Raw genomic sequence first — 72,089 nt, 5'->3', positions numbered from 1 at the left:
TTTAACCAGATAGATGAAACTAGGTATTAATCCTAAACACAACGAGAGCGCTTTAGAATTAATTAGACTTTATTTATATTCAAAAATTACTTTTAAATTCAAAATGAGACCCCGAGAGCCAAGCATTCTGGTTTAGGAGTATGGTCAGAGGCAATAAAAACGAGAGTGTGAGACTAAGTCCTTTCTATAAATAATTTCTACTGAAGAATATTTTGACCAATAAGATTACACCGACTATCTATCGAATCCCCGAAGTTTGATGTGTTACATACCGATATCCCTTTATCGCATATCTTTATTAATCTTCTATTTACGTTAAAGTTATTTCTCTTCATCCCTCCAATCTTAGAACGATCATCAGCCATAGATTTACATAGCAACATTAGACCATGATACGTTCGATTGTTAGTCCTTGTGGGTTCGATAATTCTTAAAACTACGCGATAGGACTGTGCACTTGCAGTCACGATTCCCATAGACTTACTAAGTCGCGATCACTTTATAACTTTATGAAAATGCCATTTGCTTTTACAAGATACGTAGCATGGTGATCTTTCAAACTTCCCCTCTTTCGCATTTTGAAGCTTCAAGACTTGTAATGTAATTCAATCTTATAAACACTTGCTTGAATTTTACTTGGAGATGAGGCATGAGTTATATTCCATATATGTGCCATCATCATTAGCTATTTTCAGTTACCATCAAACCCATCAGACCCTACTTATTCTGCTTGCAACTTTAACCGCTTGTTATGATAGGCTTTAGTTGTCATCATCAAAAGTGTATTCATCATTAAGAACATGAAGGCTTTCTTAACATGCAAAACATGGTTCCATATTCTCACCCCTTTTGGTAACCTAGTTTGGTGAAACCACACCTTCGTATAGGGAGCACTCTACCCAAGAAATGAAATTCACTACTTCAAATTAGAATAATTAGTCTTATAAGAATCTCAAACCCTATGGAGTTTTATGTCTCTTCCTAATCCTAGTGACTTTTTATTTAGGTTTTCCCATAAGTATGAGAACTCACTCACTTTCTTCAACCACTAACCCCTAGTGATCAACCTCAATAACAACTTTATTGATTGTTGAATTTACAACTCAACTAAGACAAACTAACAAGTATGACAAGTTAGTCAAACATGGAGTGGTGTACACAAACATGTTGAATTTATAACTCAACTAACACAAACCAACAACCATGCCAAGTTATTGAAATATAGTATGATGTACAACAAAGATTCAACATTAATCCTTATGATGACATTAGCATAGAATACAAGACTCAGAAATCCTAGACACAAAGAACTTAATCTTGTATACAAGCCCATAAGTAAAACATGAGAATTAAGTCTCCTTATATAACATTGTCTTTCGGGATTTTTCCTTATGGATTTCTGATTTAAATATGTCCAAAATAATAGAAAATCTTAATGGAATTGATTGCTCCATAAAAATATTCAAAAGATATGTTTTGTTACATTCAAATTTAAATTTAAATCTTCATTTAAATTTAATTTGATATTTAACAACTGTTAAACAAATCAACCATACATTGCTAACAAATTTGCAATAAATCTTATTGAAATCCAATTAGAAAATTACAACAAAAAAAAACATCCCTTATAGCCTACTAACAATGCCAGATGTTGCAATGCACATGCAGGAATGTCGTTATCCACATGTTCCACCAAGACATCCAAATTAACTCTTCACCGTGACTTATAGATCTTCTTTGTAGAGAGAATCTTGGATAGAATAATTCTGAACCAAAATTGTAATACCATCAGTCTGTTGTCAGAGACAAGATGTTGTAGCACACATGTTGGAACATCGTGTTCCACATGTATCTCTTATGCACTAGAACATCTTGAACAAACTCCATGTTGTTTTTTATAATGCAACTAATCCCAAAAGGACCAATAATCCCCCCTTTGGTAAATTTCGGCAAAACAACTCTTCTAGCATAAATACAGCTCAGTATCAAAGATATACTTAGACCAAACATCAGCAGCAGCAGAAGAATAGAGCATACATTAGCATCAGCAGAAACAGCACATGACTGAGCATAATTCATAAATTATGAGGTAGTGATACACACACATACACACATACACACATACACACAATATCACAAGTTTGCTACATACAATGCTCCATAAACAATCAACATGCGATCATTCATGTACACACAGGTCATAGTCATTAGTCAAAGGTCAGAAGCTACTACTAACACATAGAGAAATCCGCACACACAGTCACAATGTTGAGGGCCAGATACCTTTTCACTTGCTTTAGCATGTGTTCGCACAGAATCAGATTAGGATTAGATCATACACCAGTTAGTCCCAATCTTACCAGTTAATACTAGATAGTACTAAGCATAATCAGTAGCATATCAGTTAAATCATACACCACACAGTCATTAGTAGTCAGTAGTCACACCAATATTCCACAAGACACAATTTCTCCCCCTTTTTGCCATAATTAGGCAAAGCTCTATTAGCATAGTTAATAGTAGCTTGGTCAGTATTAGCCATCAAGACTAACTTGCTAGTCAATGACATACCCCAATTTTGTCCGACCTTTTTAAACTTTGATGCACCCAACTTCATTTTGTTTTCCTTAGAATAAAACTTTAGTTTTTTAAACAGATCGATTGGATTAATTCTCAAATATGCATAAGATTATAGTGCAAAAAAAATCGAGATCATTTTATGGAAAAATATTTCGTGTAGATTATTTCGATGCATTCATTTTACTTTTTCGTGCATTTTCACACCCAATTTAATCCAATTATGTTCATTTTATTTTTATTTTTTTGTCAAAATATCCATAAAAAATAAATAGAAGAAAATAAATAATCGGTCAATTTTTATTTACTCTATTAAAAAATTATTTAATTTTTTTTATTCCATTTTCTTTCATTTAAACTCATTTTAATCATTTACACTGGCGTTGAGAAAAAGAGAAAGGACCGATCAAAATGCCGCCCTTCAACACTCTTTATTCTCTAAGTAAATCAAGAGAATAAATAAAATGAAAAAAGGAGAAAGGAAAAAAGTGTAATGACATGATGAATCCCTCACACTCAGCAAGTTACACACATATTCACATTTCTCTCTATTAATATTCAATTCAAAAAATTAAAGGAGAAGATGTGAAAAAGGCCAAAAATAAATGAGGGAAAAGTGGAGCCTTTTTTGGGGCTTATCCACTCAGGTGACAACACGTAACCTAAAATCTATCCCTCTAAATGAAGAAAAGAAAAGGTGAATGCCAGCAATGGGGTCACAGATGACTCACCTTGGATCCACAAAATCCTCTCTCTCGTTGTATTCCCTCCTCTCATTTTTTATATACTCAAACAAATCCTCTACCACCCTTGACTTGTTCAATCTTCATAAAAAACACTTTCTCTCCATTTTTTTTAAAAATGAATAAAAGAAATCATATTTCATTGGTAATTGGCACTCAGAATTCTGTTAGCTCTCTCCACTCAAATCAATACTCATTTTCGACGTTAATACCATATCTCTCTCTCTCTCTCATATTTTGAGCAAAAAGCTTGTTTTTTCATTCTGAGAGACAAACGTGGATCTTCTTTCCACTCTCCTTTTTCTCATCACAAAGAACTCCTCTCTCACTTGGGGATAAAGGAAGAAACACAAAAAAATTGAGGGAGAGGTTCTCCTTCTTCTCTTCCCTCTCCATCCTATATTCGTCACAATCTTAACCCTAAAATTGAACACCTTTTTCACCTTTCTCTCTCACGCCTAAACAACTCTTCCTTCAATTTTGACTATTCAACGTTCATCTCACCTTACCTCCAACACAACAACCCATATTTGTAACTCCCATAAACCTCCATTCGCATAAAGTTTGGCCACCCTATATCTTTCTAGCGAAAAAACGAAGCAACACCACAAACACATTATTCTGGCGAAATATGGCCACCATATATCTTTCCACCGTAAAACCACGATCTAACCACTAAGCATCACTTTCCATCGCCTCCCTCACACCACTTCATATTCACTTCCATCAAGCAATACGAGCACAAAGCATTTCCCAACTGAACATAATGTCACTTCCCTTTTGAAGTCAGTACCACCGACAACCATCAACATCACCACCAACAAATTAACTCCGAAAATGAATTTCGACAACTGTGACAGCATCATTTAACAATACGATAATGGAATTCGAGTTTCGTGTTGTATTATGCTGATTATTGCTTCGATGTATGATTTCGATTTAATTGGGTGTTGTTGTTTTTTCATTGTTTGCTTGGTTTTAGACATTGTGATAATTTGTAGTGATGTATATTATATTTTAATGAGTTGATGTTGTTTTGGTTTTGTTTTACTTTGCATTGAGTAAATCGGATTTAATCAGTGGATTCAACATCTTGTATCTTCCGTTATGCTGTTGGATTTTGTTTCAGTATATTGATGTAATATTTCATCGCGTTATGACCCATTTCCTTGCGTTTGCGTGTAACACTCGCTCTTGTTATCATTATATATAAATCCACTTTAAGCACATTATGGTTAGCTTTATGTGTGTCTCTTTGCGATAATGTAGACTTTAATTGTGGTTACGATGTATTATGTCATCACAATATGACGTCGTTTATTTTCCTTTGCATACGTCAAATTTCATTTAGTTACAGTTTTGATTCATTTACGGTGATACACTTCGTGTTAGCAATCCATTTTCAATTCGCACATGTTAACACTATGTGTGGAATTCGCAATTCATTATCTTTACGTCTCTTATATTGATTCATTGCGTCTTACACAATCCATTGCATTATAACATGCCTTTGTGTATGTTAAAATTTCATTTCTTCATGATCTTGTTTCCTCGCGTTATGGTATGTGGTATTTTGATTTATTTGTGATGACTACCCTCATGCGTTAGCAATTCAAAATTCGATTTGTATTGATGTACAACAATCTAACATCGTTACATTTAAATCGAACTTGAACCATAATTTTGATATATTTGCATGCCATCGTGTTACACGACATTGATTCGCGTCCTCGCATTATTATCTTTGATTTGTGCATGTTTCATTTTGCTTTACTCTTTCGATTAAATTACAATGAATGTCTATTGTAAATATTTTGTATGTGTTTCTCTTTTAATTATTCGCGTGCTTTGTACATATTATCTTCGATCGACTTTGTGGCATTAAGTTACGCCTTGTGCTAGAGTTTGCGTCTCACGCTTGAATTTGCAACCGTGTTATGATTCTCACCTTTCAATTTCCGTAACGCAAATCAAACCTCGATCAACATCGAGTTTCTTTTCCCTAATTAAGTAAAAATACCTAAATATTATCAAATATCCTTTCACAAAGGATGAAAAGGGAGATGGTTTAGAGCCTTTTATTCCTCTCCGCAATTGTTAGACACGAGTTGCCTTACTCGACCATTCGAGCAATCATCATCCATTAAAAACTTCTAATATGTTTTGCTTCAAACTATCTTTCGTGATCAAAACTTAAGCAAACTTATTTTTTGTAAAAACTTGGACGAAAAAGGAGGTGGTTTAGAGGCTTTTATTCCTTTCCCCGAATACTTGGATACAGGTTGCCTTACTCGACCATTTGAGAGTTCGTCGTACATCCAAAATACGTTAACCATATCCAATCCTTTTGCAATTAAGGATGAAAAGAGAGATGGTATAGAGCCTTCTACTCCTCTCCTCGATTGTTTGGATACGGGTTGCCTTATTTGACCATTCGAGTAATCGTCAACCAATCAAACTTATATTTTTTTGTCCTAGTGTGATTGAAACCTTTTTCATAAACAAAAGATGCTTCTCCCATTCCAAGACGATGCAAACAAGCTTTGTTCCTATATGTGCAAGAAATTAGAACATTTTCCGCTCGAATGTGGCGAGAACAAATCTGTGAGAATTCGGATTATGTTGTCCATTCTGATGCGATGCAAATATTCACTTCTCTATATTTTTGGTAGAAATTAATGTTTTATGTTCGAATGTGACTAAGTACCTTTCTCTAAAATTTACCAACAAACAAATATTTTCTACCCAGAACTATGTAGCATTGAGTTCTCCATTGCACTTGGATATCATAGGAGCAAGACTCACAATCTCGTCAAGCACATTAATAAAAAACTTTTTGTGACTCTTTTTCTTTCCTTTTTACACTTTTTATAACTTCAATAAAAAAAATTCACATAAGCTAATATTTAATCGCAAGTTTAACTAAAAGGTTCTCGTTGAGTACAACGGACGTGAGGGGTGCTAATACCTTCCCCTGGCGTAAACGACTCTCGAACCTGAATTTGGTTGTGATGACCATTTTCTTTTTCTTTTAAGGGTTTTATCGATATTTTCCCTTTACTTTTTGGAATAAATAAAGTTAGGTGGAGACTCTGTAATCTCGAGCATGCAAGCGGTTGTGTCATTTTTCGCACTGCAATAGCTAGCAACTCTGCTAGGAACTATGCTCCAAGCTAGAGAGAGTCAAGACTAATTTAGTTTGATTTACGACTAATGTTAGATTTGCCTATTTGTTTTATTCTATCTTCTTTTCTTTATCTCATTGTATTGTTGCTACCTGATATTCGTTGCTTCCCGTTGATACTATTGGGATCTCTATCTGAGTCTAAGGAAAATCGTAGGATTAGGATAGTGGTTGTATAATGTTGGATCGCAAGGTATCTTCCTCGTTAGGGATGATACGAAAACCCCGCCTAGAGTAGATTGTCTTGGATATGTTATTGTCCGACGAGCCTTAGTCACGGTGATGATATTTTGTAGTTAGATTTATGATTCTATGGTTCCTTTTAGAACCTTGGAGTCGATGGCAATGTAGTATTAGGATGCAAGGTATCTTCCTCGTTAGGGACAATACGGAGATCTTACCTAGAAGAGATAGTCTTAAGGGTATTATTGTTCGACAAGGCCTCGTCGCGGTAGTGATGTTCACAAGAGTCGTTCATGACTCTAAGAACCTACCAACCGTATAGCCTACCCATAGGGTTCCACTAACCAGAGATACCAATTATTTCGCCTATCTGTTACTATTTTACTAGAGCATGGTGTATCTGTGACCCTGAGCTTTACATTTCATTTCCATTTCATATTAAAAAATAAAAGTTTATGCATTCGCATTTCATCAGCATCAATGCATATCATTATTTCAACAACAAGAAAAAATATCATTCCGCCTTTTGTCTATAACCAGCCTTTGATTTCCCGATACCTATATTGAACATGTGGTAGTTGTTGAAGGACGATAGAGAATTTGAAGTATGGTTAAGTGGATATAAGAGGGAATATATACGTCTTAAAAGGCCAGGTAGACCAGATGTTGGATGTTGTGCTAGCTATGACAAAGAATAATCTTCAGCATGTTGTTGCAAAAAATGTCGGTCCCCATCAGGCTTTACTATGGTGACTAACTCAATCTACGCTATTCCCCCTAATTATGATCCTCTATGAGTGAACATTCTTACTCAGCATGTACATGTCACAACATCTAATGAGGTCCTCATAATGCAAAATAACCCCACTTTTCATATAGATGAATAAGGTCCTCAATTTACAAGGAATGTGACCATTTTTTAGGGTGCCCACCCGATGACATAAGTAGAGCATTCTGAAGTTGCAGAAGTCGTAGAAATAGGTCGTGACCTAGAGAAATATTTGAGGGTTGTATAAGGCTTTAGCGCATTGAAATTTGACGACATGTGTCTAATGCCAGATTTGGTTATACCCCCGAATTTAAAGTACCATACTTCGTGAAGTACAAATGGGATAGCAACCCAAGACACCTTTTGGTGATGTTCTTCAAAAAAATGGCCTCTCATACTCACGATGATAAGCTGATGATTCACTATTTTCAAGAAAGTTTGAGTGGGGCATCGAAGAGTTGGTACATGAAATTAGAAAGGAGCAATATTTAGTTGTGGTTGGACCTAACCAACTCCTTTTTGAAGCAGTACAAGTACAACTTAGACATGGCCCTCAGTCGCAAATAGTTGCAAGGTTTATCTCGAAAGAGAAATGAAACCTTCAAAGGATATGCGCAGCGACGGAGAGAATTGGAAGCCAAAGTACAACCACCACTCTTAGAGAAGGAATTGGATTACTTTTTATGGATACCCTACAGAGCCCGTACTTCGAAGGGATGGTCGGCAGTGTGTCATTAGACTTCACCCACCTAATGACAATTGAAGAACACATTGAGAGCAGACTCAAGAGCGGAACAATTCAAGATGCCTCGAGCAATCATGCTAGAAAGATTAAATCCTTAGCAGTTTATAATAGGAAGAGGATGATGAAACTAACGCAGTTATGGAAGGTGTCGAGTATTCTCATGGTGTACCAGCAAAACCTTATGGTCCTCCATCTTTTTAGTGGTCACCATTTCTAGCACCACACTATCCTTGTGGGAAACCAGCAATGCCTAAAGCGCCATACCAACATCCTTAGATTGCTCCTCATTCAAATCGACGAGCCCAGGGCCAAGGATATCAGAACCAGCATAGGCCTCGAAAAAATATGGAAAGAAGGAATGTTCCCCTTGATCCAAATCTTATGACATACAATAAACTTCTGCCATATCTGATTTAAAGCTCAATGGTGGAGCCCAAATATCTCAAGTTATTGCCACAACCATTCCCACCTGGGTATGATCCCAATGTGTGATGTGGATATCATGTTTAATTGATAGAGCACTCGACTGAAGACTACAAAGCTTTCGAAGAAAAAGTACAAAAGTTAATCGACAAAAAGTACATATCCTTTCTAGAAGGTAACCTGGTGGTGCATGTCAACCTCTCTCCAAATGAGTTCAAATACGTCAGGAAGCTCCTCTTAAAGCCAGTAGATCATTCAGGAAGATATCCTTAACAATGATAATCACTAGGTTGTTTTTATCATTTGCAATTGTAATTTCTTTGTCAGTTAAATGGTGCTTGTTTTTAAACATTGTTATTTTTTAATGGTAATAACATTGAAGTGATCATGCGTTTTATAAATTAATTGTTTCGTATTCACTCATTTTTATTCTCTTATATCAAAACAGAAAATATATCCATATATCTCCCATTCACTTTACTTTATCAAACTATTGTTTTTAGCAAAGATTTGAGGGAGAATGGTCAAAACAAAATACCCAAATTACTAATAGTATGCTTTCAGATAAAATTGTATTGACGATGTAAGGCATTGTTTCAAATCCCCAAACATTATATAGATAATAAGTTAATCCCTAGTTATCCACTTTGAGCCTAGAAGTCGGTGTTTCTTTCGGATCTAAAAAACCTTACGCTTAACATGAGACAGGGTAACTTATTCAGTTAATCAAACTACGCATTCGAATTATAAGAGATTACATTTCATTTGGGTATTGTCATACCCCAAAATTTGCCATACCTTTTGACATGCTACTTGACTTTTGGTTTGAGATTCATTTGCATTCATGTCAAATGCATTCATATCATATAGTGTATCAACATACATCATAAAGTCAAGGTTTGGGATTGTTTACGCCTAACAAGAGGTTGAGGTTTACCCAAGGTTCAAGCCTTAAGGATTATGGTGTTGCAGTCAATGTGGAAAGCCTATTCTTGGACCAATACATGAAACTCTAGTTGTTGATTCATAGTAATTGTGGACCTCTTTATTTGGATTTGTTTGCAAATCCTTATTGCTTGGTTTGTGGTCTTGGTTTGTTTGATTTGCATCTTGATTTTGGGTTGTGATTGAAATCCTAATCATGTGTGTTTGACATTTGTGGACAATATGGTTTGTCTATTGATCTTGTGTGTGAAACCTTAATTCATGGAAATGGACAATTTGGTCATTTTGATTTGCATCATTCCATTACCATTAGAATTATTCATCAAGTTTGTCATTGGCATTTGGAATCAGTCATCTATTGATCATGGTTTCTCATGGTTATTTGTGTGATGGCTCATTTGATTCATAGTTTCGTTGATTTAAGTTTCATGTTTCATTCGTGGTCCATTTATTTAACGATCATAATGTATTCATGGTCCATTCATTGTCCATTGATTCAAGTTCATGGTTCAATCAAGTTTCATGGTTCAAGTTCATGGTGCATTCAAGATCCTTGATTCAAGGTGATTTTAAACATACTTTTGGAGGGAAAGTTGCAATTTGAAATTGAGATTTGTTTCATTGATCATAAGGAACTATTTTCATGTCCATTTCATTCATAGAATATCATATTACAATGTCCACGAAAAGATTACAAAGAAATGATTTTTGACCTACGGTTGACTTTGGTCAACTGTTGACTCTTTGGTCAATCAGTTGATCAAAGTCAACTCATCCAACCTCTAGTCCCAGTCCTAGTTTCCACTTTGTTTATTCATCCTCTCTTTTAACTTCATGGCCAAACTTCATTTACTTCCAAGTAACCATTTTTTCTTCAAGTCATTCACGATGTGTCTTGAGATCATTTTTCCGCGTTATGACCCATTCTGTTGTGTTTGCGTGTGACATTCACTCTTGTTGTTACGTATAAATCGACTTTGAGCACATAGTGGTTAGCTTTGCGTGCATCTCTTTCAAATAATGTTTACTTTAATTTCAGTTACAATGTATTATGTCATCACAACCATGGTCTCCAGAGCATATAACCTGAATATAATCAAGACTCCTCGAACTTGAAATTCTGGTATCAGATATGAGATGTCGAATGTAATGTCACGACACTAATATCTGAATTACACTAGAAGAAGAAAGATATAGAAAGGTAATTCAAAAGATATACAAGCAATTGTTAACCCAGTTCGATCCAACTCACCTACTGGGGGCTACCAAGCCAGGAAGGAAATTCACTAAAATAGAATCAGTTCAAAGACTCTCCGTACACTTCAACAAGTTACAGTCTTTCTCACCTAATCTCTACCCATGCAATTTCTACCTAAGCACTCTTAGATATGAGAACCCACTCACTTCCCTACATTCACACCTGTGATCTTAAACAACAATCCCTTGAGAAAAGAAAACACTTTTCAATAACACACTCTTGATTTTACTTCACAGTTTCAATCAAGAAGACACACTCTTGATCTTGCTTCACAGCTTTGATCAAGAAGACGCACACTTGATCTTGCTTCACAGCTTTGATCAAGTAGACACACACTCTTGCTTAACAGCTTTAGAGTGACAAATTACAACCACAAATCAGTCCAATTCAATCATCAAAAGATGATTTGAATGGCTTACAAGTCTTACGACTAAATAGACACAAACCCTAGCTCTCTCTCTATATTTCGCTCAGTATTGGTTGTGTTGTAAAATAGGTTTTCTAAGTCCCTTTTTATAGAAGCTTTCAGCTGGGCTTGGACATCTTGAAAACCCTAAATCTATTTTCCAATCAAATCTTTTCATAACAGCTGGATAGATCTCCTTGGAGAATAAGTAAATCAGGTTGTAATCCATGATTGAATGCGCCAGCTAATCAGATCTTCAATCATACATAGATTGCCATTAATTGTGCAATCACAAAACACCAGACATTCATATTGAATGTTCTGTGTACAGGATGTCATGACATCGGGTCTGACATCCTGGAAAAATCCTGCATAATTCCATAATTCTTTTTATAACTTCCAGCAGGTACAACCATATCAGATGCCATGACCTTGTGTATGACATCTTAAAACAATCCTACATGAACATGTCTTTCATTTAAGCTCCAACAGGTACATACATATCAGATGCCATGACCTTGTGTATGACATTCTAAAACAATCCTGCATGAACATGTTTTTGAACTCCAACAGGTACATACGATATCTCATGTTAAGACATCACACATAACATCTTGTGAACACTCTTTGTTTTACCAAAATTGCTACCAACACTTAGAATCAACAGAACTCACGGTGAAATCACACTACTCAACCAACCGTTTCTGGTATGAACCACTCGTTCATCCCGTATCTGGGAAGATTCAGCCTCAGCATCCCTAGCTTGATTTTCCACTCTATCGATAGCTCTGCGTGCAATAGTGTCGTCCCTACCTCTATATTTCACTACAAAAGAATTAAAAAATTTAAAAAAATTAGCAACTACTGGAATTTTCAAAATTTTCGATAAAAAACAAGTTTTTATTCATACCAGAAATTCTGAAATTCTGGTAAAAAATAAAGTGTTTATTATTGAGAATGTATCAAGTGGAGTAGTGTGGGTAATAGTCTCACATTGATTGGAAATATGGAGACTTGAGCATTTATAAGTGACATAATTCATCTACCTATCACCTTAAGGTTTTGGGTGAATATATGGTGTGTCTCTCACAAAGATGTTGCTATAAAAAGAAGTCTCACAATGTTAAATGCATATCATACATACACAAAATTGCAAGACTTCGAAACATTTTTTCAAATATACAAATTTATAATTCTCTTAAATATCTTAAATTTTATTTTTAATCTCTTAAAATATTTTGTTTAAAAAATAATCCTCTTAAAAAATTTAATCCACACTTTTAATTCCTAATATTATCACTAATTAAGTTGATAAATTGTAATAGGGAGCAAAAGATTTGATGAAAAAATTTAAAAGATTATAAAATATTTGAAGAGACTAAAAACGAAATTTGAGATATTAATAAAGATCACAAACATATTTAATCCTTAATTATATCAAATAAATATTATATTAATTGTATCAAATAGAGTTAATCCGTCCTTATTTTTAGAAAAAGGTTCACTTTTTAAATACATTAAATAATTAATGTATTTAGACGATATTCGACTCTAATACATTAATTACTAATTCAATACATCTAAAAGTTTTTTCTTATATTAAGACCATAGAGTAACCTAAGACCATTTGATTGAAATGGCAGGAGTCTTTCAATCTTAACCAAATGTTTTGTGTTCGAATTCAGCTTTAGACATGCATCAATGTTAAATCTCTTGAAAGAGAGTTTTGCCGCCTCCCGTCCAACCATAGAGTACTTTATAAATATTGCCGCACAAAATGTAGATTATAACTGAAGTACACTGAAATGTTTCCTTTATTATTTACAGAACTGACTAACTAAAAACGAGTACCTTAAATACAGATGTCTTCTAAAATGGATCTGTCTTTGAGTTAAATAATTAAGTAAATAGACACATCCATCTTTGAATTAATTTATAATAAAAAACGGATACCCTATTCACTCACTTTGAAAAGAAAGAAATTCTCTATATAGATTTCAGAATGCCACCAACACATTCGTTAGATTACTAGTTCTCTGCATCTAGAATACCCTGCAAGAACAACTTATCTGGTTACCAAAATGAAAATAGAAATACAATTATACACCGAAAATCATTAGATTGAATTGAATTGAATCACCACCACCTTGATGATCATAATGGCCGCATCCTTGTGCAAAACCTCGTTATACTCATGACAAGCAAAGCTCTACAAAATATAACAACTTTATGAAAACTGAATGCCAAAGATGGATACAATTTAATTACTTGGAAAATGTTTGATCCAGACCTGAATACAATTAGGGCAACCTACTTCGGCCGAACAGCGGCAACATGTGAGCACTTCTAGAGCAGCTGCCAGGAACTTTGTGAAGTGAGGTTGAGCCTATCAAACAAAAATAGTAATAATGAAACCAAAACGTTGACATTGATTGGCAACTGAAAAGATTGTTAGCAAAAAAACATAAAAACATCATGTAAGTATTACAACAAGAGTTTTTAGCAAAATAGAAAGTTTGCTACATGAATCAATTGATGTCGTAATACATTTTCACATATTATCTACCTGTACTGAAATTCCAGACCCTCCAGGATGTTGATCATATATTAAGATTCTTTCAGGATAATATCGGCTGTCATGAGGATTCGGACACTCAGGAGCCAAATCAGACAAGTTGCACATTATATGTCTGCAAACACAGATGTCCTTATATATAAACATGATGAACAGAAATAACAGTTTGATCAATAGAAAAGAGGAACAGATTTAACTTCATAAACCATTATAGCAAGACAGCATGTAATACAGACTGTTCAAATAACAATTTTATTTGTCATGTTAACTTTGGTCAACAAAAGGTCCAGAGTGCAGAAAAAGCTGCGCTCCTTCCTCCAAATACATGTATAAACCCAATAAAACAGGAAGTGTTTACAAGCACAAAGACAACCAGTTATTCAATCATTACCAACAACAAATTTTATGTAAAAGATAAAATATGTTACTGATGCCAAAATATGTTAAAATATGTAAAAGATAATGTGAAATATAAACAATCTACACAACACGGTGGAAGGAATAAGGCTTCTCTATATCATGTTACTGATGCCAAAATTTTATGATTAACACTTATATGAAACTTACAAAGGCACTACGTGTAAAACAGCATGAGAAGCAGCATGCAAACCTCCACGGAAATCATAATTTTGCTTGGCCACTGCTTCTTTTATTGATTGTGGCACAGGAACCCAGACTGCCTTTTAACAGAGAAAGAGCACACTAAAGTTAAAACAAAGACATGTCATATACAGATAATAAAAAGAAAGCTGCCATAAAAAATCCTAACAGTGCCTAAGTTCACCTGTGACTTGTATGAGTACTGAGGAAGTGCTAGATCAACAGCATCAATGATTTGATTGCTTCCTTTCCGAATACGATAAAATCCAAACCAAGTAGTTGTCACTTGACATACATTAGCACGCACATTTGTTTTTGGAAACATGATGGAATCAATTACTGGATACGCCTGGGAATAGGACGGACATAAGTTCTCAAACGCCTAAACATCACTAGCATTATCCATCAGATATAAGGTGAAAGGGTACGTTTTAAACTCAATGCAAAAAGAGACTTTTCAGTGAATTTAAGGATAATATAGGTTTTCAATATTCCATTAAATGAGGGAGCCTTAATTGGCTAGATTTTAATCGATTATACTTTTTAGCAGCTTTGGTGACATAATATTTCAGAAGTATATTTTTCCTATTAGAATATGTCAAGCATTAATGCTAGCATTATATCGAGAATAAGATCTAAAGACTAAACTCCTTGTCATTTGTTAGTGTTACTAGCACTTTATGAGATTATTTGGAGAACCGAATTAAAGAGTAGAAATTTGTTAGAGGATCCACAAGAATTTCAATTGATAATTAAATGTCTGTTAAAATTCATCAGAGTGTGTTGCTAGCATTACTAGTGAAATTATTTGCACAACAAAACTTAAAGAATTGAAATTTGGAGGTATGCAACAAATAAAGTTAGGTTTTGAAAATCAAACATCAAAGAACCATTCAAATTAAAATTGGTTGTCACTATTTTCGAGAGAAATAGGTTAAAAAGATAACGCAAAGAATTTCTATAAAACTGAAGATCACATACAATATTACCCCCAATGACATGGATATCGGTGTAATCACGAGTCTTTGTATAATACTTTAGATCAGCCTCTTTACAGAAAGCAGTTTTGCTAGATAGATCTAATTTTTCAACCAAATAGGTTTTCCCCTGGCGCAAGTACACTGCACCTTCGTAAACCTGAATCAAGTACAGTATAAATACACAATAAATCTAGAAATGTATCAGAGTCCTTTGTTCATATTAGTAGAAGTCAATACCTGAAAGAAAGCCTTGCTTTCCTCTATCTCTTCTAGGACTTCATTCTTTTTCTGATCTATGACACTGTACCTAACAGTTTCTATTGCTCGGATATTGACTGCTTGTGAAGGTAATTTCTGGAGGGAACAAGGTTCCGTGAAAAACAAGAAAAAAATTGTCATCCTGCAATATTTAAATATTTTGAAGAAGTTCATGTACCTCAGGACCAATGTAGTTCCAAATTCTAGAAGAATCAGACAGATCAGGACATAAATATCCTCTATCTTTTAGAGAATTCAAAACACTCTCTAAGCAAGCACCAAAATACTCCTCATCATACTGCACACTCAGAGGGTGTTCATGAGCTGCACAGACCAAATGCTGTTCAAGAACCTGGAAAGAGTCTGTTGTTATTAGCACAAATCGTTCCATTTGTTAAAAACAGTATAAATAATCTTAAAAATACTATTTTTAAACACTAAGAACCTGCTTGTTTTGAGTATCAATATGACAGCATTCGATTGGTCTTTCAAAAAGTTTTCGAGGATTTTTCATGAAGTATTGATCAAGCGGTCCACCAAATGCAACATATATAGCAAGAGATGGTCTATCTCTCCTCCCACCCCTACCAGCTTGTTGCCACAAGCTAAAATACAAAATATTTATTGGAAAATAAAAGGAATCAGACAACCTCGCACACAAGAAGCTATTAAAAAGGACAAGTAAGAATATCAAAGAATAAGAGAAAATACCTTGCAATACTACCAGGAAATCCTAGATGCAGAGTGACATCAATTTCTCCAACATCAATGCCCAACTCAAGAGCATTGGTCGCAGCAACGCCGTAAATTTTACCACTAAATAAAGCACTCTCTATTTTTCTTCTTTCCTGTCAATGTGAAGAAGCCAGTATTGAGCCCCATACATACCTTAATCACTGGAGAATCAAACTGAGTTTATTCTTAATGAAATGGAATACTAAAAATATTTCCAATGATAAAAAAGAAGGCAAAGACCGAAAAACTGACAACATAAGGACTTCATTAGTGATAAAATCAGAGCATATTAGACACCTGTTCCTACCCTAGGATAATAATATTTTACCTCTGCCATTTCAAGTATCAGTTACATTAACATGGCATGCAGACATATTGTATGCACACACAGACGCGCGCTATTGCGCAAACACATAAAATGCAAGAGTAGAAAAGACAGTGGGGTAAAATTGACCTCTGCAATGTAGCCACCACGATATGCACATATGGAATCCAGTAGATGCGGGGCTGTCTCATGAAGAATCTCACGCCTGTCATTTTAAATCACTTCATTTCAATTGCAAGAGAACCTTCCTTTTTTAAGAACTAAAAAACCATTAACTTGAGCTCCAAAATGGATATTAGATATAACAAACAAAATTTAGGAAAAAGTAAAACAAACAATTCTATCCCAACATCAACTCTATCAAACTACACAAGTTGATGGAATCGAGTTTACATACGCATAGGATAAAACAAGCTCACAAAGCTTCCGTGATTTACAAAATGCAATGCAGCGAAGACCATGCTGAACCATTTCAGCAAGAAGGCGTGAAACATCCACAATAGGGCTGCATAAGGAACAGGGCACAATGCATTAAAACCTCAGATATGCAAGAATACGACAAACTGAGGAAATATGATAGAACCCGGAACTTTTAAGTGATGAAATGAATTTTATTGCCTCGAAATGGCGAGCCTCAAGCTCTTACAATGGTGGAAAACAGAAAATACAATGCATAAACCAGAGCTCTACAAACTCCTAAACCAGAGAGTAACTCTCCTAACAAACTTTCAAACAATATTTCTGAATATCTCTCAACTCCCCTTCCCTCTCTCTCTCTCTCTTATAACAGACATTTCTTAAAATTCAGGGAATGTCTTAACTAACTCTTAATGGACTAAGGCCCAGACTCAGGATCCTATCAAAATGTGTACATAAACTTAAACTTATTCGGTATCAAATTTTCAATTTTACACAGTTTCTTAAGTTGATTTGATGGTAAGTACTACATTCATACGATGGACATTATAAAATATGCATAACTCTCATCACTAACAAATCCAAAAGAGACTTAGTGCAATAACATGAAAAGTAAAACAACAAGGGGAGAAAAACTACATATTAGGAATTTCTGTAAATATTCTTAGGAATATTCTTTGAATATTCTTGTATTATGTATATATCATTTTCTTATATAGTTATTCTTATTTTAATGTTAGTATCAAGTAAACAATTTAGGATCTCTGTAATTAATTTAGGATTCTATCTCTACCTCTATTTAAGAGAGAGAAATCCATGCACAAATTAATACAATTGAGAATTATTCTTGTCTCGGTTCTTTCAACTCTATCCATGTCAATGCTCTTTTTGAGATTGTTGAGATATGAGAATTAGACAAGGAATGAACTCCATTATTGTGAGACCATGAAGAAAAAATATCATAGAGTTGTTATGAAGCTTGTTTAGCATTTTTTTAAAGATTGTCACTGGTCATGATTAACTTCTTCAATGGTCGACTATGCTAGGTCATGGTACATCAGTTAAAATGTCACCAATCACCATATTGTATACGACATAATACAGACATTAAACATCACCTAGGCAGCACTTCAAGTCTTCTACAATATGTCTTCTAAGAACAAAAGTGAGCCGATAGTTTTGGGTCAAAGGACTTCCGTGGGAGAGGAACCAACTGACAACTAGTGGGGTTACTGTAAAGTTTTTACCTATTTTGTTTGACCCGCTTTCTTACCCGACCCGTTTCACATACCCATTTAGCCTCCTATGACGAATAAGAACAACAGGTGGTTTTTCCCATCACAGGCATATACCGGATCCAACCATAGCAAACAACCGCAACCTGAGTCGGACGGTGGCCGCGGAAACGGAGATGGCGTACGAGAGGAATCGTCGGTGGTCACAAACAGTGGCAATAATGACGGCAACAATTAAAATAGTAACAACATTGTTTTGGACAGTAATGACGGCAACAATGGAAACAAGAACAACATTGTTTTTGGTGACAGCTATTCCAACATAGACGGTAATGATCAAGAGGGTTCCTCATACTCCCTCAAGGTCAATATCTCTAAAATGAATGAGAATAATTATAATGAATGGGCTCAAACCGTTCGGTTGGTATTGGATAGCAAAAGGAAATTTGGTTTCTTAACAGGAGCAGTAGCTGAACCAGCAACAAAAGACCCTCGTTACAAACAATGGAACTCTGAAAACTACTTGATTATTGCGTGGCTGGTAAGCTCTATGGAAACTGGAATAGGTAAGCCTTACATGTTTTTACCTTCCGCAAAGGATGTGTGGGAATCTGTTAATGAAACATACTCAAAACTCCTCCAAAAATTTTGGTTTAAAATCTAAGTTATGGCATGCGAAACAATGATGAGAATTGGAGGTGTATAACAGACAGTGTTTTGTTTCTCAAGCGGCAAGAAAATGATCATGTATTCATGTTTCTTGTTGGGCTCAATAAAGACCTTGATGAGGTAAGAGGTAGAGTTTTAGGAAAAATACCATTGTCAACTCTTCGTGAAATTTTTGCAGAAATAAGATGGGAAGAGGCACGACAAAGAATTATGATGGGCAAGACACCACGAAGCTCTGAATCTGAAGGGTTAGCTTTGGCTACTAGGAACCTTGACGAGGGAAAAAGATCAGACAAAGTTCCTTGGTGTGATCACTGCAAGCGTGAATGGCATACACGTGAAACTTGTTGGAAGCTCAAAGGCAAACCTCTAACCGGAAGAAAAAAGGTGGTCGTGCATTTCAAGCTAGAATTCTAATCAAGGGCATCAATCCCCTCCAACTCAGCTTCCACTCACTACGGAACAACTAGACAGACTGTACAAACTCCTCGAGTCTCCAACCCCTTCTTGCTCTATAGCAACAAAAGGTAATTCTGCATTTCTTAGTGTCAGTCTTATTCATACTTGGATAGTAGATTCAGGTGCCTCTGATCACATGACAGGTGAATCTACTTTATTCTTGTTAAGAGTCCCACATCGGACAATAGAAGGCCTGAACATGTGCTTATAAGTGGGGACAATCCTCACCCTACTAACCGGTTTAAACCGGTTTTGTAGGGTTGAGTTAGGCTCAACCACATTTCTTAACATGGTATCAAGAGTCTCGTTTAAGATCCGGTGGACCACCTGCTATCAGGTTTCCGCTATCGGGCCACCTACCATTTATTTCCACGCTCTAATTGCCGAGTCCTGGGCGTGAGGGGGTGTATTAAGAGTCCCACATCGAACAATATAAGACCTGAACATGTGCTTATAAGTGGGGACAATCCTCACCCTACTAACCGGTTTAAACCGGTTTTGTAGGGTTGAGTTAGGCCCAACCAGATGTCTTAACAATTCTCTTCATATAGTCCAAGTGTAGGTAATCAAAAAAATAAAAATCGTAGATGGCTCATTTTCAATCATTGTAGGTAAAGGATCAGTTGTGTTGTCTCCAATGTTAACTCTTAAAAATGTCCTTCATGTTTCAAATTTATCGTGTAATTTAATGTCTGTTAGTAATTAGCTCCAGATATAAATTGTCAAACTAATTTTTTCCGATCTCACTGTGTATTTCAGGATTTGAACTCGGGAAAGACGATTGGCAATGCTAAGGAAAGTGGAGGACTCTATTACCTTGACATTTGACCTGCATCACAACTACCTTCAAAAACAATAAGTTTCTGCTTTGAGTCTTTTTCTGTTTTGAATAATAAAGATGACAACATTATGGTATGGCATTTAAGATTAGGTCATCCTAGTTTTCGTTACTTAAAACACTTGTTTCCTAAGTTATTTCACAATAAGAGTTTTTCTTCGTTTAAATGTGAAGCATGTGAGTTTGCAAAGCATCATCGTTTCTATTGAATTAGGAGAGACTAAGAGACATTTAGGTTAAACCGTATGTTTTAAAAGCACTACGGAGACTTTATTATATATAGAGAGATTACAACTAATTACATGATATAGTCGATGTGGGACTATTCTATATACAAATATTCTAACACTATGTATTTACAAATATCAACACTCCCCCTCAAGCTTGAGCATATAAGTCAAATGCACCAAGCTTGTTACATATATAATTAGTTCGGGGACTTCTCAGAGATTTTCTAAACACGTCTGCCAATTGATCATTAGAATTGACAAAGCTTGTGACGACTCGATCTTCTCTCTAACAAAGTGACAGTCTATCTCAATATGTTTGGTCCTCTCATGGAAGACTGGATTTGAAGCAATGTGCAATGCAGCTTGATTATCACAAATAAGTGTCATTGGTCTTGCTTCTTCAATTTAAAGTTCCTTGAGCAACTGCTTTAACCAAATAAGTTCACATGTTGCCATTGCCATGGCCCTATACTCTGCCTCGGCGCTTGATCTTGCAACTACGTTTTGTTTCTTACTTTAACCAAATAAGTGGGTCAACCGGGTAAAGCACGGCAAAAAGTTGTCTCTTAGTAGGCTCTAGATACCATATTGAATTAGGAGAGACTAAGAGATATTTAGGTTAAACCGTATGTTTTAAAAGCACTACGGAGACTTTATTATATATAGAGAGATTACAACTAATTACATGATATAGTCGATGTGGGACTATTCTATATACAAATATTCTAACACTATGTATTTACAAATATCAACAGTTTCCAATTTTCAATACAGCCTTATAAACCATCAAAACGTTTTCTATTATTCACAGTGATGTTTGGGACCCTAACCGTACAAGTACACTCTCTCTCAAAAAATAATTTATCACATTTATAGATAACCATACAAGAGTATGTTTGGCGTACTTGTTAAAGGGGAAATCAGATGTTTGTCAGGCTCTAAAGAACTTTTTTTCAACGGTGCAGAACCAATTTAAAACAAATATCTAAGTCTTTAGAAGTGATAATGGCAAAAAATATTTTAACATTATCCTGGATGATTTTTTTTTTAAAAATGGGATTATACATCAAAGTTCATGTCCTAATACTCCTCAACAAAATGGAATGGCCGAAAGGAAAAATAGACATTTACTAGAGGTTGCTAAAGCTCTACTTTTTTCGAATAAAGTACCAAATTATTTGAGGACATGAGTTTTTAAATAACTTATTCTTTGTCAGTATCACAAAATTTGAAGACTTTTACACCTGCACCAACAGGAAATGGCCATGATTCTTTATATGACCCTACTCCTGTTATGAGTAAGAAACCTTGTGAATCCGAGCCTATATTTTCTCTTGTAGAAAACAATGAGAATCCTGAAAACGATGATAATGATTATCTAATTGAAATGTCACAAAATAGTGAGTCACTTCAAGAAAACAGATTTGAATTAGGAAACAGGACTTGGAAACAGATTTGAATTAGGAAACAGGACTTGGAAAGGAAAGGTTTTTATGAAAAAGTACCATAAAGGAAGGGATGAGTCCACATCTCAACACTACCTGGAATATGAACTGGGGAATGATCAACATTGCTATTTTATTTCTGATTTTATTATTTTCTTTAATACTACTTTTATTTTTATTTATTTTCCTTTATCCTCCATTAAGTATAATAATTATATCTTCACTATATAAACTAGCCTAAGGTTGAGGAATAATATACAACAACTTTTACATATTTTTTCCAATACATGAAAGCCATGAGGAGAAAAATGAAGGTGACTACCAAGACGAATGATCAGGTTATTGAAACCCCAGAATTGACAAAGAAGGTGCCACAAACTTGTTAGAATTGATAATGGACCAACAAACAGTGGGGAGGGCGGCGTGTAGCATATATGCACCATTCAAACTTTTTAAGAGTGAATGGGTATGAGAGTGCTTGGCCAAAGCTTCTCTGAGAGTGGTATGTGGGATGAATAATGGGATAGTATTGAATAGTTAGGTGTGTGATAGTTAAAAATCGAGATCCTACCTATAGTCGGGAAAGGGAGCCAAGATCATAAATCATGGGATTGTAAAACAGATTGTAGCATCGACAAAATTTAAAACTATATATGTAGACACATGCTGGAAACACTTAAGCTTACTTAAAATTTAAAATGGGTTCCAACAGTCAAACATAATGTGCTTATGTTAACAACTAAGTTATCTAAATAAAGAACATAACCATCGGTCAATCCTCACCTCTAAAGCTACCTTTGGGGTTCAGGCCTAAAACCCAAATTTTAAGATGTTATCGGTGCTTGTCCTGGATATGCTATTGAGTCACCCGCAATTGTCCACACACTTTATATGTCCAATCCTCAACATGAGACAGTGTTGTTAGTAGTCAATGGTATTTTTCCATGTTCTAAAAGATGTACAGTCCTAAGTGTGAGGGTGGTGTGATGAGATCCCACATCAACTACTGATACGGCCAAAATAATTCTCATAAGGCTTACACAATCATCACCTCTTGAGCTAGATTGTTAGGTTGAGTTAACCCTTAAACAAAAATCTTAAGGGTCACAATGCACCTCTCAATTTTAACTACCTGTTACCTGGTACAAGAGCTAAGAAACCACCTTAAACATTGTCTAGTCAACGGGAAAACAAATGACAGCTAATATGTTCTTTTTCTCAAGTCCATCGAACGTGTCTATTTGGTTGAGAGAAATGGTGGGACGGGGAGGGGTTATTTTAAACTTTAGTCATTATTTTGGAGGGGATTTGGTGGGACGGGGAGGGGTTATTTTAAACTTTAGTCGTTATTTTGGAGGAGATTTGAAGGGAGGACAATGCAGCAAAATCCCTCTTGAATCAATTTCAGCTCCTCTCCAATACTCCAATACTAGGACCCTTGGAGGGAAGAGACTATTTTTTAACACACTTACATATACATTGGCTAAAATGTCATGTGAAACATTAAGCGTTTAAAATGTAAATAAGCTTTTTCCCTTTAATTAAAATATTTGCCCTGTCCATGTTTAAACCAAACAAACCCTAAAAACTACTTGATAATTAAGATATGCATTGACTAATATCTGCCGTGATGTCGTAATGTTTTATCATATATCATGTTTCTATCCAACTCTTTAGTCTCTAAATATGTCATAATAGTTTCTCTTATAGTTTTTCTAAACCTTCCTTTGCCTTTAGCAATTTAACTATCCTCCATCTAGTCAACTCTCCTTATCACAAAATCTATAGGTCATCTCTTTATGCACCCAAATCTAAGACGGGTTTCCACCATCTTTTCTATGAAAGGTGCTACCCCAACTCTCTCTAATAATTTCATTTCTAATCTTATCTCGAATATACTTATCACACATCCAACACAACATTCTCATCTCTGATACGCTTAATACATTCTCTTGTTTGTTCTTTACTGTCTAACTTTTTGCCCCATGGAACATCATTGATTTTAAAGTTGTTCGATAAAAAATTTCGCTTCCGTTTGAACAATACTTTCGCATTACATAAAACACTTGAGGCTCTTCTTCATTTCAAATAGTCAGCTTGAGTTTGATGGTTTTCATCTCCTTCTATTTCTCCGTCATTTTGTAATATAACCCTAAAAACTAGGTTGTCGATAGCACGCTATAGCGTAGCAGTACGGGACCTCGGCGCCACGCTTTTGGGCCGCTAGCCGCTATCCGCGATAGCGAAATAGCGGCCGCTATTTGTGAAGTTGTGGCGGCGCAATAGCAGCGCTATAGCGGTTCTGTGACAGTTTACAGACCGCTATTATGAAGATCCGCTATTATGAAGATGAGGGTAATATTGTAAGTTTGAATTTTTTTTTCAAGGCAAATTGGTATTTTCCCTTTTATTTGACTAATATAAAAGCTCTTAGTGATGCTCTAGGTCATTTCCAATTCTCTCTTCACTGAAATCAGCATGCAGTGGATCTAATTTGCCGTTCTCTCTCTCTTCGCAAACTTTCTTCTTTCACGTTCTTCTCAACCTAAAAATCAGCAAGCGGTGGATCTTTCTCATCCATTCTTCCACATTCCTTTTCACCTATTCATCTATTTCTTCACTTTCTCATCCATTCACATCTATTTCTCATGTATTTTGCTGATTTCTCATCTATTTGATTTTGGGAGAAGAGGGTTTGACTTGGGAAGTTGTTGGTAATGCCGCTAGGCTAATGAACCAGCAAGAGTTATTAGAAATAACTCTGGTCTAATGGAGATGAGGAGTTGGAGGTGGAAGAAGAAGAGTTTGAACTTTAATCAAGTGATGAGCAAGATGATATTAATGTGGTAGAACTTAGAAATGAAGATGAGACATATGTGATTTAGTCATTTTGTTTACGTTTATTTACGTTTATAATTTGGTTTAGTCGTTTTGAACACATGATTTGATTTTGATAGGAACTTATATTGTGGTTCGGTTGGAATTTATGTATATTGTTGCAACTTACTTAAGGCATTATGTATGTTGCATTATGTATGTTGTTGGAACTTATTTTAATTATTTTAAGTATTTATGTATTCAGGTTAAGAATTTACCTTACCTTGGTTTTTAAAGCTCGCAATTGCGGTCATCCCGCTATCCGCTATTCTGCTACAGCAATTTGAGGTCCGGCGCGTATTTATGTATTCATGTTAAGAATTTACCTTGGTTTTTAATTTACCTTGGTTTTTAAAGCTCGCAATAGCGGTCACCCCGCTATCCGCTAATTTGCAATAGCAATTTGGGGTCCGGTCCGAGATTAACAACCTAGCCTAAAAATTAGATATAAAACTATTCTTACACTTGCACATAACAACTTAAGCTTTTAGGAATATTGTTTCTTAACATGGTAATAGAGTTTAAGACCAAGTTCAAAATGAAATTCTTGTCTCCATTAACAGCCCAAGGTCATTAAGAGCAATGTATTGGTAAATAATCTATCTTTGAACCAAATACATGCTAGGACTTCTATGTCTTTTGATTGCTCCATATAGCCGACACCACTTTCCGGGAACAAGCTTGATGTTCTATTAGTGTATCAGCCCAGGGTCAAGGTAGCATGCACATTGACCATACTTTGACCCTTAAGAGCACTAGTATGAGATGAAATATTCAAGATATAAATAATTCTTTAAGCTTTCATTAAATATTAGCTTAAGCATTAAGAAAAATTGGTCAATAACACACTTAACACGGGCTGGAACTGTGTTTTCATTGATCAAAGAAAGCAGTCCAAAATAAGCCTGCTTGCATCAAATACACAGTTGCAAAATTTCATATTGTTATACATAGGAGGATTATCACCTTGAACGAACAAAATTTATACTTTCATCTGCCAACTCATCATTATCCATAGAAAAGCGAGCTTTATTGAATATCTGCAGTCAAGTAGCATCAGCATTTGGTTTGTTAAAATATGTCTTCAGTTAGTACAACCGTCTATCAGAGCTACATCGCTTAAATAAAACAACAGAACTTTAACTCACAGCTTTTGGTCGCAAAGCAGGATTCCAAAGGATGAAAAGTTTTCTTGCAGATGGACTTCCATCTTTCTGAAATAACTCCACTTTGGATAAATTTGCAAGTTCCTGGGACATAGAATTTATGGTTACTGCAGCAGTATAGCAGTTTTGAGAAGATTAATAAACAAACTTATAATACTCCCTCCGTCTCATAAAAAGTGTCCAATTTGAACAATTCACGGTTCTTAAGAAAATGATTAGATGTATTGATTTTGATGATAAAACTAATATCATTTACTAGAATACCCCTATTAATTATAGTTAAAAGAATGGTTGAATAAAGTGAAAACTAATAAATAGGGGTATGATTGTGGAAAAATAATAATAAATGCTGCATTGATATTGTAAAAGGACAATTATTTTGAGAAAGAGAAAAAGTGCAAATGAGACACTTTTTATGAGACGGAGGGAGTAACATAAAAGGCAACATCAGCGAGGAAAGAGAGAAGGAAATATCACCGTTTATGCAACTAATTGATGAGTTGGCAAGGGATGGGGAGAGTGGGAGAATTCTACTGTCTTCGGTTATATGATCTGATATTGGGGTGGCACAAAACACGGCAGGAATCAGGAAGAACCTTTGCAAAAGACTAGGAAATCTCTAAGAGCTTGGTATAGTTCTCTTTCCCAGTAAAGCATTAACATAATGAATTTTTCTTTCATTTTTGCTATTTATCTTGTACCTATTATTTGGTATGAAATATACCAATTAAAGAAGCTATGGATGGACACTACACAAGCTGCAATGTTAGCACAAGTGAATAGTTTAGAGAGGAATTTGGCCGATGCAGAAACAAAGGTCAAATGCAGCTGAATGAGATTAGAAACCTCTGAAGAGACAAGTAGAGTGAGAATAGGAGACAGAGAGGGCCAAGGGAGCTAACTAGTTTTAAGTCAAGTTTCTATTTTCTTATTGAAAGTCAAGTTTCATATTAGAAGTCAGCCTCCAATATGTGGCACTGGAGGAAGGTAGTTCTGGGTCTCTATTTTCTTTAGGGCCGATGCTTGTTGGTGGAATAACATAGTTGAGCAATAATTCAAACAATGTAGAGCAAAACTTTGAAAGGTTTGGTGTTGTATTGGGGGCTTTAGAGTATAGTGGGCTAAGTTAGTACCGTCCCCTCCAGTTCCAATCTTTTGATCCCCTCCCGATCCTATGTAAAGTTGGACTCTTGATTTTCACAACATTGAGTGTATTTGCATGTATTGACATGGTACGTGCCGTTACATTAATATGAGGTTAGGGTGATTCATAATCATGTCACGAGATGCCATAAAATTATTGAAAGGAGAATAAAACTATTCTTTTGCATCATCGTTGTCATGATAGTCAGAATCGCGATCCAACTTGTAAGATCGGACGATTTTGCAATCTTGTAACACCCCCCTTCTGTGCCGGAAACGTTTTTTGATAGGCGCGGCAGGATTCGTCGTGAAAACGCATAGAAATGGAGGAATCGCCGAGAAAGCACGATTCTATTCACACCCCAGAAATTTGGGTTCGCAATCGAGTTTACGGCCCGGATCCTGAAAATTACGATCCGGTTCAGAAAAAAAAAAACTAAACAACATTTGGACTTTTTTTTTGGACAGTGTCGTTACTTGAAAGTTGAAACATTTATTCTGCCTAATTAAAATAATTAATCAATACGCACCCACCCACAAATCAATCATTTGTGAAACATCGCAATACAACACCCATAACCAGTGGAACTTATCATATTCATATCCTCACTCCTTGTCTCACGTGAAATACTCAATTCCCTCCTATTGAGTATTTCACTTCTCTATTAAACATTGGCCAAAAAAAGAAAGAGAGAAGAACACTTGAGATGGAGTTTCATGACCTTAGATCTATAATGATGATCGGCTTATGGATGAAAATGAAGACCTTGAAATTTTGGATAAAGGCTTTGTTCAAGTGAATCAAGAACAAATTAAAGAGGATGATATTCTTGTTCATAATTTGCAACATGAACATGATGGAGGCAGAGATGAAAATGAATTTGGGGATGACTTTGAAGGTGAAAATGAAGATGAAGGAGATAATAGAGAAGACAATGAAGATACAGATCGTTGAATTGATGATGCCTTGAGTGATTATGACTAATCAAACATGAATTGTTTGAAAATTGAGTGAATTATCATTAAATTTTCACGTTCTAGTCTGTTGTAGATGTTTCGTTTCTGTTTTGATGCTTTTTCAGTCGTGTTGTAACTGTTTTGGTTTGGTTATTTTTAAATGTTTTAAATGGTTATTTGTTACTGTTTTAAATGTTTGAGTTGTTTCCCGTTGTTTTGAGTTAATTTCTATGTATATTATCATCATAAATTTTGTTTTTTTAAGTAATTTTAGTGTTATTTGAAAAAAAATTCCTAAATTATGTTACTTCATATGTATACTATAAATCTATATGCAATATATATGAATTTCTAAATTTGATAGCATTTTACGATATGTGCTCTCAATTCACGGTCTTAGACCCCTACCAGATCTTGCGTAGGATCTCGAGTTTGACTACCTTGATCATTGTGCATAATGAAAATAGAAAGCTCGTCTCAAGTTTGAATCTCATTGCAAAAACTTTGGAATATGGAAAACAACTTTGAGCATTCTTTCATTGGGAAAATTAATGTGCGTCTTAAAAAATCGTCTATAAAAATGACTAAGTACATGAACTTTAAAACAAAAGTGATACAACTTGGACCCCACATAATGAACAAGATAAACAGGTGAATTTGGCCGATGGTGACCTAACTAACATGACGTACATTCCAAAAACTTCCAGCAAGAGAGACTTGGAACCATTTTCTTCAACTTAATTAAACTTGGATGACCTAGATAGGAATGAATTAAATTTTCCAAATTTGTAGTATTGTAGACCATGGAAGGTGGAGGCCAAAAATACTATAGACCATGTCACCCAGGTAGTCAGACTCGAGATCTTACGCAAGATCGAATAAAGATAACAAGGTCGTGAATCGGAGGATCGTAACACGGATCATAAGATCGTATTAAATTTAAAAATTCATATATATTGCATATAGATTCATAATATGCATATGAAACAACATAAAGAAGGAAAAAAACTTCAGATAACACTAAAATTACTTTTAAAAAATTGAAATTTGGAATGATAATATTCATAGAAACTATTTCAAAACAACTCGAATATTTAAAACAGTAGCAAATAACAATTTAAAACATCTAAAAAGAACCACACCAAAACATTAACACGATTCGAAATAGAAACCAAACAATTCCAGCAGACCAGAACATGAAAACTTTATGATAATTTACTCAATTCCCAAACAATTTATGTTGAAGTTGGTCATAAATAATCACTCGAGGCATCATCAAATTCATGATCTGCATCTTTATTGTCATCTCCATTATCTCCTTCATCTTTATTTTCATCTCTGCCTCCATCATGTTCATCTTCCAAATTATGAGCAGGAATATCATCCTCTTCAATTTGTTCTTGATTCACTTGAACAAAATCTTCATCCAAAATTTAAGTGTCGCCATCTTCATCATCCATAAGTCAATCATCGTCAAATCCAAGGTCATCATACTCCATCTCAAGTGTTCTTTTCCCTTTCTTTTTTTGGCCAATGTTGAATTAGCCATGACAAATACAACATCATTCATCAAGTGTTGTGTATTGAGTACGATAAGGAACTGAATAAAGGAGATGAAGGAACTGAATAGAGGAGATAGAGAAGTGAAATATTGAATAGGAGGCAATTGAGTATTTAACGTGAGGAGTGAGGATATGAATAGGGTAAGTTCCACTAATTATGGGTGTGTATTGGAAAGTTCCATAAATTATTGATTAGTGGGTGGGTGAGTATTGACTAATTATTTTTAAGGTTTTACTTTTTACGGGGTAGTAATTTTTAGGAAATAGGTCGCAAACCCGAATTTCTAGGCTGTGAACAAAATCGTGCTTTCACAGCGATTCCATCGTTTCTACGCGTTTTCGCGGCGATTCCTATTGCGCCTACCAAAAAACGATTTTAGTCATACTCCGGCACGATGGGGGTTTACAAGATTGCAGAATCGTCTGATCCTACGAGTTGGATCGCGATTCTGACTACCATGCATGTGAGTGTGACTCATGTGCCAATTGCCCGCCCCATGCTCAATTTTTGTATGCAAAATAATTAGTAGTAAAGGGGAGAGAGCAATCAAAAGTTAGTGAGCTGATTAACAGAAATTAAAAGAAATTAAAATTAAAGAGAGAATACAGCACAGAGCAAATAAAGTTTAAGGAAAATGAGAAATCTCAACTGAGTTTCTCTTCTTTTCGGTTTTTGTTGAAGATTAGCACATATCAAATCATAATCATTTGATTATGATTTGTTAAGCTGTTACAAAACAGTGGTGTAAATAGATTTATTCTCTATTATTATTATTTCCTTATTTAGGTAGCAGCAATTATAGGGAGTTATTTCTCTGTTTATTAACAAGTTAGTACAGTTTGTTGTATCCTATTTATACCTTACAATGTAATAGTTCCTATGACAATGAAATATACAATATATTTCTATATGGTATCAGAGCACAAGATCTGAACCATCCCTAAATCGTGACACCACCCATGGCAGATACTAAAGCAGAAAATTCAGCCAACAGTTTGGCTGAAGGACATGCTCTTCCTATCACTGGTCACAAATTGAATGGCCAGAATTACAATCAATGGGTGCGCTCAGTCAAAATCTACCTTCAAGGAAAAGGGAAGGAAGGTTATATCACAGGAGACTCCAAGTGTCCAAAAAAGGGGGATTCAAACCTCGAAAAATGGCAACTAGAAAACAGTCTAGTAATGTCATGGCTGTTAAACACCATGACAAATGAAATTGGAGAAAATTTCATGTACTATGACACTGCCAAAGAGATGTGGGATGCCGTAAATGAAACCTACTCTAATGTCGACAATACATCTGCAATTTTTGAAATCAAGAGCATACTCCATGATTTGCGTCAAGATGACCGCTCAGTCACAGAGTATTTTAATACTCTCAATCGTCACTGGCAGCAACTGGATGTATATGATGAAGTTGAATGGAGTTGCACAGAGGACAAAAAGAAGTACAAAGAATTGGTGGAGAAAGATAGAGTCTACAAATTTCTATTAGGTTTGAACACAGAACTTGATGAAGTTCGTGGGAGAATCCTTGGAACCAAACCTCTTCCAAAAATTCGAGAAGCATTCTCGGAAATACGAAGAGAGGAGAGCAGGAGAAAAGTGATGCTTGGAAAATCCAGTGCAGTCCCATCTATAGAAGGATCTGCAATGGCAGCAAGGGGAGATCAGCGTTCTTTCCAAAAGAAAACTCGGCCTTGGTGTGACCACTGCAAGAAACTGGGTCATACCAAGGAGACATGCTGGATCATTCATGGAAAGTCATCAGAGCTAAAATGGACTAAAAACCAGGACAGCAAGGGGAACACAGCTGAGGTAAATTCTCACTCATCACCATTCAACAAGGAGCAAATGGAAGCCTTACAAAAAATGCTTCAACAAACAATTGGTACAGCTACTGTGGCACAAAAAGGTAATCTTTTTCATGCTCTAAACACTAGCATGGGAAAACAAAATTCATGGATTATTGACTCAGGAGCATCTGATCACATGACTGGAGATTTGACTGTCTTTGATAGCTATTCTCCATGTCAAAATAATTCGACTGTTCGAATTGCTGATGGTACCCTTTCTAAGGTCATGGGTAAAGGTTCAGTCATTATTTCACAAAATATTACTCTTAGTTCAGTACTGTATGTGCCTAAACTTGATTGTAACTTGCTGTCCATCAGTAAACTTAGAAAGGATTTGAAGTGTATCACTAAATTCTTTCCTAACCTGTGTGAATTTCAGATTCTGGAGTCGGGGAGGACGATTGGCAATGCTAAAGAATGTGTTGGACTCTATATCCTTCAGGCTGAAGCATCTAAACCAGAATCCGAGGCAACCTCTTGCGCTGTAGTTTCTGCATGTAGTGAAAATTCTGCAATGCTGTGGCACTATAGACTAGGCCACCCAAATTTTATGTACTTGAAAAAAATGCTTCCTAAAGTATTCAATAAAAATCAGAAGTTGTTTCAATGTGAAATTTGTCAATTGTCCAAACATACACGCAACCCCCACCCACCTCAACCATATAAACCTTCCCAACCTTTTTATGTTATTCATAGTGATGTATGGGGACCATCGCGAGTCAGAAATGTAACTGGATCAAGATGGTTTGTCACCTTTATTGATGACCACACACGGATCACTTGGGTCTACCTTATGAAAGACAAATCGGAAGTTGGTAGGATATTTGAATGTTTCCATACCATGGTGCAAACACAATTTCAAAGCAAAATTAGACTGCTTATGAGTGATAATGGTCGTGAGTACTGTAATTCTGCACTAAGCTCATACTTTACGCAACATGGAATAATACACCAAACCTCATGTGTGGATACACCTCAGCAGAACGGGGTTGCCGAGAGAAAGAATAGACACCTCCTAGAAGTAACCCAATCTCTCATGCTAGCTACAAATGTCCCTAACCATTTTTGGGGAGAAGTTGTCCTCTCTGCAACCTATCTAATAAACAGAATGCATTCCCGAATCCTTAACTTTCATACGCCTTACTCCACTCTCCAAACCTTATACCCAACCAATCGCATCCTTACATCTATTCCTTTGAAAATATTTGGATGCACAACCATTGTCCATAATCTTGATCCCCAACGCAGTAAACTTGACCCGAAATCCATTAAATGCATATTCCTCGGCTACTTTCCTCACCAAAAGGGATACAAATGTTATTCACCTAAAAACAAAAAATTCTACCACACCATAGATGTAACTTTTTTTGAGAATCAACCATATTATCCCAAAGTTGGCATTCAGGGGGAGAACATCTATCCAATTGAAGTGGTAGAATCCCAACTTTTGGAACTTAAGCTAACTGAACCCAAACTCACTGCAGAGGCATCAAAACCTACACCTGAACCAAATGAAAATGCAACAGAAACTGCAGAACCTACACATGGACCAGAAGAAACTACGTTAGAAAATGTAGAGGAAATTGCAGTAGAAACTACAGCCCCTACAACAGAAACTGCACCAGAAAACAACGTGAAAGTGTACTCCAAAAAGAGCAAGAAGGGAATAGAGTCCTGCACAGCTCCAAGGCAGAACCAGGAATCCTCCAAGACTCTAGAAAATGACGTTCCCTCAGGTAATACTGCTCCTAACTCTGTGAATGTTGATGACATTAATATTCCTATTGCTTTGAGAAAAAATGCAAGATCGTGTATTAAACATCCCATTGAAAGATTTGTATCTTATGGAAAATTGTCCCAGAGTTACAAGACGTTTGTAACAGCCCTTGACAATACACATATTCCAAACAACATCCATGAGGCACTCCAAAATTCTGAATGGGCAGCAGCCGTAACTGAAGAGGTTCAGGCCTTAATTAAGAATGGCACTTGGGAGAGGTTCAGGCCTTAATTAAGAATGGCACTTGGGAGATCACAAACCTACCATCAGGGAAGAAACCGGTAGGATGCAAATGGATATTCTCCATGAAGTATAATGCAGATGGGAGTGTAAATCGGTACAAAGCTTAACTTGTAGCAAAGGGATTTACTCAATCATATGGAGTAGACTATGAAGAGACTTTTGCACCGGTGGCCAAACTGAACTCAGTTAGAGTTATTCTCTCTTTGGCTGCAAATTTAGATTGGCCACTCCATCAACTAGATATCAAGAATGCCTTCTTAAATGGTGACCTAGAAGAGGAAGTTTATATGCAGATTCCTCCTGGACTTGAATCATCCAGCACCGCAAATATGGTGTGCAGGCTCCGAAAATCCCTTTATGGCCTCAAGCAGTCTCCAAGGGCGTGGTATGATAGATTGACTCGAGTTGTAAAGAAAGACGGGTTCAACCAATGCCAATCAGATCACACTATGTTTGTTAAACACTCCATGGAAGGAAAGGTAGCTTTGTTTATTGTTTATGTTGATGATATCGTTATTACAGGAAATGATTATGATCAAATTGATCATTTAAAGGGACTCTTGGCAAAGGAATTTGAAGTTAAGGACTTGGGACAACTGAAGTATTTTTTAGGGATGGAAGTTGCTCGAACAAATGATGGTATCTATGTATCACAAAGGAAATACACCCTTGACTTACTTCAAGAAACTGGAATGCTTGGGTGCAAGGCAGCTAATACACCAATAGAACAAATAAAAGGAAGAGAAGATGAAAGTCCACCAGCCGACAAAGATAGATATCAAAGTTTAGTTGGGAAACTAATCTACTTATCTCACACTAGGCCCGACATTGGGTTCGCTGTAAGCTTGGCTAGTCGCTACATGTCAAATCCAACTGAGTCTAACATGAAAATGGCGAATAGAATCCTCCGATATCTCAAAGGCACACCAGGCCGAGGCCTCCACTTCAAGAGGAATTCAAACAGGGACATTGAAGTTTATACAGATTCAGATTGGGCAGGATGCTCCACAGACAGAAAATCGACTACAGGCTATTGTTCATTTGTGTGGGGGAACCTAGTAACTTGGAGAAGCAAGAAACAATCTGTAGTGGCGAGGAGTAGTGCAGAAGCAGAATTTAGAGTTATGGCCCTAGGTATTTATGAAGGAATGTGGCTTAAAAGCATGCTAGATGAAATCAAAATTCATGTGAACCATTCTGTGAGGATACTATGTGATAACAAAGCTGCTATAAGCATTGCAAAGAACCCAGTCCAACATGATAGAACAAAACATGTGGAAATTGACCAACACTTCATTAAAGAAAAAATTGATCAGAAGATTATAAATATTGATCATGTCCCATCATGCAAGCAAACTGCAGATATCTTAACCAAGGCTCTTCCAAGGAATACTTATGAAAATATCAAATCCAATCTGGGTATGATAGACATCTACCACCCAGATTGAAGGGGAGTGTTGAAGATTAGCACATATCAAATCATAATCATTTGATTATGATTTGTTAAGCTGTTACAAAACAGTGGTGTAAATAGATTTATTCTCTATTATTATTATTTCCTTATTTAGGTTGCAGCAATTATAGGGAGTTATTTCTCTGTTTATTAACAAGTTAGTACAGCTTGTCGTATCCTATTTATACCTTACAATGTAAGAGTTCCTATGACAATGAAATATACAATATATTTCTATATGGTATCAGAGCACAAGATTTGAACCATCCCTAAATCGTGAGTTATAAATGTGTTTATAAATGGAGGCAGTCCTCACTCTACCAACCGGTTTTGTAGGATTGAGTTAGGCCCAAACCACACATTCTTAACATGGTATCAGAGCCTCGTCTAAGATCCGGTGGGCCACCTACTATGGTTTCCGCTATCGGGCCATTTATTTCCACGCTCCAGATGTCCAGTCCTGGACGTGAGGGGGTGTGTTAAGAGTCCCACATCGGACAATATATGGTCTGAACATGTGTTTATAAATGGAGGCAGTCCTCACTCTACCAACCGGTTTTGTAGGGTTGAGTTAGGCCCAAACCACACATTCTTAACAGTTTTGTATTAACTGATTATGAATATTATGAATTACAAGGAGTGTGGTTTATTTATAGACTCACAAGACTAACTAAATTTATTTGTGAGTTTCCAGATTTAGGGATTAGTTAGGCTTAGTAAGTATATTGTGCAGCTAGTGCACAATAGTTACAGTGATACCAAGGTTCTAGAACTTACTAAAGTCAGTTCCTGTAATAATATCTCTGAATTTAGCTTTAGAGCGAACAAGAGTAATACTACAATGTAGAATTTTTTGCTATTAAAATTTTGAGAAATGATAAGTATAGTGGTGCCAAGTTTCTAGAACTTATTAAAGTTGGTTACTTTAACAATACTCTGAATTTAGCTTTAGATCCAACAAGAGTAATATGATATAGAATTTTTTGTTATGATAATTTTGAGAAAAGATAAGGATTTCCAACTATGTTGATCTCTGAAACACCAAAATCCAAGATCTAATAGAAGACAAGTGAGAGATACAAAAGAGAGATTCAAAACATGGCAGATTATAATACAACATGGCGAAAGAGAGATTATAACGAGACTCTCAAAGTAATACGAAGAGAAAAATTGGGAGTGAAAAGATATCGTCGGAATTTGTGTGCAACTAAAAAGAATTGAGTTCCAAAACTCTTGCTAGGTTCAAATTTTGGCAAACTCAACATATAAACATGAACAGGTCAGATCTTGAAGAATGGTAATGATTCAGTCCAATGGAAATATGCAGTTGATCATGGTGATGGTCAAATTGAGGTATTTTCCTAAAATGTTGAATCAGAAGTTGAGTCCTAGGTGCATCCCGTTTTCAATGTGTCCTTGTTGAAGAAATCTCTAACTATCGAGGTTACCAGTCAACCCTTTCCTCCATACTTGGTAGACAATTGGCAATAAAGGTGCAACTAGCTGCAACACTTACAATCTGAACTAAAGTTCTTATCAGGAGGAAAATAATGCTCAACGTTGAAAAATCTTGGGGAACTTGCTTAGATTACACAATCAGATTCCTATTTCCATATTGAGGACAAGGACTGTGTCTTTAGGGGGGTTGGGGGTAGTGGTGGGGTAGATGTGTTGAGATTTGTCTAGAACCATTGGGAGAGATTAGGCAGGCACTTTCTAATTGCTTCTGCTATTTTCTTTCTCTACATTGTATTCATTTTCTTTCCATTTTCCAGATTCAGACCCTGTTATCCCTCATCAGTTTCATACATGTCTAGGACCTGCATTAATACAGGAATTTTCACTCTTAGTATTACTATTTATCTGGTGCCCATTTATGAAAGACGAAGACTCTTGAATTTCTCGGATAAGAACTGCCTCGGAACCATGTACTTTCCCTTTCCTTGATTTCTGTTATTTTCTAGTTGCTCTATTGTAAAGAACTCGTCTTCCATTTCTGAGAAGGCAGTGCAGAGATAGTTGCCATTAAAATTGTTGTTTTCATTTAAGTTTATCAACATAGATACCAGTTTCGATATCCGCATAAATTTATCAGCATAGAATGCTAAGTGTATAGAAAAGTTACTATTTCAGAGAAATATTTACCATAGAATGCTCATGAGGATTCGCAGAAGTAGCTGTAGAGAATATAAAAGAAGGAACAGCTCCATATACTGCAATTGGAAAGGAGACAAACTGCATTCACATTTCAATTTAAAATTTAAATAGAAGTATAGAACAATAAATATGAAGACATTTCCTGAAGCTCCACAAACCATGTGAGCAGAGTCGCCTAAGCCTCCTTAATATAAGAGCAGTATGACATCCAAATGCTCCCTTGTAGGTATGAGTTTCATCAATTACCAGAAACCTAATATGTTAAGAGTGAATGTACTTCTCCGCAATAACAATCCATTAAGAAATATTCCATATAAAAACCAAACTAATTTAGTTTTGATAATCTGATTGAATATACCATAAAGATTACCTTAGATTTGATAAAATCCGGCCAAATAGCCGATGGTGGGGCAAGATTGATATGTGTAGCATATCTGGATTTGTGATTAACTGCAGTAAATATAATATAAAATGAAGCATTTCTCACCATAATTTGTCCAGTCTACAGAAGAAATAATCTGTTACTTATTAAATTACCAGTCTAGAGTTATCACGTAGCCATGTCCTTTCGCTATGAGAAGTGTCACCATCATATATACCAATATTTAAGTCGGCATCAAATTCTTTTGTCATGTGTAACAAAGACCTTAGTTGATCTTGAGCTAATGCCTACAAGCATGGAATCATTTAGTTATAATTACAATAACCTCTAGGCAAAAAATAGTGAGGGAGACGAGACAGGGAGTCTATGACTATCTACAAGGACTTAGAATTTAGAATGGGAAATTAAATAAGACTGAAAACAAACCTTTGTTGGAAATATGTACAACGCACATGAGGATGAATTCTTGAGCAACTCTTCTAGAACAGGCAGGTTGTAGCAAACAGATTTGCCACTTGATGTCATTGTAGCCACAACAACATTCTTCCCGGCAAGGGAGGCTTGAATAGACTCTGCCTATGTAAACCATGCAGCAAAAAATACTTTAGAAACTATAATCTACAAAAGGCACATTTTTACATATTCAACTCATACCTGATGACTATACAATTTGGAAACTCCAATATAATCTAGTGCAGATCTCATTTTTTCAGATAATTCGGCGGGGATCTCACTGTAAATGGCTTTTCTGGCACATATATCTTCAACATGCACAATCTACATTAACCACACATTCATAATTTAGTGACATAAAGAACATCGGGTTGGATTATAAATTGTTAGAATTGTTTTAAATAAATGAATTATGTACTTCAAAATATTAGAGAAATTATAATGGTTGTAATCAAGACTCTATATATATTGTTAAGAAATATGGTTGAGTCTAACTCAACCCTACAAAATCGGTTGATAGAGTGAGAATTGCCCCCACTTATAAACACATGTTCAGGTCATATATTATCCGATGTGGGACTCTTAACACACCCCCGCACGCCTAGGACTGGACATCTGGAGCGTGGAAATAAATGGTGGGTGACCCAATAGTGGAAACCATAGTAGGTGGCCCACCGGATCTTAAACGAGGCTTTGATACCATGTAGAAATATGTTGTATATTTCATTGTGTTTGGAACTCTTACATGTGAGGTATAAATAGAATAGTTGAAAGTTGTACCCTAATTTGTTAATAAACAGAGAAATAATTTCCTATAATTGTTGCTACCTAAATAAGGAAATAGTAATTACCTAAATAAAGAAATAACAATAATAGATAATAATTTTATTTACACCACTGTTTTGTAACAGCTTGACAAATCAGAATCAATTGAATATGATTTGATGTGTGCTAATCTTCAACATGCTCTAAACATTAGCAAGGGAAAACAAAATTCATGGATTATTGACTCAGGAGCATCTGATCACATGACTGGAGACTTGGCTGTCTTTGATAGCTATTCTCCATGCCAAAATAATTTGATTGTTCGAATTGCTTATGGTACCCTGTCTAAGGTCATGGGTAAAGGTTTTGTCATTATTTCACAAAATATTACTCTTAGTTCCGTACTCTATGTGCCTAAACTTGATTGCAACCTATTGTCCATCAGTAAACTTACAAAGGATTTGAAGTGCATCACTAAATTCTTCCCTAACCTGTATGAATTTTAGATTTTAGAGTCGGGGAGGACGATTGGCAATGCTAAAGAATGTGTTGGACTCTATATCCTTCAGGCTGAAACATCTAAACCAGAATCCGAGGCAACCTCTTGCGCTGTAGTTTCTGAATATAGTGAAAATTCTGCAATGTTGTGGCACTATAGACTAGGCCACCCAAATTTTATGTACTTGAAAGAAATGCTTCCTAAATTATTCAATATAAATCAGAAGTTCTTTCAATGTGAAATTTGTCAATTGTCCAAACACACACGCAGCCCCCACTCACCTCAACCCTATAAACCTTCCCAACCTTTTTATGTTATTCATAGTGATGTATGGGGACCATCGCGGGTCAGAAATGTAACTGGATCAAGATGGTTTGTCACCTTTATTGATGACCACACACGGATCACTTGGGTCTACCTTATGAAAGACAAATCGGAAGTTGGTAGGATATTTGAATGTTTCCATACCATGGTGCAAACACAATTTCAAAGCAAAATTAGATTGCTTAGGAGTGATAATGGTCGTGAGTACTGTAATTCTGCACCAAGCTCATACTTTCAGCAACATGGAATAATACACCAAACCTCATGTGTGGATACACCTCAGTAGAACGGGGTTGCCGAGAGAAAGAATAGACACCTCCTAGAAGTAACCTGATCTCTCATGCTAGCTACAAATGTACCTAATCAGTTTTGGGGAGAAGTTGTCCTCACCACAACCTATCTTATAAACAGAATGCCTTCCCGGATCCTTAACTTTCATACGCCCTACTCCACTCTCAAAACCTTATACCCAACCAATCGGATCCATACATCTATTCCTTGAAATTATTTGGATGTACAGCCTTTGTCCATAATCTTGAGCCCCAATGCAGTAAACTTGATCCGAAATCCATTAAATGCATATTCATCGGCTACTCTCTTCACCAAAAGGGATACAAATGTTATTCACCTCAAAACAAAAAATTCTACCACACCATGGATGTAACCTTTTTTGAGAATCAACCATATTACCCCAAAGTTGGCATTTAGGGGGAGAACACATATCTAATTGAAATGATAGAATCCCAACTTTTGGAACTTGAGCTAACTAAACCCAAACTCACTGCAGAGGCATTAGAACCTACACCTGAACCAAATGAAAATGCAACAGAAAGTGCAGAACCTACTCTTGGACCAGATGAGATTACATTAGAAAATGCAGAAAATATTGCAATAGAAAATGCAGAGGATATTGCAGTAGAAACTACAGCAGCCCCTACAACAGAAACTACACCAACAAACAACGTGAAAGTGTACTCTAGGAAGAGCAAGAAGGGATAGAGTCATGCACAACTCCAAGGCAGAAGAACCAAGAAACCTCCAAGACTCTAGGAAATGGTGTTTACTCAGGAAATACTGCTCCTAACTCTGTGAATGTTGATGATATTGATATTCCTATTGTCTTGAGAAAAAATGTAAGATCATGTACTGAACATCCCATTGAAAGATTTGTATCTTATGGAAAATTGTCCCGGAGTTACAAAACTTTTGTAACAGCTCTTGACAATACACACATTCCAAGCAACATCCATGAGGCACTCCAAAATTCTGAATGGGCAGCAGCCGTAACTGAAGAGGTTCAGGCCTTAATAAAGAATGACACTTGGGAGATCACAAGACTACCTGCATGGAAGAAGCCGGTAGGATGCAAATGGATATTCTCCATAAAGTATAATGCAGATGGGAATACAAATTGGTATAAAGCTCAACTTGTAGCAAAGGGATTCACTTAATTATATGGAGTAGACTATGAAGAGACTTATGCACCGGTGGCCAAACTAAACTCAGTTAGAGTTATTCTCTCTTTGGCTGCAAATTTAGATTGGTCACTCCATCAACTAGACATCAAGAATGTCTTCTTAAATGGTGACCTAGAAGAGGAAGTTTATATGCAGATTCCTCCTGGACTTGAATCATCCAGCACCGCAAATATGGTGTGTAGGCTCCGAAAATCCCTTTATGGCCTCAAGCAGTCTCCAAGGGCGTGGTTTGATAGATTGACTCGAGTTGTCAAGAAAGACGGGTTCATCCAATGCCAATCAGAACACACTATGTTTGTTAAACACTCCATGGAAGGAAAGGTAGTTTTGTTCATTGTTTATGTTGATGACATTGTTATTACAGGAAATGATTCTGATCAAATTGGTCATTTAAAGGGACTCTTGACAAAGGAATTTGAAGTTAAGGACTTGGGACAACTTAAGTATTTTTTAGGAATGGAAGTTGCGCGAACAAAGAATGGCATCTATGTATCACAAAGGAAATACACCATTGACTTCCTGCAAGAAACTGGAATGCTTGGGTGCAAGGCAGCTAATACCCCAATAGAACAAATAAAAGGAAGAGAAGATGAAAATCCACCAGCCGACAAAGATAGATATCAAAGTCTAGTTGGGAAACTAATCTACCTATCTCACACTAGGCCCAACATTGGGTTCGCAGTAAGCTTGGCTAGTCGCTACATGTCAACTCCAACTGAGTCTAACATGAAAATAGCGAATAGAACCTCCAATACCTCAAAGGCACACTAGGTCGAGGTCTCCACTTCAAGAAGAATTCAAACAGGGGCATTGAAGTTTATACAGACTCAGATTGGGCAGGGTGCTCCACAGACAGAAAATCGACTACATGCTATTGTTCATTTGTGTGGGGGAACTCAGTAACTTGGAGAAGCAAGAAACAATCTGTAGTGGCGAGGAGGAGTGCAGAAGCAGAATTTAGAGTTATGGCCCTAGGTATTTATGAAGGAATGTGGCTTAAGAGCATGCTAGATGAAATCAAAATTCATGTGAACCCTACTATGAAGTTACTATGTGATAACAAAGCTGCTATAAGTATTGCAAAGAACCCAATCCAACATGATAGAACAAAACATGTGGAAATTGTCCGACACTTCATTAAAGAAAAAATTTATCATAAGTATTGAATTAGGAGAGACTAAGAGACATTTAGGTTAAACCGTGTGTTTTAAAAGCACTACGGAGACTTTATTATATATAGAGAGATTACAACTAATTACATGATATAGTCGATGTGGGACTATTCTATATACAAATATTCTAACACTATGTATTTACAAATATCAACACTCCCCCTCAAGCTTGAGCATATAAGTCAAATGCACCAAGCTTGTTACATATATAATTAGTTCGGGGACTTCTCAGAGATTTTGTAAACACGTCTGCCAATTGATCATTAGAATTGACAAAGCTTGTGACGATGTCACCTGACTCGATCTTCTCTCTAACAAAGTGACAGTCTATCTCAATATGTTTGGTCCTCTCATGGAAGACTGGATTTGAAGCAATGTGCAATGCAGCTTGATTATCACAAATAAGTGTCATTGGTCTCGCTTCTTCAATTTGAAGTTCCTTGAGCAACTGCTTTAACCAAATAAGTTCACATGTTGCCATTGCCATGGCCCTATACTCTGCCTCGGCGCTTGATCTTGCAACTACGTTTTGTTTCTTACTTTTCCAGGATATAAGGTTTCCTCCCACAAGTACACAATACCCAGAGGTGGATCGTCTATCAATGGGTGACCCTGCCCAATCAGCATCAGAGTATCTAATTATCTGAGTATGTCCTTTATCTTCATACACTAAACCTTTTCCTGGAGCACATTTGATGTATCTCAGAATCCGGATAACAGCATCCATGTGTTCCTGACAAGGGGAATTTAAGAACTGACTTACCACACTAACCGCAAAAGAAATGTCTGAACGTGTGACTGTGAGATAATTCAACTTTCCAACCAATCTCCTATACCTTCCTGAGTCAGATAGAGGCTCCCCCTGATTGGGTAGTAGTTTGACACTTGGATCCATAGGAGTATCAACTGGTTTGACATTCAACAAACTTGTTTCTTCCAAAATATCCATAGCATATTTCCGCTGAGAAATCACCAAACCATCTTTAGATTGGGCTACCTCAATACCCAAGAAATAACGGAGTTTACCAAGGTCTTTTGTCTGAAATTGATTCGAGAGATGTTGTTTTAACTGGAGTATACCCTGCTGATCACTACCAGTTATGACAATATCATCTACGTACACAATAAGATAAATACACCCTTGGGCTGAGTGACGATAAAAAACAGAATGGTCAGCTTCACTACGGACCATACCAAACTGTTGTACTACAGCGCTGAATCTGCCGAACCAAGCTCTCGGAGATTGCTTAAGACCATAAAGAGACCTGTGTAACCTACACACCATATTCAATGACTCCCCCTGAGCAACAAATCCAGGTGGTTGCTCCATATATACTTCCTCTTCAAGATCACCATGTAAAAAAGCATTTTTGATGTCAAGTTGATGAAGAGGCCAATGCCGAATGGCTGCAATGGCTAGAAGAAGTCTAACAGATGCCATCTTGGCTACAGGCGAGAAGGTATCACTATAATCCAATCCAAAAATCTGAGTGTATCCTTTGGCTACCAAGCGAGCTTTAAATCGATCAATCTTACCATCTGGACCAACCTTCACTGTATAAAGCCAACGACAACCTACTAAAGATTTCCCAGGGGATAGAGGAACCAGTTCCCAGGTACCACTGCTTTAAAGAGCACACATTTCATCAATCATTGCTTGCCTCCACTCAGGGTGAGATAATGCTTCACCTGGAATTTTAGGAATAGAAACAGAAGACAAAGAAGACAAACAAGTATACTGCAAAGGGGAAAGACGATGATAACATAAATCAATATAATGTGGAGACGGATTTCGTGTTTGACGTATACCTTTTCGAAGGGCAATCGGAAGATCGGACTCAGGTTGCAGGATCGGATCCGGTGATGGCGGAGGCGTCGGAGGAGAGTCTGCAATGACCTCAGGGACAGGTATGACCTCAGGGACGGGGACGACAGACGTTGGGCGACGACGCTGATATGTTTGAAGTGGTCGAGAAGTAAGGGGGTCAGGAGCCATAGACTGGTGGGGGATAATGGTAGGCGGGACATTAATAACTGCCGGAAAAGGTGTGGGAGTACTTTCTTGAAGAGGTTCCGGAGATACTGGGTTGGACCCGAAATACGGAACAGACTCGAAGAAGGTAACATCGGCCGATATGAGGTATCGTTGTAGAGTATGAGAATAACAACGATAACCCTTTTGGGAACGATGATAATCAAGAAAGACACACTTTAGTGATCGAGCTGCTAGTTTATCAAGACCGGGGGAGAGATTGTGTACAAAACACGTTGACCCGAATACTCGAGGAGGAATTGGGTGGAGAGGAGAATTTGGAAACAGGATTGAATGAGGGATTTTATTATTAAGGACAGATGAGGGCATGCGATTTATGAGATAACATGCCGTGAGCACCGCATCCCCCCAAAAACGGAGAGGAACATTACCATGGATTAGTAGGGTCCATGTGGTTTCTACAAGATGCCGATTTTTGCGTTCGGTTACCCCGTTTTGTTGTGGTGTATGAGGGCAAGATGTTTGGTGCTGAATACCATTGGATGACATAAAAGTTTGAAACTGTTGGGATAAATATTCACGTGCATTGTCACTTCTTAAGGTACGAATAGACAAACCAAATTGGGTTCTTATTTCTCGATAAAATTGTTCAAAAATAGAAAACAATTCAGATCTGTTCTTCATTAAAAATAGCCATGTGCAACATGAAAAATCATCAATAAAAGTTACAAAATATCTAGACTCAAAAGTCGACACGGTACGCGAGGGACCCCAAACATCGGAGTGAACTAAAGCAAAAGGGGACGCAGCCCGTTTATTGACTCGATCAGGAAAGTGACTACGAGTATGTTTCCCTAACTGACAAGACTCACAATGTAAAGTGGATAATTTAGATAGATTAGGCACCAACTTTTGTAGCTTGGGAAGACCTGGATGACCTAACTGTGCATGTATAATGAGTGGAGAATCTGTGGTGGAGCATGTGGTAGATGACATAGAGAAGTAGTAGAGGCCTTGAGACTCACATCCGACGCCAATCGTCTGTCCCGAACTCCGATCCTGCAGAGTAACATTACTATTAGTAAAGGTGATAGAACAATTTAGAGAACGAGTTAAACGACTGACTGACAGTAAATTAAATGGGCAATTAGGTACATATAGGACAGAAGTCACAGAGAGAGATGGTAAAATTTGAACAGTACCAATCCCTTCGGATCGGGTTTGAGAACCATTTGCGGAAGTTATACTCGGTAAGAAACCAGAGGTAGAGAGGGAAGAAAAAAGACCTTTATTACCGGTAACATGATCAGACGCACCAGAATCGAGGACCCAAGGACCAATAGGAGATGATTGAGAGAAGCAAACAGATGAATTACCAGTGTGTGCAACCGAAGCCGTGGAACCAGAGGTCTGATTATTCTGACACCCCTTGAGAAAATCCTCGTAGCTTGGCGTAGGGCTCTAAAGAGAAGGTAAAGTTTGCATAGTATCTGGATTATCAATTTGAGCTGCATTTACCTGGCGTGGAGGTCTGCCATGTAACTTCCAACAACGGTCGATAGTATGTCTAAGCCAGTTACAATGGTCACACTTGGGACGAGGTTTGGAGTTGGATGACCCTCCTCGAAGGCGATTCTGATTGTTGCCAAGAGATGCAAGGGCAGCAGTGTCACCTGGTGTCGGAGCAACAATAGATGGAGGGGAAACCGGACCAAATGCATGAGGTGTAGCCAAGCGCAACAGTTGTTCACTAACGGCATCGTAGTTAGGAACAATAGTACCTAATAAAATCTGATTACGAACGGACTCGAGTTCTGGTGGTAGTCCCTTAAGTGCCATGACCATGAAAAATTTACTCTGTTGTTCGGAATGAGCTGTTGCATATTTTGCATAAGGCATGAGAGTTTCGAAACTCGCTTTCAAGGCATCAAGCTTACTCAGATAGGCTTGCATATCCATATTTTGCAACTTCAGTGTGTCGAGTTTGAGGATGACGTTGTATAGACAATGAACGTCGTTGGAGAAGACTTTCTTAGCCTTTTCCCAAACCTCATTGCAAGTGGAGAAGGCTTGATACTGCGCTTGGAGGTTGGGTGCGATGGAAAACCATAACACAGTACAAAGAGAGGCATCCGTTTTCTTCCATTTAGCGAGTTTTTCGGCGGCAACATCAACCAATTTTGTGGTTAGGTGATCTTCATATCCCTGACCATGAAACCACATATCGACAACACGAGCCCATATGTTGTAGTTGGCTGATCCGGTTAGTTTTTCACATGGGATAAGTGGAACTTTAGTAAACGAGATGGAATCAACATCTCCTATGGCTTAAAGAAACAAAATCGGGGCTGTGGAGACCAGATCTGTGAGCGATGGAGGGAGCCGAGTGGGGCGGCTGGGAAAAACGGCCAGATCGGGCGGCAAGGTGGTTTTACCTGAGAATTTTGAGAAGTTAGAGGCAAAACCGGAGAAGTTAGAGGCAAACCGGAGTGATGACACGGTTTGAGAAAAAAAAATTATCACCGGAAGACGGTGGGTCAACTGGGTAAAGCACGGCAAAAAGTTGTCTCTTAGTAGGCTCTAGATACCATATTGAATTAGGAGAGACTAAGAGACATTTAGGTTAAACCGTGTGTTTTAAAAGCACTACGGAGACTTTATTATATAGAGAGAGATTACAACTAATTACATGATATAGTCGATGTGGGACTATTCTATATACAAATATTCTAACACTATGTATTTACAAATATCAACAATAAGGTTATTAGTATTGATCATGTCCCATTATTCAAGCAAACTGTAGATATCTTAACCAAGGCTCTTCCAAGGAATACTTATGAAAATATCAAATCCAATCTGGGTCTAATAGACATCTACCACCCAGATTAAGGGGGAGTGTTGAAGATTAGCACACATCAAATCATAATCAATTGATTCTGATTTGTCAAGTTGTTACAAAACAGTGGTGTAAATAGAGTTATTATCTATTATTGTTATTTCTTTATTTAGGTAATTACTATTTCCTTATTTAGGTAGCAACAATTATAGGAAATTATTTCTCTGTATATTAACAAATTAGGGTACAGCTTTCAACCTATTGTATTCTATTTATACCTCACATGTAAGAGTTCCAAACACAATGAAATATACAACATATTTCTACATCTATTATTATTATTCTCTGATGTCTAATTGAGACGAACAGATTCACTCAAATATTTTCTCGTTTTCACTTTCTCAATATGGTATTTAAAGCCCAGTCAGAAACCCTATTCTGTGTGCTCACCCAGAGAACCCAAAGTCCATGAGAGGATAGACACATTTAGATAGATTTCCATTACATTAAGGAGAAGGCCTAATGGGAGACATAATGAAAAGCTTTGTAAATTCAAATTACCAACCGGCAGATAGATGTGCTCACTGAGTCATTGAGAGGTCCTCGGGTTTATTATACGCCAAACAAGGTTGGTGCATATTATATGTGTGTATTATCCGGTGTGTAATTTAGACACGCAGATTAATTCAAATGTATTCTTGTATTCCTTTTCAATCATAAACATTATTGATTATATATTTTACATTAGATTTCTCAGATTTTGGATTTGGTCTAACTCATCCCTACAAAAACGGTTTGTAAGGTGAGGATTGCCCTCACTTATAAACACAACACAGGCCATATCTCTAAGCAATGCGGGACTAAATTCACCCCTTCAAAGTCAACATAATGAAGGTTAGGGACTGCAATGAGACAACTCAAAGTGCACAATTAAGGTGACTAAGGCGACTAGGGGAGGACCGAAATTAAGGCGGAAAGTCCAACACACACCCTCACGCTTGGGCCTCGATGAACCCGAAGCGTGGACGATGCGGGAAGCCCAACAATGGATCTAGGATAGGCTCTGATACCATCTCAGAATTTTGGACCTAACTCATCCCTACAAAACCGACTTGTAAGTTGAGGATTGCCCCCACTTATAAACACAACACACTTATAAACACAACACAGGTCATATCTCTAAGCAATGTAGGACTAAATCCACCCCTCCAAAGCCAACACAATGAAGGTTAGGGGCTGCAATGAGACAAGTCAAAGTGCCGCAATTAAGGCGACTAGGGACGGACCGCGATTAAGGTGGAAAGTCCAACACACACCCTCACGCTTGGGCCTCGATGAACCCGAAGCGTGGACGATGCGGGAAGCCCAACAATGGATCTAGGATAGGCTCTGATATCATCTCAGAATTTGGGTTAGACCTAACTCATCCCTACAAAACCAGCTTGTAAGGTGAGGATTGCCCCCACTTATAAACACAACACAGGTCATATCTCTAAGCAATGTGAGACTAAATCCACCCCTTCAAAGCCAACACAATGAAGGTTAGGGACTACAATGAGACAAGCCAAAGTGCCGCAATTAAGGCGACTAGGGACGGACCGCAATTAAGGCGGAAAGTCCAACAAGATTATTAGCACCAAATCCAGCTAATCATGGGAAATTAAGGATTTCATGTGTTATACTTCCAAAAGCACAAAACACTGATCACAGTAAAAAAGAGAAAACCTGTCCTTCAGATCCAATTCCTTTCTTAAGATGTTCAACCATGTCCGCAGCCATTAATGACCTTGTGTCCTGCCAAGCCAAGAATTAAGTGATATGAACTAGCACCGTAGATTCTACCGTAAAAGCATAATTTAAACATCTATAAATTGCAGCAGAAAAGTATGTACAGCTTTCATTATTTGATTATATACATAGAATAAAAAAATTTAAATGAATAGTATGTCACAAAATAAATACATACATGACACCCAGTGCGGTCCATGTCAGGTCTTGAGGAAGTTGAGCTTCTCTTTACACGTTTTGATTTGTTTTCTTTCCTGGTAAAATCACAGTCCTTGACTGCTGCAAGCAGTTCTTCAAAGGAAATTCTCACGTTCATCTCATCTCCAATTTCAATCTGCAAATAAGATTGATGGCAATGCACATTATTCAGCATCATAAAGATTACTGACATGAGCAGTTTATTTGATCTTATGGTTTTATGTTTTATTTTAGTCAGTTATATTTGAATTTAACACATTGTTCTTTATATAAAGTAGTCACACTGACATAACTAGCATGTTACTTTATAATGAGCTTCGCACAAAAGTTTATTTGAGCCTTCAAAAACTCGGCTAAGTTTAGTAAATGCTTATAAACCTAGTATAAATAGTCCTAGTCCTTTGAACCTGCACTTAGAATCTTTAAGATGTCATATCTTATCACAATTTCAAATCCAAGTGGTTCTAAACCCAATAGCCCCTCTCGTTTATCCATCCACTTCAATTTATCAAGTTCGGTTATTCCCAGATTTCATGGTTTGGTAAAGTATTTTGTATGTCACCCAATAACTTCAGTTATAAAAATCAACTACCATACAGATGAAATCCTAATGCCCAATTATACAAAGCCTTTTCTTTGGTAGTGAAAGTTGTAAATTTATAAATGTTAACGGTTATTATAATAAGTTTCTACAATAAAACCCTAGTATGAATGAGTCTACAATGGACCATTCATACTGGTTGATCTAAAAAGAAAAGTACCTGAAGCTGTTCAAAACCCCACCCCAGATATTTTCGGAAAGAACAGTCCCTTCTCTTTAATGTACTGACAATCTTTGAAACATAGAGCGACTTGCGAGCTATTGAGCAGAACATGTCAAGCAAAATATAAAGAGAAAAAAACCATCCTTATGAAAAAGAATATCACTGAATTTTGCAAAACAACAATACACATCTTAGATCTACCTCTTTTCAGATTATCTTCAATTTGATCTTCATTGTTACTTGAATGATTTACTACAACAATGACATCGCCAAAACTTGCCTTCTCTATGTCATCTACAAAACAAACTAGCTGCAAAGGATTCAATCCATAATTTAGAGCACATAATGAAAGCCTACAAAAATGTTATTTCAAAGAAAAATGTTATTACTTATTACTCCTAACTTATGAAACACAGACGCCAAGACACGAGACGACAGATACTCCCTACACCGATAATGTCAAAAACATAGGACACCAACACCGCTACATATATGATAGTATTTGACCTTCACTTATCCATGTAGTATTAAGAGAGTTAAAAATATTCTAATCAAAATTAATGTTTTTAATTATGCATTGATAACATTGTTTCAATATATGTTAAACACTTTTAGATGTCTATGTGATTTGTTTAACAAATGTATAAGACGTGTTGAAGCAAATAAAAGAACAATTTTTTTAAACAGTTGTCTGAATTGTCAAACACATGTTGTATGAGTGTCATACAGGTATTGGATATCAATTCAAAAAGTGTTGAAGCAGAGAAAAAAAATTATTTTTTAAGACACTTGTTTGACTTTTCTGACACTTGTGTAATTTTTCCAACATGTGTCGAACGGGTATCACACGCGTGTCAGACACAGCGACATGCCTACTCCTAGAAGTGTTCGTGCTTCGCAGCTCCTAAGGCCTAACCTATAGTTTATACTATATTAGGCATACCACACATCTCAACAATAATAAGGTGACTATAAGCATGTACACCATATAATTTTTTAAATTAAAAAGATTAACCTTCACAAACAAACAAAAATATATATAAAACATTAAGATAAATCAACCAATTTACATGAGGACAAAGAAGGGAGAGATGCTTCATGTCATGGAGGCCAAGTTTGACTCCAAACTTAGCAAGCTGACCAAGTGCTTCTTCTAGTAGACCCGTGGTTACCTTCCTACCCTGCAAATGAAGAAAGGCAGAAACGATATTCATGAAAGCAAACGACTTCACAACTATCTTCAACCACGGTGGACACAAGCAAGTGACCCCACCACCATCATTGCCACGAAATCCCTTCAAACATGCCCTCTTGAACAACTTGCAATGTCCAAGGGCCAAATCAGATAAACAATTCACCGAGTCCAAAAGCTTCGAAAAAACCTCACAACTACACTCTCCAAGAGCACTCTGGTTAGTACAATCCAAATCCAATGTATTCAATATGAGATGATAAGGAAGCTCTATCCCCTTTTCAGCCTCCACAGTTTTCTCTTTATTCCTTTCAAAATTAGATACATTATTATGGTCAATTTCTGGAGTAGTTTCGCGTAATTCTGACAAATCTTCCATTATATTGGACCATGTCGCATCCGCAAGATTCGATGTTTTAGCATTGCAAGCAACATTTGGAGAAGAGAAAGCTGAATTTGGTTTCTCTGTTGAAGTCGGTTCCTTCTTGGAGAATGGAATCAAAACGAGAAACTCACCGGCTTGTATGAGATAAGAACCAACTTCATCGTGCAATTGCAATTTATTACCCTGAAACCGAAAATGCGTGATGATTTCACATTATTATAGCATGCAAAGTTAAACTAAAATGATAATGTTTCTACAATACTGTATGAATTACAAACATTTGAAGTTCACAAAGAATGATGAAAAAGAGTAACGTGATGGAATGAAATTTGAAGAGAGAGTACCTTGAAAAAGAGATGGAAATTGGGGGAATTGGTGGCGGGAGAGAAAGAGTGGTTGAGTAGAAGCTTGAGGTGTTGGACGGTGGCAGTGGGAGTGATGTGAAGAGTGATAGACTCGCCGGTTAGGGTTCGGATTTGGATTTCCTTCTCGTTGGTGTCTGCCATTGATGTCCTCGCAACTGCGTGGGAAATGTTTTCGGCGCTTGTTCGTTTTCTTTTCTATGCCATTTTCTGTGAAGTTCAATCAGAAACTTCAATAGTACTCGCTCCCTCTTTCTTTAGTTATAAACACTTAAAAAGAGAAAATCTTATATAAGTTATTTTTAAATTATTAAAAGAAATTAATTAATAATTATTAACTATTCATGATGAAATATGAAAAATAAGTATTAATCATTCATGAGAGAGGAGTAAATTTAAGTTCAATTTTAACTTATATAAATGTTTTTTTATTTAAATAAGTCATTTTTTTTGTTTTTTATCTATAATAATATAAAAAAGAAATATTTATTTTGGTATAGCCTATTTTTCTATCATTTTTATTCTTATTTTATTGTGGAATTTACTTAATAATTTTCATTGAAATCACTATTATTAACTTCCACGTAATTTTCTACTATCAAATTTCATATATTATATTTTTTTTTAAATTATATTTAAATAAAAAATATTACTTATATTTTTATTGATGCGCATTAAAGCGGACAGACACACAAGCGTCTGTCAAGACGTTAGTTTATAATAATGTTATTTTATTTATGTTTTAATCCTGAATTGTATTACTATTCATTTTGTTGCGATGTTTATTTTAATTTAGATTAGACGATCATTTTCAATTCAGATTTAATGTATATTTAATCAATAATTAGGGGTGTAATCGGATTGGTTTTGATTGGTTTTTAATCAAAAAAATGTCTGAAACAATGATATCTCGATTTGGTTTGATTCGGTTTTTAGAATTTTTGAAAAAATGGAACCAAACCAAACTAATCGATTTGGTTTGGTTTGGTTCGCTTGATCGATTTATAATGTCTTTTTATTCTCCATTATTGTATTTTTCGGTATATATGCTATTATTTTTTAAAATAATATATTTCATATAATTTATCTCATGCTCTATTTTTTCAAACAAATTATATAGTTGCTTTTAATTCATATGAAACAGTGACATTATTTCTATTGCATCATAAAATAAATTGACTATCAAATGTAAAAATTGACACTTGGCATCAAAAGGTTGGGAAGAGATTTGAAAGTTTAACAAATAAAATACAACAATAACAACAAAAAAATTTAATACGCATAAATTAACATGTTTCACACCTCAAACACACGTCAAAACTATTTTATAATAAGATTAAAAGAAATTTTGTTGAAGAAAAAGAAACAAGGAGAACTTGAACACAAAGAAGCCGACCATAACATATCAAAACGATGGTAGAGAGAAACAATGGTGACAGGTGGCAAGAGCAACACTTTGATGAAAACAAGATTTTGTAACTTATTGTATTTACTTTCTATGTTTTAGAGTTTGGTTGCAGATGCGTGTTTTGCTTAAAGTAAGGAAATATAAACAAATATGGAGAATAAATTTTGGGCTTAATGATGGGTAGAGTAAAAGATTTATAGTGTAATTATAACTATTGGTCTGGTTCATCGATTTGGTGATTCTTAAAAACTAAAATCGAGAATCGAACCAAACTACATCGATTTTCATTGGTTCGGTTTGGTTCAGTTTTGGAATCGAACCAAAAATAATTAGGTTTTTCGATTTGGTTTGGTTTGGATTGGATTATCGGTTTTTTATGATCCGCTTACATCCCTATCAAAAAAATTTATGTTATCACCCGATCAAGAAGCATTGATGTTTTTGAAATTTCATTTTGTCATGCTAGTAAGTTTATTAATATATGTAAATAATTTCCCATTTTAAGTTATTAACTCAAATATTATCAATTTGTTTGTAATTTCACTTTTTATGTTTTGAGTGAAAGTTGTATGATTTTTTTTATTGAAGTACTATATCAGTTTGAATGAATAAGTGTCATTTTGTTATATATATATATATATATATATATATATATATATATATATATATATATATATATATATATATATATATATATATATATATATATATATATATATAATATTGTGGACCCCCCTCCTGACAATGTATTATGGGAAGGCCTTTTGTTTATTAGTATTTGAATATTATGATCTTTTTACTAACTATGAGATCCTTTATTTCTAGTCTTGCGTACTTAAGAAAGATGGATTCTTTGGTCTCATGCATTTACTAAGGTTTGATCTATTAGTGGGGAAAATGGGGTAAGTCACTCTTTAGATTAGGGGAGTGTGGCAATGACTAAGAAATCCTAATAAGTTCTCCAAAACGTGTCTCAGCATGTTCGCTATAAATAAGACCTAGTTGGGTATTGCAGTGAGCTTGCCATTGCTAGGTTTGACCGTGTCCATGTTGGGCTTGAGCTAGTTTGTGTTAGGCTTGAGCTCGCTTGTTCTTTTGAGTTACTCTCTAAGAGTTGTATGGGTTCTAAACTTAAAGAGATGAGGTCAGTTAATGCCAAGTGGACTTAGGTTATATATATATATATATATATATATATATATATATATATATATATATATATATATATTATATATATATATATATATATATATATATATATATATATATATATATATATATATATTAAAGAGAGAGAGAGAGGGGGGGGAGAGAGAGAGAGAGAATACAGTTAGGGTTCAAAGTCAAATTTCATTAAGTGTAAAATCTTATGCATGAGGGTCTATTTATAGAACCGATTGTGTGGGATGCAAGCTGAAAAAGTCAACTTAAATGCATTGTACCTTACAGTGTACTATATTTTACTTAAATGCACGGTATCTTATGATATTTTGCATTCCACTTAAGTGGACCGTACTTTATAATGTTCTACAATTCACTTAAGTGCATCATACCTTACGGTGTTCTATATTCTCTTGAGTACATCATACTTTACGGTGTTCCATGTTTCACCCTCTCGCCAATTTGTCCTTATATGTGTGATTCTCTAGGTTCTCATGATATTGACAATTATATTAAATCACATATTAATATAATAAGCAGTGAGTTGTATCTAACAACACATTACTGATACATAAGTCACAAAAATGTATTATGATCAGACAAAACATTTTCGTGATAATGTTTATGTGTTTAATTACTCTTTTGTCTTCATGTCTATATTGAACATAAGACATAAATTGTGATATCTTTGTCTAATTCAATATTTGACCCTTAGACATAACTCTTATTACGCGGGATTGGCAAATTCCATCTAGGTCACTTATGTACCTCAACATGATTGATGGAGTATATATAATATGTTTATTTTTTGTATGAACAGGATATATTATAAGCTAGCACAAATGGAGCATCTCCCCTTGGATTCAATTTGGACTTCCCTTGTATGGGAAACCTTTCATTCCTCGTATGGATCCAACCTCGGTCTATAGATTCAAACACTACTTTTTTTCCTGCATATATTTGCATACTTAGCATAACTTTTATTTTCTTCTCAATTTATATTTGAACTTGTTCATGTAATTTCTTTACAAAATTAACCTTAACTTTACCATCCTTATGCTCTTGAAGAAAAGTGTTAGGAAATGAAAATAAACCAAGAGATGTCAGTGGATTAAATTATATACAATGTTAAAAGGTGAATATTATGTAGTACTATGAATAACCCTATCATAAGAAAACTTCACTTGAGGCAACCATTTTTCCTAAATTTTTATTTTCTTTTTAAAAAAACCTCTAAGAAGAGTAAAAAGAGTTTTATTAATTACTTATGTTTGTCCATCCGTTTGAGGATGAAAAATGGTGAAAAAAAGGAATGCAATAATCATCTAAGGTCTTGTTATAGATCAAAATATCATCAAAAGGCACAACAACAAACATACAAAAACATCATCTTAACAGATGCTTCATTAATCTCATGAAATTATTAGGTGCATGATCTAACCCAAAAGGCATAATCATCCACTCATATAAATCATATTTTTATTTTAAAAGCAGTTTTTCATTCACCCATTTCCCACATTCTAATTTGATGATATACATTTTTCCATAAATTTTAGAAAACAAACATGCACCAAACAATTCATCAAGCAAATCATATAGTCCAATAATGAGATTCCTATATTTAATGGCAATATTGTTAATGATCCTATAATCAGTGCACATCGTCTAACTACCGTCTTTTTTTGGAACTAGAATTACATAGACAACACAAAGACTTAAGTTCTATCTTACCCATCATTTACTGACAAATTCAACAAATTGCATTCATATCTCTCGAGTTTATTATGAATTGTTGTGATAGGTTAACCTATTAGGAAAGGATGCTCCCTAATCGAGGTCAATGTGATGCTTCAATCCCTTTATATGTAGTAAACCACTCGATACATCATTTGGAAAAATTACAAACCCTCAAAATTGTAATTTTTAAACGGAAAAATTGTAAACTCACTCTCAATTACAAGTTTTGAACGATAAAACTGTACGGCAAAATTACAAACTATCTCTCAATTTCAAATTTGAACAGAAAAATTGCAAACCTTCACTCAACAAATGGCTAGGTATTGAACCCAGGTCCTAATCCAAGACATTCATGAATGTTACTACTGAGCTATTTTATTAAACATGTATTTTGATTTTGTTCATATCCATATGATTTCATTTTTACTGATTATTATGCCTTATTATTTAATCTTTGAATTAAATTTGTGCAAAAATTAAAATTGATTTATAATGTTATTATTTTGTTAAGCATTTATATAAGAGATCTTATTTATTTATTTTTGTTCTCTCATATAATTGAGGTACTATGTCTAGTGATCGTTATAATTTTGATTAATTTGGATTAGCCACAACATCCTTAAATTAATTGAGATTATTTTTTTAAAGTTTTGAGATCACATAAATTATTAGACATAAAATTGTAATTAATTATACGTGGTATAATGAATTTTATCCTACAGGAATTTTTATTATATTTGTATGATTAATTAAGATAAAATATCAAAATATTTTCATAACTTGCCCACAGAAATTATGAATTGGTACATAATTTGATAATTTTATCATAAAGTATTAATTTTGGATAGAAAAACAAAATTATATCATGCACGTAAAGTGTGAGGTTTGAAAAATCTATCAATTTTTTTTTAAAATCTTATTACATTAAAATTTAGCCCATAGGTAATTTTTATGTTGCAAGATTTATTTTATGGTGTGTTTATATTGATAATACATACAATTTGGATAATATTTATGCCTCAAATTTTGACATCAATTTTGTTTATCTTTTTAGCTTCTCAACCTGCTAATTTTTCTGATATCCGATGTGATATTCCCGAGCTCAGAGGAGATAACTATAAGGTGTGGAAGGAAAGAATTCTCCTCCATCTAGGATGGATGGACATAGATTATGCTATTAGGAAAGACGAACCACCTGCAATTACAGATGGAAGTACTCCAGTTGCAATCGCACTATATGAGCGATGGGAGAGATCCAACCGACTCAGTGTGATGTTCATTAAGACTAAGGTCACAGGTGAAATAAGTGATTTTGTCGATCAACATGAGAATGTCTGTGATTTGCTGAAAGCCATTGACGATCAGTTCGTCACTTCTGAAAAGGCTTTGGCAAGCACATTAATTATGAAATTTTCGTCCTACCGACTCACCAGTGTGAAAGGTGTGTGTGAGCATATAATGAAAATGCGTGATATTTCAGCTCAACTTAAGAAACTTGAGGTTGATATGTCTGACTCCTTCCTGGTGCACTATATTCTGAACTCTCTTTCGTCTGAGTATGTGCCTTTCAAGATCTCCTACAATACACACAAAGACAAATGGTCAATCAATGAATTAAAGACCATGTGTGTTCAGGAAGAAGAAAGACTTGTAATGGAACAGAGTGAGAGTGCATTGCTGACAAGCACTCGCGGGAAGAACAAAGCTTTCAAAACTGACAAGTCACAAGCCAATCAGAAAGGGAAATTTAAAATACCACCGCAAGGTGATATCAAGAAAGAAGCAAAGTGTTACTTCTGTAAAAAGGGAAGACACATGAAGAAGGAATGCCCTGGATTCAAAGAATGGCTTGAGAAGAAAGGTAATTTATTCTCATTTGTTTGTTATGAATCTAATATGACCGATGTTAATATTAACACCTGGTGGATTGATTCTGGATCAACAATCCATATAACAAATTCCTTACAGGATATGCAAAACCTAAGGAAGCCAGTGGGAAGTGAGCATACTGTCCTATCAGGAAGCAGAATGGGCTCACATGTGGAAGCTATTGGAACTTGCAATTTAATTTTGAATAATGGTTTTGTTTTGAAATTAGAAAGGACATTTTATGTACTAAGTTTCTCATGAAATTTGATTTCAGTTTCTAGACTTGTACCTTTGGGATATTCCTATAATTTTAAAGACACCTTGTTTGAATTATTTTATAATTCGGAATATGTTGGGAATGGTATATTGTTTGATGGTCTTTATCGTATTAATTTACAAATCGAATCCATTTATAGTTCAATGCATGTTCAAACTGGCACTAAGCGGCGTAATATTAATGAGAATTCTTCTATGTTATGGCATCGGAGATTAAGACATATCTCCATAGAGATAATTAAAAGGTTAGTAAAAGATGGGGTACTTAATACTCTAGATTTTGCTGACTTTGAAACTTGTGTTGACTGCATTAAGGGAAAGCAGACCAACATGTCTAAGAAAGGTGCCAATAGAAGTTCAAGTATATTAGAAATAATTCATACAGACATATGCTGTCCTAATATGGATGCACATGGTCAGAAATATTTCATCACTTTCATAGATGATTACTCACGATACATGAATATTTATTTGCTTAACAATAAATATGAAGCATTGGATGCCTTCAAAGTCTTTAAGGCTGAAGTTGAGAACCAGTGTGGAAAACAAATAAAGATAGTGAGATCAGATCGGGATGGTGAATACTATGGTAGATACACTGAGAGTGGACAAGCACCTGGTCCATTTGCCAAGTTTCTTCAAGAACATGGGATTGTTGCCCAATACACCATGCCCGATTCTCCAAACCAAAATGGTGTTGCAGAAATAAGAAACCGAACATTATTGAACATGGTACGGAGTATGCTTAGCAACTCTAATCTTCCTAAGTCATTGTGAAATGAAGCACTAAAGACGGTTGTGTATATTTTAAACCGGGTTCCATCCAAGGTTGTCCCAAAGACACCATTTGAATTATTTAAAGGATGGAAGTCGAGTTTACGACATATGCGCGTTTGGGGATGTCCGTCTGAGGTGAGGATTTATAACCCACAAGAAAAGAAACTAGATCCAAGGATCATTAGTGGGTATTTCATTGGATATTCCGAAAGGTCTAAAGGTTATAGATTTTATTGTCCATATCATACAACTAGTATTGCAGAGTCAAGAAATGCAAAGTTTCTTGAAAATCATTTGACTAGTGGGAGCGATCAAATCAAAATTTCAATTTCTGTGCATGATCATATAAAGTATGAACCTTCCACTTTATGCAATAGATTGGTTACTATTTACAACATCCCTTAATTTTAAATGGATGTTGATCAACCAATCATCGAGACTCCACAAGCTACTGATGATCCAGTAAATCAAGTTGGTCATCAAGATGACGAACAATTAGTTAAACAACAAGATCCACAAGAAAATGTTGATCAAACATTAAGAAGATCTACTAGGACAAGAAAATCAGTTATTCCTAATGATTACATTGTGTATCTACAAGAATATGACTATAATCTTGGAGCTGAGAATGATCCTGAGAGCTTTAGACAGGCCATGAGTTGCAAAGAGTCAAATTTGTGGTATGATGCCATGAATGATGAAATGAATTCCATGAAAAGCAATGACATATGGGATCTTGTAGAGTTACCTAATGGGGCAAAAGGCATTGGTTGTAAATGGGTCTTTAAAACCAAGAAAGATTCATTAGGCAACATTGAGAGATACAAGGATAGACTCGTTGCTAAGGGATTTACTCAAAAGGAGGGAATCGATTACATTGATATTTTTTCTCCTGTATCTAAGAAAGATTCTCTTCGTGTCATCTTGGCATTAGTTGCATATTTTGACCTTGAGTTGCATCAAATGGATGTGAAAACAACATTTCTTAATGGTGATTTAGAGGAGGAGGTTTATATGAAACAACCTGAAGGTTTCTCTTCTAATAGTGGTGAGCATTTGGTTTGCAAGCTTAAGAGATCCATATATGGTTTAGAACAAGCCTCTCATCAATGGTATCTTAAATTCCATGAAACAATATCTTCATTTGGGTTTATTGAAAACCCCATGGATCAATGTATATACCAGAAGGTCAGTGGGAGTAAAATTTATTTTCTCATTTTGCATGTGGATGACATACTACTTGCAACCAATGATAAAGGTTTTCTACATGAGGTGAAACAATTTCTCTCTAAAAACTTTGATATGAAGGATATGGGTGAGGCATCTTATGTCATTGGCATTAAGATCAACAGAGATAGACTTCGAGGAATTTTGGGTCTATCACAAGAAACCTACATCAATAAAGTTTTAGAGAGATTTAGGATGAAAGATTGTTCACCAAGTGTTGCACCCATTGTCAAGGGCGATAGATTTAATTTGAATCAATGCCCTAAGAATGATTTTGAGCGGGAACAAATGAAGAACATTCCATATGTTTATGTTGTTGGAAGTCTTATGTATGCTCAAGTATGCACAAGGCCCGACATTGCATTTTTTGTTGGAATCTTAAGAAGATATCAGAGTAATCCAAGTATGGATCACTGGAAAGCTGCAAAGAAGGTGTTGAGATATCTTAAAGGAACAAAAGATTACATGCTAATGTATAGGCAGACAGACAATCTATATGTGATCGGCTATTCAGACTCCGACTTTGCTGGTTGTGTTGATTCTCGCAAATCAACATCAGGATATATTTTTATGATGGTTGATGGAGCTATTTCATGGAGAAGTACTAAGCAAACCTTGGTTGCTACTTCTACTATGGAAGCCGAGTTTGTCTCCTGTTTTGAGGCTACTTCCCATGGTGTATGATTTAAGAGTTTTATTTCTGGGCTTAGAATCATGGATTCTGTTTCTAAACCTCTGAAGATTTTTTGCGATAATTCAGCAGCTGTCTTTATGGCTAAGAACAATAAAAGTGGAAGTCGAAGCAAGCACATCGACATAAAGTATTTAGCCATTAGAGAAAGAGTTAACGATAAAATAGTTGTTATTAATCACATTAGTACTGATTTAATGATCGTTGATCCTTTGACTAAGGGCATGTCACCAATAAAATTTAAGGATCATGTAGAGAACATGGGACTTGGGTCCTCCTTATGATTGTATACATACAATTTATTAATAAAACTCTTATATTGTGATGTTTTCTCATTTTCATGCGCACATCTGTTTGAGAAAATATGTTACATCTGGACCAAGAGTAAACATTGGTTTATTCATCAAGTTAGTTACCACATTACAGATATATACTTGAAAATAGACATGTTGTAATACATAGATGAGACTACTCGCTTTAAGAGGGATTATCTCTATGATTCACATATTTATTTTTTAAGTAAGTTTTCTATGACTCATTTATACCAATAATCAGTTCTATGGACCAAGTGGGAGAATGTAACGGTTTCTTATTTTTATTTTAATTATTATTAATAATAAAAAACCAATTTTAATATGGTCCATAGTTTTGGGATTTTGGTTCTGAAAAGGGTATGATTTATTTTGGTTTTAATGTAAATTGATATGACCATTTAATTGGGTGGTAATGAGTTTTAATGGCTTTAAATTCTTGATGGTAGAATCAAGCCTATAAATAGTCTTTGGTCCCCAAAGCTTTCTATCATCAGAAAAGAAATACACCATCTATATTGAGAGAGCAAGAGCTTGGAAGAATCAAAGACAGTGCACTCACAACACTGCAACAACGGCTGGAGGTAAAACCTCTAATTCTATTTCCGCATTTTGTTTTATTGATCTTGTTGTTCTTTTGTTATCAGGAACATAGGATCAATATATATATTAATCTAACAACCCGAACATTTACATTTTGTTGTTGTGTAAAAAACTAAAATTAACTATCTTTATTTATATTAATACTCAAATTCTATTTTCTTCCTACTACCTGATGTGAGACTTGAATGAATATACTATTTGACCCAACAAATCTTCCATTCATCCAATGTCTCACATATCTTCCTTTTGTCTTCAGCTTAATCTTCAAAATTATAATTAAAAATATAATGATTAGTCACTTTTTTAAAACTAACACTCTTCAATCTTTTTGTTTCTTCCTCCCTTGATTAGAAATTTTTGTTAATCTTCCTTTTTTGTTTGATCAGAATTTTTTGTGACTCTTCATTCCTCCCTTGATCAGAACCTGGCTCTGATACCAGTGGTTGGGAAAATAATTTAAAAAAACAAATATCTACGCACGCGAAAGCATACCCAGAAAAAGAAAAAGAGCAAAAATTTAAATAGAAAACTCATAAAATCATAATTCAACATATAATTTTTATAAGGACAAAATTACAAAGTCTCTCATTAAATTGCAAATTTTAAGGAGAGAATTGCAAACTCTCCAAACTATAACTTTTTAATGGAAAAATTGTAAACCATCTCTCAATTACAATTTTTGAACGGAAAAATTGTAAACCCTCTCTCAATTAGAAAAATTGCAAACTTTCTCTCCATTATAATTTTTTGATGCGAAAATTGCAAACCCTCTCTCAACTAATATTTTTATATGGAAAAATTATAAACCCTCTCAATAAATTATTTTTGAACGGAGAAAATATGAAACTTTCTCAACAAACAATTTTTAAACGAAAAAATAGAAAACCCTCTCTAAATACACAACTACCTAAATTCCCAATACACACAAAAGACTATATTTTATTGTTGTGTAGAAAACTAAAACTAACTATCTCTATTTATATTAATACTCAAATTCTATTTTCTTCCTATTACCCAATGTGTAACTTGGATGAATATACTATTTGACCCAACAAATCTTTCATTCATCCAAAGTCTCACATATATTCACTTTATCTTGAACTTCATCTTCAAAACGATTATTATAATTATAATGATTAGCCATATTTGTAAAATTATTACTCTTCAATCTTTGTATCTTCTTTCTCCCTTGATCAAATTTTGTTGTTACTCTTCCTTTTTCTCTTGATCATGATTTTTGTGAATCTTCATTCTCCCCTTGATCAGAACCTGGCTTTGATTCTAATTGTTAAAAAAATAACAAAAAAAAACAAATTTCTACACACGCGGAAGTATACCCACAAAAAGAAAAAGAGCAAAAATTTAAACAGAAAACTCATAAAATCATAATTCAACTTGTAACTTTTACAAGGACAAAATTATAAATTCTCTCGTTAAATTGCAATATTTAAGGAGAAAATTGCAAACTCTCAAAACTGCAGTTTTTTAACAGAAAAATTGCAAACTCTCTCTCAAGTAAAAAATTTGAACGAAAATTGTAAACCCTCTCTCAATTACAATTTTTGAACTGAAAAATTACAAACCCTCTCTCAATTACAATTTTTGAACTGGAAAATTGCAAACCCTCTCACAACTATAATTTTTGGACAGAAAAATTGCAAACCCTCTCAACAAATTATTTTTGAATGGAAAAAAGGAAGCCCTATAAATAAACTATTTTTGAACTGAAAAATAGAAAACCCTCCCAAAATACTATTTTTTAATTGAAAAAATAAGAAACTCTCTCTACAAACTATTTTTGAATAGAAAAATAGAAATCCGTCTTTAAACACACAACTATCCAAACCCCCAATATACTCAAAAGACTACATTTTCTTGTTGTATAGAAAATCAAAGCTAACTATCTCTATTTATATTAATACTCAAATTTTATTTTCTTCCTACTACTCGATGTGGGACTTTGATGAATATACTATTTTTAAGGTAGAAAATAGGATTCTAAAGCCATGCATTATATATGCATGATTTCACCTCTCATGTATCTAGAAACCATTTTCAGACCAAAAAAATACTTTTATCTTCTACCCCTTTCACAATTTTTGTATCACCATTAAAAATGACATTATTATAGGCTCTCCAAATGGACTAGACTACAACATGTCATATCATAACAAAACCACCTATAGATTTGGCCCTATCACCTAATAAAGAAAAAACTCAATAGAGAAACCTATGATCATTATGAAGAACTACATATTAACTCAACAACTGGAACATCCTATACCACATCAACATGCTAACTCGAAAGTGATAAAAATATGGGGAAGCCTACTCAACTAAATTCCCATAGAAAGGACAAGAATTCTCATTAGGATCAGTAATCACCCCCTTTTAGGCAAGTTCTCTCTAGAAGGGAGTATATCCCATATAAGTTGTCAAGAAAATACCAACAATTTAGGACGAGCCCTACTACCCCAAATAAGGATAAGGGTCAAGTTCTCAATTGTGAGAGATGACAAAGAAACATGTGAACTAATCATGATAAGCATATGCAACAGAGAAAAAAGTCTTCTCTTATATGTTTCCAAGTTTACTTATCCCAATCCTAATGGGGAATAACATTATGGAGGAAGAGATATGGTATTTTCAAATATATGTAATTCTTTAAGAAAGAAGGATATCCTTCACCCGGGATTCCAAACTAGGTACCTTTTAATCACCAAACCAATCTCTCCCACCAGCCAATCTGATTGAATGAAGGATCCTTCCAAAAGGAAGTATGGAGGCTAAACCCTCATTTCCTAAGTATACCATCAGCAAACACATCAGAAGGGTCTTCCTCGTTGGACTCAAGTGTCGCAACCTGAAAAATACAGTGCGCGAAAAAACAACCGGCGAAAGAAAATGACAGAAGAGTCGCCACCGTGCGTTATTCATCCCAAAGGAGGGAAAGGAAACGCTCTAAGTAAACCTGAAAAAGGAAAGGACAAGACGGGGTCTTGCAACCAAATCTTGGGTTCGGGAGTCGGTTATGCGAAGGGAAGGTATTAGCACCCCTACGCATCCGTAGTACTCTACGGGATCCACTTGTGTAGTTCTTGTCTAAAGGGTGTGGGTTTATCTAATGTGTTATTTACTAAAAAAAAGAAGAAAAAAAGGGTTAAATGAAAATGACTCGCGCGGATGTCGCATCCACTGCATACATATCTCATCTGAATATGAGAATCAGAGTCTTCGTAGCTCGGCTGACCTATGGGTTGGGGGGATGTGTGCTCGCTAAGACATCGCGTCTTATGCCTACGTATCTCATCTGGCCTGAGAATCAGAGCAAAACGTAGTTCGGCTAACTACGGGGTTATGGATTGGGTTTTGGACGAACGACGTCACTACGCAATCTACCGGATGCTCGACCTTTGGAGACTTACTCGCCTGTAGTAGAAGGAGTTAACGTGTTGCTTTGGGTTTTAGGGTTTGGGATGCTCAAGGGCAAAAAGGCAGTCCTTGACGAAGGAACCGCGCTACCTGCAGGGATACGAACACATACAAAACAAACATGTATAAAGTAAATGTGCCAACAATGGGGCTCAGAAGTAAATAAACAAAAGAAAACAAATGCCTCCTATCGAGGTCTTCCAGCTAAGAAAGCGACAAAATGCAGAAAAGAGGTAAAAGTACCACACGGATAAAGATCCGAAGTAACAGCAATTAAAGGAGTAAGAAACCCAGGGATCTCCCAAGCTAATGCCATCAAAGAAAGGTGAGTCAGTACAGGTAATCGGAATGAACCTCCAGGGGGTATCCCACAAATAAAGTGGGAAACCACGTAAGTTATCCCTGCAAAAGTCATGTGAGCCCTCACAAAACAAAACTCAACAAACAGGTTAGAGACAAAAAAATAGGGTAATCAAGGGTTGCCCCCAAATCAAAATGTAACCACATGAATCATGCTCTTTCAATTCATAAAAAAAAGCTCACAAAAAGCAACCAAGGGTAGGAGGCCTAAACCTCTTGTCAAACACATGCATCAAAAGGGTATCAAATTCACCCATAATACCTCATACATTTAGAGCATTCAAATTAAAGGCATAAGAGATGATGGATATAGGGCAAACCTGATTGGAGAGCTTGATTGAAATTGAGTTGCACCCGCGAGGTTTACAAATCAACCTTTAGGGTTTATGTGAGGCAAATATGATTCTGTGCAATTGAGTTCCCTTCAGGGTTTGGAGGCTGCTCTGAACTTTGTTAGCTCTTCTCTCACTATCTTTTTCCTCAGGGTTTTGTTCCAAGGAAACCTCAGAGTATTTTTGCTTCCCTTCCTTTTTCTGTCTGATCTCCCTCTTTTATAACCTGATTTTCATGGCTTTGTGAGCTCAAATGAGAGAGGTCCAAGTCCAAGTTTTTCTATTATATTTTATTTATTTTATTATTATTATTTTTATTTATTTATTTATTTTTGTAATTTTTTTTTTCGTTTTTTATTTATTTTATTTTTTTAAAGTTTCTTGGATCTAATTATGATTGACATGATGAAATGCAATATGAAATGCTAAATGAATGCATGAATGAGGAGGGCAAATTTTGGGGTGTTACAGCTGCCCTTATTCAATCATCAGCTAACCCGAGTAGGATGAAAGCGGACAGCTTATCAGACAAACGGGGTGAGCTGTGATTGAATACCAAAGACAAACCGAAAATTTGCGCTCCTAGAACACCACAAAAACGCGGAAATACACCGCGCTGTTTATTTTTCTTCCGATCCTCTGGCTGGATCTGAATCAGTCTTCTGGCTTAATCTGGAATTTCGATCCTCTGGCTGAACCTATACTCAATTTAGTCCTCTGGTTGGATATTAATTTTGATCCTCGGGCTGGATACGATTTTGATCTTCTGGCTAGATCTTCTTCGATCTTCTGGCTAGATCTCATTCGTTTCGATTCTCTGGCTGAATCTATTTCCTTTGATTCTCTGGCTGAATCTACTTCGATCTTCTGGCTAGATCTGAATTGTTGCAATTTTCGATCTTCTGGCTAGATCTTCTTTGTTTCGATTCTCTGGCTGAATCTACTTCGATCTTCTGGCTAGATCTGGATTGTTTTGGTGATAAATTCCCGTCATTAGGATCCCGCATCTGAGGCATGCGCTAGTTATGCAGCTTCGAGAATATTCCACTTTTGGGCTTCGTACATATTCTTCGGGCTAGAACATGTTGTAACGACTCCTCAATTAGACTTGGGCTTGTTGGGGAAATAAAGCTTGTAGGCGACTTCACTGGGGAATCTTCAAATTGAGCCTTAGGCTGGCTTACTGGAACACGATTCTCAGGCTGAATCTTCGAAATGACCCTCAGGCTGGATCACTGGAACACGATTCTCAGGCTGAATCTTCGAAATGACCCTCAGGCTGGATCACTGGAAAACGATTCTCAGGCTGAATCTTCAAAACGACCCTCAGGCTGGATCACTGGAAAACGATTCTCAGGCTGAATCTTCAAAACGACCCTCAGGTTGGATCACTCACGCTTGATCCTCTGGCTGGATCTCATGACCTTGGTTGTAAAGTAATTCTTCAGTCTGCTTGGAAGAACCTGTTTATCAGCTTATGTGTATGCTTGATATGATATGCATGCAAATGCAAATGTTATGCATGGTGTAAAAAGAAATCTGCTTGGGGAAGCAAACTCCGGTAGGGAACAAATCGCTGTATCAATCCTTAAATGCTCTGTGGGGAATGATCCGTCTGCCGGGACCAATGCTCTGTGGGGAATGATCCGTCTGCCGGGACCAATGAGCCACCAAAAATAAATTGGCTGCTTGAAAAGTTGACCTTGCGGGGGGAGTATCAACTATGGAAACTTTGTTCGGCGAGGCTCTGTGAGGAGAGTCTGTGGGGAAAACACTTCCTGGGGAAATGTCGTAGGAAACGACCTTTGCTGGGGATATGAACTTGCTAATCGCCCTCAAGTTGGGGATTAACAAATCTGTTAAAAATAATCTGCTGGGGAATGAGATGAACACTAGGAACACCACCCTCTCATCTGTTGGTTATGCAACCACTCTGCTGTTGCTAGGAAGATACAGTCTGACACTATCAACTCCGCTGGGGATATATAGTCTGGATACTGTCAACTCTGCTGGGGAACATGCTTTGCTGAGGAGAGACTTTGTCAACCGCTTGGGGATGAGGATTCATGACTTGGCATCCGGTTCCTGTGACCTGCAACCAAAAATACACGTATGCCTCGGGGGAATTACTCGGTTTGAATTCACCGTCCGGGATTAAGCACATTCAAAGCAATTTTAAATGTTTTCCTGTGCAAATCATCTGCAAAAGCCACCATTATGTTCATATGCAATATGTTTTATCAAAAATTCGGACATTTTTGCAAACAAACTGATAAATGAAAAATAAAGAGGCTCTTTAACTGAATTGTTCGACTCTTACTGGGGAGAAAATTTGTGCCAGGAATAGGCGAGGGTATCAGGAAGCTGATCCCTGAAAAGAGGTGATCGCTATAAAAAGAGAACTATCCTAATGGCAATGGGGATACGGGGTCCCACCGAGTTTCGACTCTGCTATGGCTCGTATGTCCTCAAGACGCTCTGCTCATCTTGCTTTCTGAAGTGGATGATTAGTCAATCTTTAACCTTCGAAGATTGCCGGATTGAATGAAACGGTGATATAACACTGATGAACTCAGATCACAGTCATTCGCTTATTCCCTAACTTTTGCCTGGATCACCCCTTTTCGGGTTTTCAATCCACCGGGATACCCATTTTTGCCTGAGCCGCCCTTTTGGGTTTTCGACTCACCGGGTGTACTCTTTTTTTTATATCCCTAATTTTTGCCCGAACCTCTTTATTCTCTTTTTTTTTTGTTCGTCGGGATGCCCTTTTTTTTGCCTGGACTATTCTTTTTATCGTCCAGCGGGTCTATTTTATGCGAAGTATTTTTTTTTAACTGCGTCTGAGTTAATAGGGGACGGGAATCCTTCACCATCCATGGTTGTTAGCATCAAAGCTCCGCCATAGAAAATCCTTTTAACCACGTACGGACCCTCATAGTTCGGTGTCCATTTGCCCTTGTGATCTGTGTTGGGAGGAAGAAATCTTTTGAGTACCAATTCACCGACTTGATACCCCCGAGGGCGCACTTTCTGACCAAATGCTTTCTTCATTCGTCTCTGACCGAGATACGTCAATTCTGGGTACGTAGTTCCAGCATAGCACCTTAATCATCGAAGGCAAGGTAAACAAAGCATCAGCAAATTGGTTTTTCTTCAAAAGAAAGTCAACAATCTTCTCGTGTAGTCTTTGTAAGGAGCTAGATGAGGCTGAGGTGTATACCATTTCCCGTTGGTTTGATTGATGACCAAAGCTGAATCCCCGTATACATCCAGGGTTTTAATCTGTATATTGACGGCTTCCTCAAGTTTTAGGATACAAGCTTCGTATTCGGCTTCATTGTTGGTGCAGGGAAAAGTTATTCTGGCACCAAATGGCATATGAACCCCCTTCCGGTGTGATCAACACTACACCAACTCCGCGACCATTGACGTGGACCGCCCCATCAAACATCATAACCCATTTGGATTCAGGGTCAGGCCCCTCCTCCGGGAGTGGTTCCTCTCAATCTTTCGATTTGAGAAACATGATGTCCTCATCAGGAAAGTCAAACCTCATAGGTTGGTAATCATCAATCGGTTGCTCTGCAAGATAGTCTGACAAGACACTTCCCTTGATGGCTTTTTGTGAAGTGTATTGGATGTCATACTCTGTCAGTATTATTTGTCACCTAGTAACCTTTCCGGTAAGTGTTGGCTTTTCAAAAATATACTTGACTGGATCCATTTTTGATATCAATAGAGTCGTGTGAGTCAACATATACTGTCTTAGTCGGCGAGCAGCCCATGCCAAAGCGCGGCAAGTTTTCTCGAGCAATGAGTATCTCTGTTCACAGTCGGTAAACTTTTGCTAAGGTAGTATATTGCATGCTCTTTTCGACCTGACTCGTCATGCTGACCGAGCATACAACCCATTGACCTTTCTAACATAGTCAAGTACATGATCAACGGTCTTTCCTCTCGGCCTGTAGACTTGCCCCGATCTTGATCTCTTTCTTGTCGTCTGCGGTACCGATGTTGACGGTCTCAATCACCTCCTGATAAGGTGTAATAGCTCGGTACTCCTGTTTCAACAATCTGGCTAACCCTTCAAGCAATTCACAATCTTCCTCAACCCCTTCTTCGGCTTAATAGATAGGATTGTCGAAGTCATACTTGGCCATAGCAGTGTCGTTAGTAGTGAGATCCGGGTGGTCAGCTCTGAATGATGGAGGATCATGCTTTACCTTAGAATGAGAGATTTTTTTTTTGAAAGAAAGAAAAAACGAAAAAAGAAACATTGCCATTTTTTTTGTAAAAGTAGAAAAAAACTGAAAGAAAGAGAACACAAAATTGTTTGCAAAAGCCGTCCTTTATTGATGATAAAAATAATTGCGAAATGTAACTAAATGGATGACCCTACAAATGAGTCGTTACACCTTGGGCAAAGTGTAAGACTTTATTATGCATGTAATAAAGGAAAACAATAAAAATCACTCTTTTAGTAGAGTAAACCGGACGGTTTTTTCAGACGACCAATTGTCGAGCTTTTCTCCCGGGACACACGGGCGAATCCAACTATTTAAGTCACAGTTGCTGTCAGCCTTGTCTTCATCTGCAACATTGACGATGTGGGGAGAAACCAAACCCCCGCTGGAGAGAGTACCGGTTTCATTCTTCTGAGATCCCAAAGCATACCCCAATCCAAACTTGTCTTCTTTGATGACTGGCTCCACAAATTTGCCCCAGCCTTGGGCATTACCAACTTTAACCACTTCGACAGCTTGCTTGTATGAAGAGATAGAAGTCCCGACCTTCTCAAACTCAGGTGAAAAGACAGCTTCGGGCGCGACCTCATTGATGTTTATGGCTTCGAAGCCCTGACACAGCATCTCGTGCATCTCGCCGTCCATCTCTACATACTTAAATGTAGACAGGTGGCTAACAAAAATATCCTCTTCACCACAGACAGTGACGACCTGACCTTCTAGTTCATATTTGAGCTTCTGGTGGAGGGTAGAAGTAACAGCACCGGCAACATGAATCCAAGGCCGACCTAACAGACAGCTGTAGGCAGGCTGGATATCCATCACATAAAAGGTACTCTTGAATACCTGCGGTCCAATCTTAACTGGCAACTCAACTTCGCCAAAGACAGCTCTCTTAGAGCCATCAAAAGCCCTCACAACTAAGTTACTTGGCCTCAGGATGGTGTCATCGCAATCCAACTTCATTAAGGCTTTCTTTGGAAGAACAATCAGAGAAGAGCCTGTATCAACCAAAACATGGGAAAGCATCACCCCTTTGCACTCCATTGTGATATGCAAGGCTTTGTTGTGATTCCTACCCTCAGATGTCAGGTCATTATCGGTGAAACCTAGCCCCCGGCTAGCGTTTACATTGGAAACTACCGACTCCAGCTGATTAACAGTTATCTCTGGTGGAACATAGGCCATATTCAATACTTTCAACAAGGCTACTCTGTGCGCCTCAGAGCACAGCAATAGTGAGAGAATGGAGATCTTTGAGGGTGTCCGATTTAGCTGGTCGACTACCTTGTAGTCACTTTTCTTGATAATCCTCATAAACTCATCCATTTCTTTCTCGAATGCGGTCTTAGGAGGATCTTCCTCAGTAGTAACCTCTTCGGCGGCCATCTGTTTCCCTTTAGCCTTGGCAGCTGCCTCGGCTTCAGTATTCGCGCGTAATGTTGATGGTGCAAATAGGCGTCCACTGCGAGTGAAGCCACCAACCCCTCCAACATTATCTACAACGGAGCTACCAATGTCAATGTCTTCTTCGTTAACTTTCTGCCCCTGGCAGTAGATATCAGCCCCATAGTGCCACGGGATAGCACTGTCTTTCTCATACGGAACAAGTCCTGGTACCGTGATGGTGATCGGACCAACCAAAGTCGGTTGAGGTCTGTCAGAGTAAATTGCAACTGGTGCTGAACTTTCGATGTCCACCGCTGCTGGTTCTGTATTTTCTGGGAAATATATTGTTGTCGGAGCGAGTCTATCGGGAACATATATTTCTTCAGGAGTGAAATAAAACGTCACTGTCGATACATCATTCTTCACTGGACGGGCCTGATCGAACTGAAGACAACCTTCATCTATCAGTTGCTGAATAC

At 36.3% G+C, this 72,089-nt stretch overlaps 1 protein-coding gene across 5 annotated transcripts; it reads right to left on the bottom strand.

Annotated features, from left to right (window-relative positions):
* Positions 1-13,013: 13,013 nt before the first annotated feature.
* On the bottom strand, positions 13,014-52,034 carry LOC127133971 (uncharacterized). 5 transcript variants are annotated; one of them, XM_051061770.1, is made up of 27 exons: positions 51,773-52,034; positions 50,922-51,611; positions 50,053-50,161; positions 49,849-49,946; positions 49,068-49,223; positions 48,827-48,895; positions 38,233-38,355; positions 38,005-38,154; positions 37,734-37,865; positions 37,567-37,646; positions 37,355-37,449; positions 37,185-37,252; positions 26,025-26,126; positions 25,843-25,916; positions 17,104-17,211; positions 16,836-16,911; positions 16,358-16,494; positions 16,092-16,251; positions 15,825-15,998; positions 15,626-15,742; positions 15,390-15,545; positions 14,593-14,757; positions 14,376-14,488; positions 13,800-13,923; positions 13,524-13,619; positions 13,380-13,442; positions 13,014-13,285 (listed from the first exon to the last, which is right to left on the bottom strand). In XM_051061770.1, the coding sequence occupies exons 1-27, from the start codon at positions 51,932-51,934 to the stop codon at positions 13,262-13,264; spliced, it is 3,621 nt and encodes a 1,206-aa protein (XP_050917727.1). In that variant the 5' UTR covers positions 51,935-52,034; the 3' UTR covers positions 13,014-13,261. The 5 variants fall into 5 exon arrangements, 4 of the variants coding, with proteins under 4 accessions (XP_050917727.1, XP_050917729.1, XP_050917730.1 ...); XR_007807780.1 differs by lacking the exons at positions 13,014-13,285; positions 13,380-13,442; positions 13,524-13,619 and having other exon boundaries at positions 13,799-13,923; positions 14,376-14,484; XM_051061772.1 differs by lacking the exons at positions 13,014-13,285; positions 13,380-13,442; positions 13,524-13,619 and having other exon boundaries at positions 14,419-14,488.
* Positions 52,035-72,089: the final 20,055 nt, after the last annotated feature.

The sequence above is a fragment of the Lathyrus oleraceus genome, chromosome 1, assembly GCF_024323335.1.
Source record: "Lathyrus oleraceus cultivar Zhongwan6 chromosome 1, CAAS_Psat_ZW6_1.0, whole genome shotgun sequence".
NCBI lineage: Eukaryota > Viridiplantae > Streptophyta > Magnoliopsida > Fabales > Fabaceae > Lathyrus > Lathyrus oleraceus.
Note: the sequence above shows the minus strand (reverse complement) of the source record. Positions and strands in the feature narration are given on the sequence as shown.

Bases quoted from the DNA above. Each gene is read 5' to 3' on its own strand.
- LOC127133971 (XM_051061770.1), bottom strand. From the start codon at position 51,934: ATGGCAGACACCAACGAGAAGGAAATCCAAATCCGAACCCTAACCGGC. The intron at 14,758-15,389 runs GTATGTGATCTT...TCCTATTCCCAG, and splicing joins ATGTCATTGGGGGTAATATT to GCGTATCCAGTAATTGATTC. The intron at 13,924-14,375 runs GTAAGTTTCATA...CTGTGTTTGCAG, and splicing joins GTTTTACACGTAGTGCCTTT to ACATATAATGTGCAACTTGT.